The 72089-nt window shown below is 36.2% G+C and overlaps 2 protein-coding genes and 2 long non-coding RNA genes across 14 annotated transcripts; 2 read left to right on the forward strand and 2 right to left on the reverse strand.

The window, feature by feature from the left end:
- The first annotated feature begins 24166 nt into the window (after positions 1–24166).
- LOC110902639 (heavy metal-associated isoprenylated plant protein 39) lies at positions 24167–25221 on the forward strand. The gene is made up of 3 exons (XM_022149140.2): positions 24167–24319; positions 24610–24685; positions 24775–25221. Exons 1-3 carry the CDS (start codon positions 24305–24307, stop codon positions 25068–25070), a joined length of 387 nt encoding a protein of 128 aa, XP_022004832.1. The 5' UTR covers positions 24167–24304; the 3' UTR covers positions 25071–25221.
- A 10567-nt stretch (positions 25222–35788) lies between these two features.
- LOC118485442 lies at positions 35789–39137 on the forward strand. 2 transcript variants are annotated; one of them, XR_004876119.1, is made up of 6 exons: positions 35791–36216; positions 36298–36448; positions 36575–36635; positions 36884–37057; positions 37307–37446; positions 38881–39137. It is a non-coding gene; the product is annotated as an uncharacterized LOC118485442 (long non-coding RNA). The 2 variants fall into 2 exon arrangements; XR_004876118.1 differs by having other exon boundaries at positions 35789–36216; positions 36884–37446.
- A 9607-nt stretch (positions 39138–48744) lies between these two features.
- LOC110897824 lies at positions 48745–54244 on the reverse strand. 10 transcript variants are annotated; one of them, XM_035981566.1, is made up of 9 exons: positions 54106–54244; positions 53589–53697; positions 53224–53324; positions 52447–52508; positions 52292–52321; positions 51980–52193; positions 50772–50920; positions 49313–50059; positions 48745–49134 (listed from the first exon to the last, which is right to left on the reverse strand). In XM_035981566.1, the coding sequence occupies exons 2-7, from the start codon at positions 53614–53616 to the stop codon at positions 50894–50896; spliced, it is 462 nt and encodes a 153-aa protein (XP_035837459.1). In that variant the 5' UTR covers positions 53617–53697; positions 54106–54244; the 3' UTR covers positions 48745–49134; positions 49313–50059; positions 50772–50893. The 10 variants fall into 10 exon arrangements, with proteins under 10 accessions (XP_035837459.1, XP_035837458.1, XP_035837455.1 ...); XM_035981565.1 differs by having other exon boundaries at positions 49313–50064; positions 50748–50920; XM_035981562.1 differs by having other exon boundaries at positions 52429–52508.
- A 90-nt stretch (positions 54245–54334) lies between these two features.
- Positions 54335–55128, reverse strand: LOC110897825. The gene is made up of 3 exons (XR_002568975.2): positions 54661–55128; positions 54489–54533; positions 54335–54405 (listed from the first exon to the last, which is right to left on the reverse strand). It is a non-coding gene; the product is annotated as an uncharacterized LOC110897825 (long non-coding RNA).
- Between the last annotated feature and the right edge of the window lie 16961 nt (positions 55129–72089).

Here is a 72089-nt window from a genome sequence, read left to right on the forward strand (position 1 = left end):
GTGGTTTCTATTTTAGCGGCTCCCTATATATATATATATATATATATGTGTGTGTGTGTGTATATATATATATATATTAAAATATACTAGTATATGAGCACTATATCTAGTTTGAAATATAGTAAAATTAGTAAAGAGATAGTAAATATTCGGATACGGTGTGGATTTATTAATGTTTTTTTTTTTGTTTTCAATATTGGAAATTTAGAAAATCGAATATAGATTTAGTTTAATCTATGCATAAAACAAATTTTTAGATATTGTTATAAATTCGGATATTTGTTAGGATACCCGAATCCGTATCCAAAATTTCTGACGAAGATTCGGATATCAATATTCATTATCTGAAATTTTCAGATATCCGAAAACCGGATAATCCGATTTTGAACACCCCTATCAAATGGTTTAAAGGAAATATCTAAAACATAAATTCTAATATATCATATAACTCAATAATTTTGAAATATTAGATATATAGTGAGTATATAGATAGTTGACATCCTATATTATATTATGTTATGTTATGTTATGTTATGTTATGTTATGTTATGTTATGTTATGTTATGTTATGTTATGTTATGTTATGTTATGTTATGTTATGTTATGTTATGTTATGTTATGTTATGTTATGTTATGTTATGTTATGTTATGTTATGTTATGTTATACTTTACTGTACTGTACTATACTAAATTATATTATATTATATTTTATAATTTTTATATTATAAGTGATGATGAATAGTAGATAATAATTTAGCAATTATTATAAATGAGTATTGAAACCCTTGCGTTGCGGCGGGCCGTAAAAGCGTGAATATAAGGCTAACGTTGAAATGTAGATGCGAACCTTTACGTTGAAGGAACATTGATAGCATACACGACTTTAATAAGGCACATTTACTTCGCATGTCGTTAACCATAAACTATTTATGGTGTGCGTTAGGTGTAACATGATTTTATTAATATTTTAAGCCCATTTTACACATTATTCAAGTTTTAAATTTATAAAACACGATATTCTACTAACACTAAACACACACATGAGTAAGTGCATCCATCGTGAGCGTAGTATAGCGTTGGTAAGATACCTCCAAGGACACAAGAGCTTTTAGTACCGGTTTATCCTCAACGTCTAATCAAATCAAAATTTTTAGAAAAGGTTTTAAACATGAAAAATAAAAACTAAAATGCTGAAAATAAAAAAAATAAAACAGATAGACAAGATGAATCACTTGGATCCGACTCGCCTTTAATGTATCCTTTGATGATTTCCGCACTTTTGCACTTTTTAAGAGATTATCTCAGTTATAGTAGTAGGCCCCTCTTTTGAAGGTGACGTTACCCTCAACCCAGTGGTTTGAGTCAGCAAGGATACAATCCCAAAGGGTTGGAATATTGGAAGATAATTAATTAAGTTATTAATGCGAAAAGTGGTAGGTCCCTCTTTTGAAGGTGACGTTACCCTCGACTAAGTGGTTTGAGTCAGCAGGGATACAATCCCAAGTAGCCGGTTTAATGTATTAATAGTAGTTTACATGTGAGGGGATCAAGCCATTCGCACCCCTGCCATCCAATACCAGTGGGTATTGAAGGAGGTCCTAGTAATCTTGACCTAGGTCCTTGCAGGATCTATACACTGAACAAGGGAAGAACCTTACCAAACCATTCCCTTAACCCCCGACCAGGTAGCCAACATATCTCTATATAGACCGTAGAGATATGAATGGTAAAAATCTTTTAATTTATATAGACAGTAAAGTAATGCCAAGACACCACGGACAAATGATAAGGAAGTTTCACCTTCAACATAAGAAACTAGTTATTAAAGTCATTAATACAAAACCAAATAAAAAGTGCGAAAAGTTTAAAAATCAAAAGTAATACATTAAATGGTTGTCTTCACCAAGTGATGTAAGAGACTTAGCCAAACATGGCCTTTGATTGACAAGAACTCTTACGATCAATCTTGGATCCCGAGACTACTACACACACTCTAAGGTGGATGATGGATGATGGTGGTGGATATGGGTGTTGTAGTGGTGGTGGAATGGTGGCAAAGTGGGAGAGAGATGGTTTACCAAGGGATGCCTTTGATGTGAACTAAGCACCCCTATTTATATCCTGAACAGAAGCCTGGCCACGGCTCCGTGTCCGCTGGACACGCCCCCATGGCCATCTCCTTTCTCTTCCTTCATTAATTGCATTTGTCTGCATTAGGCTCCACACGACCCCGTGTTCGATGGACACGGCCCCGTGTGCAGAAGCGTATCTGTACTATCAAGATTTGCAAGATTCTGCAAATCTTACCGTCGACCACGCCCCGTGCTGAGCTGGGCTCGCCCCCGTGGTGGGCGTAGAAGCTTCTATAGCTTTGTTTTTTCAGCCTTCTGTTTCTTGATTTTGCTTGGGGAGATGCTGTCGAGGGGCCAGGCATGCCACGTTTATTCTTTTTCTTTGTATTTATGTTAGTTTTTGCTGCATATTTGTTCCTTTTGTTCATTTAAGCTCGTTTGGTCCTGAAAATACAAAAGGAAGACAAAAGCACACTTTTTCCAATATTAGTACTAAAAAAAGGTTAGTTTTATGGCTCATTTGATGTAATTTATATGTTGCATTTTACACACATCAAATACCCCCACACTTGAATCTTTGCTTGTCCTCAAGCAAAACTCTTTATTTTGTGGCTTACACACCCAAATGGAATGGGTAGAAGAGAAGTTTTGGGCTTGTCTTGAGTGTCAGGAATCCAAGATATTTATTGGGTTTTATTTTTATATTATTTACAATCCTATTCGTTATGATTTATTTAGAACGTTTCATAAGAGAAATTAATTATTTGGGCATAACATGCCTCTTTAAAATTTCATTTATATATAAGTTCACATACCTCACGGGAGATCACTCAACACTCGGCTGAAGATGTATTTTTGTGAAACACTCGAGACCGGCATGGAACTTACTTCTACCATATGCTTGCCAAGCAATCAATCCTCCTCCTTTTTAACTATAAACCTTTGTAAATATCAAGAGGACTTGGAGAAGGGTTAGGCTTGAGCTAAAGGTAGGTGGTTTTGGGTTAGTGGTTAGTAAAAAGGGCTAAAAGTGTAAAAAGCGTCGGTCGTCGTAAAACTTTTTGTTTTTGTGACTTTTATTCAAACTAAGCATTTTCAAACAAATTTTCTTTTGAGGAACTTGTTTGTTTATTGCTAGACTTTCATTTTTTTTATTTTTTTTGATAAAGAAACGTCACAAGAAAACCGAGCTTTTAACTAAAATAAAGGGTTAAAAAGAAAAAGGGTTTTGGTGGGTAAAGCGTGTTTGTTTTGTGGGTTTAGAAATGAAAAGATTTAGGCTCAAAGGTGTTAACTAGGGGGATTTTGGGTAGGTGATAAAGAAAATGAAAAATAATGGTGTTGAAAAGAAAATGGGTTAGTCCTAATACCTCCATCATTTACTTACTTGGGTTTAATTGGTAAGGACCGGGAATGTATCATCGTGGCAAGTTCTAGAGTCGTAAGAACCAGCGGCTATTAACACAAGAAACGAAAAATGAACATTTAGTTTAAAGATGTATGCTTGTATGCTCAATAAATGCTCAGAACTCACTTATTGTGGGAATGGGTTTATAATGTGATCAAGTATATATAATCAAATTTAACTAGATTTGTCATGCCGTTTCATAATTTTCTTATGTTGGTTCTTTTTATCACGATGCTATCGGTTGTGAATTTTTAAAAATATAACCTTTTAGAACTTGTTATTCCCAAATTAAACCAAGACAAGTAAAAAAATGAAAAGTTTTTGAAAAATTTGGGGTGATTAGCGGTTCAAATAGAGTTTTGTGTAAGGCTTGTTATTAGGATTTGCAAAATTCAAGGTTTTTGCATCCCCCCAACACTTAAACCACATTGTCCTCAATGTGTCCCAAAAATATGTTTTTAGGTTGATTGAATGTGTAAAGAGGTGTTAAAAACAAGGTTTGGTGTTACTGGGCATCTAGACACGGCCTCGTGCTGGATGAGCATGGCCCTGTGGTCAGAGTGCCAGTAACATTAACTTACAAAAGGTGGCCACGGGGGCGTGCCTGGTGGACACGGCCCCGTGGTAGGCAGTTTTCAGGTAATCAGCAGGTACAGAGTGATGGACACGGGGCGTGCTGGCTGAGCACGACCCCGTGGTGACAGTCTGCAATCAATGAAAACAGGTTTTTGGCTTTTGGTTCTGGTTTCCGGGCTCGTGTAGCACTAATACTTAGTGCCTCCAAGCTTCCTAGGTACCTGTTTTGCTTAAATACCACACCACACAACAAATAACAAACATCCTAACATACCAACGTTATCATCCACATCACAGACTAAAAAAAACAAAGTGTAGAAAAGTAAAAGTGTTAAAGGAAGTAAATTGTTCAAACTTTGGCACGCAGGCAAGATAATTGTTCGTGGGATAAAGGGTTAACCTGGTAGAAGCCGCAACCGTGTCACACCACCTTCAAAGCCTCCGCCTCAATCCGTGTCTTCATCTTCATCATCTCCTCCTTGATTCCCTATGTGCTCCCGGATGTAGCTGATGTCATCTTGCATGTCCGAGATATTCCTCTCGATTGTTCCGACCCGGGTGTAGGTGTTGCAGGCCATGTTGTAGGTGTTGCAGGTGCACAAGAGATTTTCTTGCAAAAGATCATGTAAGCTTTGAAGGTTAGGAAAACCACCCCCTTGGGAAGAGGATGAGCCCGCATGGCCATGAAACTGAGGAAGAGGGCGGATTGGCGCGACGTGAAGATCGAGAGCCTCCTGTGGGTTCCAAACAAGTCCCTGAAATGTTTGAAATCGAACCTGATTTTATTAATATTTTAAGCCCATTTTACACATTATTCAAGTTTTAAATTTATAAAACACGATATTCTACTAACACTAAACACAAATGGGCAAGTGCACCCATCGTGAGCGTAGTATAGCGTTGGTAAAATACTGAGGTCGTCCAAGGACACAAGAGCTTTTAGTACCGGTTTATTCTCAACGTCTAATCAAATAAAAATTATTAGAAAATGTTTTAAACATGAAATATAAAAACTAAAATGCTGAAAATAAAAAGAAAATATATAAAACAGATAGACAAGATGAATCACTTGGATCCGACTCGCCTTTAATGTATCCTTTGATGATTTTCGCACTTTTGCACTTTTTAAAATATTATCTTAGTTATAGTAGTAGGCCCCTCTTTTGAAGGTGACGTTACCCTCAACCCAGTGGTTTGAGTCAGCAAGGATACAATCCCAAAGGGTTGGAATATTGGAAGTTAATTAATTAAGTTATTAATGAGAAAAGTGGTAGGCCCCTCTTTTGAAGGTGACGTTACCCTCGGCTAAGTGGTTTGAGTCAGCAGGGATACAATCCCAAGTAGCCGATTTAATGTATTAATAGTACTTTACATATGAGGGGATCAAGCCATTCGCACCCCCGCCATCCAATACCAGTGGGTGTTGAAGGAGGTCCTAGTAAGCTTGACCCAGGTCCTTGCAGGATCTATACACTGAACAAGGTAAGAACCTTACCAAACCATTCTCTTAACCCCCGACCAGGTAGCTAACATATCTCTATATAGACTGTAGAGATATGAATGGTGAAAATCTTTTACTTTATATAGACAGTAAAGTAATGCAAAGACACCATGGATAAATGATAAGAAAGTTTCACCTTCAACATAAGAAACTAGTTATTAAAGTCATTAATACAAAACCAAATAAAAAGTGTGAAAAGATTGAAAAATAAAAAGTAATATATTAAATGCTTGTCTTCACCGAGTGATGTAAGAGACTTAGCCAAACATGGCCTTTGATTAACAAGAACTCTTACGATCAATCTTGGATCCCGAGACTACTACACACACTCTAAGGTGGATGATAGATGATGGTGGTGGATGTGGGTGTTGTAGTGGTGGTGGAGTGGTGGCAAAGTGGGAGAGAGGTGGTTTGACAAGGGATGCCTTTGAAGTGAACCAAGCACCCCTATTTATAGCCTGAACAGAAGCCCGGCCATGGCCCCGTGTCCGCTGGACACGCCCCCGTGGTCATCTCCTTTCTCTTCCTTCATTAATTGCACTTGTCTGCATTAGGCTCCACATGGCCCCGTGTTCCCTGGGCACGGCCCCGTGTGCAGAAGCGTATCTGTACTATCAAGATTTGCAAGATTCTGCAAATCTTAGCATTGACCACGCCCCGTGCTGAGCTGGGCACGCCCCCGTGTCCAGTGGGCACGGGCCGTGGTCAGCCTTCTGTTTCTTGTTTTTGCTTAGGGAGATGCTGTCGAGGGGTCAGGCATGCCATGTTTATTCCTTTTCTTTGTATTTATGTTAGTTTTTGCTGCATATTTGTTCCTTTTGTTCATTTAAGCTCGTTTGGTCATGAAAATACAAAAGGAAGACAAAAGCACACTTTTTCCAACATTAATACTAAAAAAAGGTTAGTTTTATGCCTCATTTGATGTAATTTATATGTTGCATTTTACACACATCAATTTACATAAGTTTTTAGTTGAATTTTGTATGAAGGTTGAATTGATTATTTATAAGTTTTTAGTTGAATTTTCTATAAAAGTTGAATTGATTATTAACGAAAATATTTTGAGAGTATATTACATCAAAAACAACTAATCAAAAGTTTTTAGTTGTACTCTTCACAAAGTTGCTATCTTCGTACATGCATAATAGCATAATCTATTATATATAACAAATGAAAGTGATTAGGGCCACGTGTCACTTAATTAGGGCATCCTCAGTTCTGTTTTCCTGCCCAACAGTACCACACTTCTATCCCTTTTATACTCCCCCCGTCTCCTGTTTTCCTTTTCAAAACCCTAGATCTAAATCTTCTTCTCCTTCTCCTTCTACTGTACTCTTCTCCCTTCTTAATCAAAGATCAAACCAAATCATCTTATCATGAATCATTCAGCCTTTGTAATTTTCATGTCTGATTATACCATGAAGAGGTAATATCTGGCTTTTATAATTTTCATCCCGAGCTATAGTTGGGAAAATTCTTTCATCTTCTTTGTTGGCAAGGTTCTTCCATTTGAGGTTTGATTTGTATGTTTATAGATCTGTGTTGATTTCTTCTTATTTTCATACAAAGTTTTAATTAAACCCTAATTTGTACTCCTAATCTCATCATATGGTTCCAGGGTTGTTGTCATCGATGGTCATCAAAGTTGAGATCCGCTTACCTGCGGATAGATTTCCGTCATGAACTGGTATGTTTGAATATGTTTAGAAACTAAGGGTTTTTTTCTTAACGGTGATGATATGAGTACAACATCTGTTGATTATTGATATGTGAATATGTTCACTGATTATTCTTTTTGAAATTAGGGTTTCATTTGCTTGAGATTTGAATCTTCCGATTGTTGAAGCCTTTGAAGCCGATCCTTTTAAATTTCCAGTTCCCGAGGTATTATCTGTTTGTAACAGCAGTGGTTCAGCATCTATAATGGATTGAACATCTACAGTGGATTCAACATCAGGTGTTTGGTTAATTTTTGGTCAGGTTTCCTGTTCAGTTTTAATGTTCACTTATCTAATTTTCATTTTATTTTTAGGCTTCTATATGATTTTGAGGTTGATTGATTGGTCACTTGCTATTGTTGTTTGATGTTGTTTGCTATTATTGTTTGATGTTGTTTGCTTTTGTTGTTTGATGTTGTTTACTATTATTGTTTGATGTTGTTTGATGTTGTTTGCTATTATTGTTTGATGTTGTTTGCTATTATTGGTCATCACATTAGTGGTGAGTACTCAAGAATATTGGATGGTTTACTTAGTTTTATTTTGGGTATTTTTGGATGATTTCATCCATTTCTTTAGATAGTTCATGATTGAAGATGCAGTTGAAGTTATCATTTGAGTGAAATGAATGTTGATTTATCAGAAGATGCAGTTGAAGGTATCTTAAATAAGGTAATAATTGCATTACATCCCTGTTGAAAAATAGAATTGATAAATTTACGGAAAGTGAGGTTGAAAGATGTTAACCCAACAATGGAGATCTCATTCTACAGTTTCGATAAATTAAGGGTATTCTCATATAATTCTTCCTAGATGCTTCCAATGAAGCGGCACTTTGGACATCTGTTGTCTTCAAACATCTATTAATTATTATTTATTATATATTCTATCTATTATATATAATAAATGAAAGTTATTTGGCCACGTGGACCAAATAACTTTCATTTATTATATATAATAGATAGAATAGATAATAGATAATAGATAATAGATGTTTGAAGAACAACAGATGTCCACAGTGCTGATTCTTTGGAAGCATCCAGGAACCATTATATGAGAATACCCTTAATTTATCGAAGCTGTAGAATGAGATCCTCCACTGTTGGGTTATCATCTTTCAACCTCACTTTCCCTAAATTTATCAATTCTATTTTTCAACAGGGATGTAATGCAATTATTCCTCTCAATCAAATAGACCGACCCTTGCTTCCTCTCAAAGTGTTATGGAATGGTTATAACAGCTGATCATGCTAAGGACTGTTATAACTAACCACTGCTCCTTATAAAGACTGATGGACTTAAAGACTGATGAGGCCAATTCACTGTTGAAGACAAATCCCTGATGATGATTGTGAATGATCTGCTGCAGATGATGATGATGATTGTTCTACGGTTGTTTCCAGTATCATTGTTCCAACATCGTTTAAAGTATGTGTTTTTTGCTACTCCAATTTTGAAATTTTGAGTTTTTTTTTTATTTTGAAGCGATATACTCTAATTCTCGCTTTATATTTCAGTCTAATCACAGTTGTTTGAAATTTATACAATCTGCTGCGGTTTATTATAGGTTTGTATTAGAAAAAGCATAAAGTTAAATTAAACACAAAGAAAGATTTTCAAATCTACATTTAAAATAATTTTTGCTGGTGACTAAATGATGATTATATATGACTCTGGGCAGATGATGATGATGTAGAAGCCGCAGTAGTTCCTACTAAACGCAAGAAAGCATCTGCTATTGCTGTAAGTTAAGATTTTATCTTACTAGAGTAATGGTCTTTCCTGTGTTTTTTGTATTAAAAGAAGCATAAAGTTTGGTTTAAAGCAGCTCTTTATGAACAAAGTTAAGGATTAAGTATATGAGGACAGGGCTACTCTTCAACAGCTGAAGAAGTGTTTTCATGTACTGCATCTTGGTCTGTTCACGAGAGATCAGGTTTCTATAAATCCTGATGTTGATGCATTGAGTACTTCCATGGAGTTCATGGCGATTGTCGAAGATATACATTGATGGAGTTTAAAGCTAAAAGCACTAAATTTTTGCTGTTAGGTTCGTAAATTTCTTGGTGTTATTCTTAGATTTTAAATTTTTGTTGTTAGGTTCGTAAATTTCTTAGTTTTGTTTTCTTGAATTCTATGTAATTTTGTAAAGAAGTACAATAACAAACAATTGTTTGAACATCTGTTTGCATTTTGGTCAATAGTTAATGGAAATCCATGTTAGGTTGGACAATGTTTTTAAGAGGAAAACAGTGTGAGAAGACAGTAGATCTTTTTAAGTTAAACATCTGTTCAGGGTTAAACAGATGTTTGGCCTTTAACAGATGTTTGGCCTTTTATATCAGAGGTTTGGACTTAAACAGTTGTTTGACCTTAAACAAATGTTTGGCCATAAACAGATGTTTGACCTTAAACATTTGTTTTATCTTAAACAGATGTTTCGCCTTCTATGTCATATATTTAGACTTAAACATATGTTTGACCTTAAACAAATATTTGGCCATAAACAGATGTTTGGCCTTAAACCAAACATCTGTTTAAGGTTAATATCTATTTGACTATTGGTCAACATTTGATTGACTTTTGGTCAACATCTGTTTGAATTTTGGTCAACATCTTATTTGTAAAGAAGTACAAAAACAAACATTTTTACAAAATCCCAAATCACCCTATCATTTAAGTGCATTGAAGTAAAAGTGGAAATGATATTATTCGTGTGGTCCTGTTGTGCTTTTGTTTGACCTCTAATATGGGTTCATGATCTAATTCGGTGATTTGAAGACATTGTTGTTTCATCTTTATACTAATAAATAAAAATCAAGTACACTTGGATGATTATTAAGCTCTTCATTTTGATTGTTTGGGTATAGTATTCTTGAAATTGGTCTTTTTTTGCAAACAGATGTTTATGGGCAAACATTTCTTTAAGCTCAAACATTTGTTTAAGGCCAAACATCTGTTTATGGCCAAACTTCTGTTTATGGGCAAACATCTGTTTAAGCTCAGAACTTTGTTTATGTTAACAGTGTTTATATGTAACAGTGTTTTTCACATCAGTGTTTTATAGTCTGTTAGGTTGTTAGATGTCATCACCTCAGTGTTTTATATGTAACAATTTTTATAACATTAGTGTTTATCACAACAGTGTTTATATGTAACAGTATTTATCACATCACTTCAGTGGTTTGATCTGTATTATAAATTGAACAGTTGTTTCATTTTTATACTAATAAATAAAAATCAAGTACACTTGGATGATTATTAAGCTCCTCATTTTGATTGTTTGGGTATAGTATTATTGAAATTGGCTTTTTTTTTTTTTTTTTGCAAACAGATGTTTATGGGCAAACATTTGTTTAAGCTTGAACATTTGTTTAAGGCCAAACATCTGTTTATGGTTAAATTTCTGTTTATGGGCAAACATCTGTTTAAGGTCAAACTTCTGTTTAAGTCCAGACAACTGATATATAAGGCGAAACATCTGTTTAAGCCCCAACATCTGTTTAAAAGCCTGTTACAGCCACTGTGTTGGTTGAAATATTTGATTGTTAAAAGTTATCCACTGCTGAAATACAACCTCTGTTTCTTCAATCTTCGTGTTGACCACTGACTGACCAAACATCAGTGTTTAAAAAACTGTTGGGTATCCACTGATAGGAAAAAATAGCCACTGCTATCTTTTTTATTGTTGACATCCATTGATATTGACCATCAGCGGTTTTCCTAAAAAACAGCCACTGCTCACATTTTATTATTGATGGTGTTAATTAGTGATAGATTGAAATTATCAAAGAAAAACTAGAATTACAATGAAATTACCATTTTACCTAATCGTTACATTCCAATGAGATAAGAGTTCCTCCAACATGGTTTTCGTGATAAAATTTAAAGTTAAATTAAAAAATAAAAAAAATTCTTGATGACTATTTGTTGCAAATCAAATCAGTAATTAATGCTAATTTCTTGAGCTTTGGACATTTAAAATATGCAAAATGTGAATTTCAAACTCACGGTTATTATCTCTAAATTAAAGTTAAAATAAAAATTAGAAAAGTCATCATGACAATTGCTTTCAAATCAGATCAGTAATTACTGATAATATCAGTAATTTTGAAATTCAAAATATGCAAAATGGTAATTTAAAATTGACTTTTTCTCTCTTTTTTTCCTACTTTGCATAGCATTTCTAATATTTAATTAGTTTAATAAAGCAGGATATAAGGATATACACTACTTACCTTTCAGTTCCCAATAAACATCATGACAATTGCTTTCAAATCAGATCAGTAATTACTGATAATATCAGTAACTTTGAAATTCAAAATTCAAACCATATATTCTAATCCTATAAATAAGATATCATTATCTGGTTTCACTTTCAAATCCCGCTCGCTCATATATGTGAGCGTATCTCTCTCTCTCTCAAATGCATCTTTCTCGTGATTCAGCCGCTAATCTCCGATTACACTTCTTTGTTCGAATGTTTGTTGATTATGTTTACATGTTATATATCGTTCCAGTATCATTGTTCCAACATCGTGGTTTCAATGAAGCTTCCCATCACACATCAACCTTTCAATATCGATGTTGCAGTATCATTGTTGCAACATCGTGAAAAGTTGCATGTGCTACCTTATTTGATGGGAGAGTTGCAGCTTGAACGGACGATATGTATCTTCTATCATGAAAAGTTGCATGTGCTATCTTCTTTGATGGGAGAGTTGCATTGTTCGATTTTCGTTAAATCGAAAGTCAGGTTTTCTTGCGCCAGGAAGATTTTCTCCTTTTATAGAAAGTATAGATTCGTGCAATATCGTGAAAACTCAGATGTGCTACAATAGTTGAGAAGAGACCTTTGCATTTTAGGTTTGTTTCTTATTTGTGTTGTCAGTAATATAGAGTGCGGTGATAGAGACGTGCAGTTCATGGCGATGCTGAAGGACATACATCGAGAGGTTCAGCAATCGATGGAGTTGAAACTAAAGTTTCTTAATTCTTGCTGTTATTCTTAGATTTGAACTTTAATATTGTTCAGTATGTGATGTAATTATTGGAATTTTAGTGGTAAGGTCATGAATAAATGAATAAATTTAATTTTATGAATCTATGTTGTGTTTTATTTTTACTTATTATTTAGTGTTTGAGTAAGATTTAGGTTATGTTGATGTTGAATTGTGTCTGAACATCTGTTTGGTAAGTCAACAGAGGTTTAATAGTGTCAAGGATTGGTTTGATGGTCAACCTCTGTTTCTTCATTCTTCATGTTGACCACTCATCTTTCAAATCCATTTCCCCTAAATTTATGGATTCTGTTTTTCAACAGCGATGTAATGCAATGAGTCCTCTCAAATGAATAGACGAACACTTGCTTTCTCTCAAAGGGTTATGTTGTGGTTATAACAGCTGATCATGCTAAGGACTGTTATAATAACCACTGCTCCTTATAAAGACTGATGGACTTAAAGACTGATGAAGCCTATCCACTGTTGAAGACAAAGCCCTGTTAAAGACAAACCCTATACAAACTCAAAGACGGACCACTGCCCAACAACAACAGTGGTTCAGCATCAACAACAGATATTCTACCTTTGTTTATGTTAACAATATTTATATGTAACAGTATTTATCACATCAGTGTTTTATACTCTGTTAGATTGTTAGATTTCATATCACTTAGATATTTATATGTAACGGTATTTATCACATCACCCCAGCATGCTAACTGATTATTAAGCTCCTCATTTTCATTGTTTGGGTATAGTATTTTTGAAATTGGTCTTTTTTTGCAAACAGTTGTTTGCCAACTTCTTTTTATGGTCAAAAATTTGTTTAAGCGCAAACATCTGTTTATGCCCAAACATATGTTTAAGGTCAAATATCTGTTTAACGTCAAACATCCTCAAAATAGTTAAAAATTATAGTTTTCATTAATCCTTAAAAGTCTGTTACAACCACTGTTTTGGTTCAAACATCTGATTGTTAAATGTTATCCACTGTTGAAAGACAACCTCTGTTTCTTCATTTTTTATGCTGACCACTGAGTGACCAAACATTTCTTTTTCAATCAATGTTGGCTATCCACTGATAGTTAAAAAATAGAATTACAATGAAATTACAATTTTACCTAATCGTTACAATTTTACCTACGAAATCCTAACAAGTGTTAACTCTAGCGTGTAATAGTTTATAAATATTTCATTAAATTTTTATTTTTCTATGTAATACTTTATTTTAATAATCTCAACATGCATCTTAAAAATAGTTAAAATGAAAATTTTTCATGAATTATAAGCATCAAAATGTTTTCAGGAAATCAAAAATCCATTGTAATAGTTTATTTTAATAATCTCAACATTGCACCATCAGGACTGATAGGCTATCCACTGATAACTTAAAGTCTCCCACTGTTTTCATTGTAACCATTGCAACCACTGATATTATTTCATCAGTGGCTTCATAAAACAACTGTCTTCCATTACTCATCAGGGGTTGGCTGGTGGACAGTACATAGCTGTCAGATCTTTTGTAACCGTTGCCACGTCAGCATTCACTTTTCCCCTATAAAACCCTGATTAAAACCCCCAAACAGGGTTTTTACTGTCGAATCGAATTCAAAATTCCTTCCTTAAAGCAGTTATCCTCCATTTCTCTCAAAACTCCTCATCGTGCTTCTTCCTCAAATGGCAAAATCACCGTGTTCATTATCTGAGAAATCCACTCAAAAGGCCAAAGAAATTCCACCCCATAACTACTTGGGTCTGTTGACAAAACCAAGTAACACTGAAACCTTCAATTCCGTCATAGATACTCTTTCGTCTTCAAAGTACAAAACTTTGTTGACTTCTGATGCTCCGATTTACTTGGCAACCCAGAGGGAATTTTGGAAAAATGCAAAACTTGAATCAGAAGATGAAACACCCATAGCCATTAATTCCTCGATAAAGGGTGTTAAAGTTAAAATCACACCACAAACCATCTCTGAAGTGTTTAAACTCAATAATCTTCAAGGTAAAACTTCTTTTACTAAAATAGAGTATCAAACAGATTTTTCAGAAAGAGGGTATGCAAAGGAAATGAAAAAAAGACACTTTGCAAAAAGGCAGTTTTCCCCATGCCACAAGGTTTTTGTTTCATACCCTCTTAATGTGTGTTTCTAATAAGACCACCGCTTTCAATGAAATTTCATTAAAGATCCAATACCTGGGTTATGCTATCTTGCATGGGGGAAACTTTAACTATTCCCAGGAGATCTTTGATGACTTGGTCAAAAATGTTACTAGCAAATCATTTTTACTATTTCCAAGGTTCCTAAGCTTTTATTTTTCAAAAGAAATTTGGAAAGGATGATGCTCATGTACTCATCCAGGGTGAACCTTTTCAAATAAATGGCCTTACACCTGAAACATTTACAAGGCTATCAAAAGTGTCCAAAACACAAGAAGAGGCTCCTGAGCAGACGTTAGCAGCTACCACTGCTCCTCAGGCACCTGCTGCTGAGCCCACTGCTCAAGGTGATCACAACAGCAAAACAACTGATGTGAAACCCACACCTAAATCCACCAAAAGACCAAGACAAAAGAAAACACAAAAGCCCCCCAAACCTAAAACAAAGGCAAATTTGGAAGATGAGATCCCAGAGCAACTGCCAGTGACAACACAAAAGTCACCAGAAACCATTGCTGCTACTTCCTCACAGCAGATGGTAGAAAGATCTCAACCCGGCCTCAAACTCCTCCTGCTTCTTCTAAAAAAGAACAGGTTGTAAGAACCGCGACATCAAATTATAATGCTCTAGAATCACTTGATCCTATCATCCACAACCCACTTCCCGGGGCAAATTCTCTTTCCACACCCATACTCACCTCTCAAATTCCTGCACAAACAAAACTTTTGTTGGATGCAGTTGATATAGCTCAGACAGAAATCAGTTCCTCTCAACTACCTATCACTGAGTGCATGCCACCACAAGTGACTGAGTCTGAACTCCCTATCATTGCTAACCCACCAACAACACCAGAGGAGGTTACACTGCCGGATGTACAAGTACTTCCTGTCAGTAGTTCAAGCGAAGCAGCAACTACAGGTGTTGGATCCACTGATCTACACCTGGCCAGTTGTTTCATAAATCAGACTTCCTTGAAGGCAATTTCCTCTGCAGCAACTCTGATAACCACTGGTGTGTTTGTTCCAACCACTGGTACATTTAAAAGGTTATCAATTGCTGAGGAAAGAAGTCCCCAGTACCGAGAACAAGGGGCATCATTGGATGACTTTTGGGAAAATTTTCCTAAGGCAACCACTGATACAACCACTGTTAGTGGGAAATCAGATGATCTCATTAAGTTGGGTGATGGTTTAATGTACCGAGAATTGACGGATAGAGTTGACAAGCTTGATACATCTATTGCAGAAATCAAAGACATGCTGCAACAGTTATTGAAAGCACAAAAGGTACCACCCACTGCTGCACCAACTCCAGCAGCTGCTCCTTCATCTGCTCCCACTCTAAGTGAGCTGTGGAGTTTGTTTCAACCTCTGCTACACCACCAAAGAGAATTAGCTGGCCAGCAACATGAGATACAAGTTCAAAAGATCAGAAATCTCATGGAAGCAAGGTTCAAAGACACCCAGGCAGATATCAAGGCAATCAAGGCCCATTTACTAAACACCACTGGCACTGCTCCTCCCTCTATCATCTTTGTGGACAACCCACCACCAGCTGATGCCAAGAAGGGGGAGAAAATGAAGCAGTTGACAAAGAAGGGATATGAAGATGGATTGTACATTGCACCAGACAAATCAAGTATGCTTGCAGACATCCCTTTGCCAGATGGTTCCAAAAAGATTGATGTAACCACAAATGCCATTGCTGATGCAAAAGCAAGGGTAAAAAGGGATATGGAGGCAAAGGATAAAGCAAGGTTTGAACAGGAGAAGAAAGTTTTTATGGAAATGAATTAGCAGGGTATTTTAGAACCAAAGGATGAAGAAAATCCTAAGGTCAAAAGAAAGCAGCCCACTAGACATCAATCTCCCAAACCAACAGATGTTAAAACTCCTGTTGTATCAACAACTATTGGTACTTCAGTGGTTTCAACAGCTGTTACCCAAACAACTGCCACCACTTCAACACACACTACAACTACTGCTCCCACTTCAACCACTGCCTTACCAAAAACATCATCACCACCAAAAATCACCTCACCACCAAAAACAACTTCATCACCATCATCATCTCCTGCTAAAAAGCAGAAGACTTCAGATGACACCTCATCTGTTGTAATGACAACAGTGGTTGAAACACCAGTTGTTCCAACAACTGTTAGTCAGCAACCTTCCACTCAAATCACTACCACTCAATCCATCAAAACACCACCAACCTCTCCTGAACCAAAAAGGAGAAGGGTAACCAATGTTGTCCTAGATGATGACACTTCACCACCACAAACAACCACACAATCACTGCCAGTTGTACCTATTCCAAACCCTATTCCTCTTTCTTCAGCTCAAGTTCAAAAACCAAACACTGTCATCATTCCTGCAGGTGCTCAGTACCCTTTAGAACTTATAGCAGTTAGAGAGGAGATCAAATCCTTCTACGCTGAAGATGACACTGCTAAAAGGAGTTTGCCATCTCTTGAAGGATATCCTAGGCCAAACAACATTGAAGAATATATGAGGTTAAAAGCTCAACAAGCAAAGGATATCTCTAAAAGGAATTCACATGGTAAATCTGATAAGGAAATACAAAGATACTAGCAATACCTTCTAACTCAGGTCAGAACATTGGAGCAGTTTGCAAAAAATCTTTGTGAGCAACTATCAGAAAGAGCAGATGAAACCTTGAGAAAAGATTATCTTGATAACATCATGGCTTACAAAACGTATAAAGGAGAAAGGTACATGCACAAAGAATGGACCATTAGTGAGCTTGAAAGTGAAGCAGCCAGAATTCAAGATATGATCAAAAACAAGGTGAAGCAGACTCCTCCTATCTGGGCAAAGTTTAAGAAAAATGTACCAGAAAGGACTCTGCAGCAGAAGAGGATGAAAGAAGAGCTGATTACAGCTCCTTTTGGGTCAAGGAATCAAGTGTCAAGATGGAAAGAGGGTAAAGTGTTTGCATCTTATAAAAGGCTGAAAGAACTAAGGAAGAAAAATCCTAATATTCCACAAAAGCCTGATTATCCTGAAGCAGTGGTTTCAGCTGAGCCACAAAAGCAACAATTCAGGAGATCCACTGCTCCACGTGCTGCCATCCTTTACTAAAGAAGGAAACAAAACGAGATGGATAAAATAACAGCAGCAGATAAAGAAGCAGAGGATTACCTTGTGAAAGTAGGGGTTAAACGGATGATTGAAGAAACACTTGAATCTTGAAATAAATTCAATCATTCGGTTCTATGTTAAAATGTGTGTTGAAAGCATTTCTCCTGTTTGATTGTGTGCAAAGTTTATTTCCATTTTAATTCCGCTGCATTACTTGTTCATCTTCTTAATTCTTAAACAAAAACACAATAAAAAAGAAACTCAGATCCTAACAACCTCTAATATGGGTTCATGATCTAATCCGGTGATTTGAGGACATTGTTGTTGAATCGAATGTGATGGTTGATGTAATGTGGTCGTATTAATAACAAATAGTAATTAATATAACTAAGTTTCCCGAGCCCGAAAAGCAATTACGGGTAAAAACCTAGTCTTAAATAAAACAAAATCACTAACCAAAAGTAATATGTGTTGTGTATAAAAAGCTCCCACGTAATATTGTTAGTCATGTTAATAAAAAGGGTAAAAAGTATCATATCTTTGATTTAATTATTTTGCTTAGTCGAAAAAGATATGAAAGAATGTATTAATCCATCAGCAACGTTCGTTTCTACTCGTTTTTTCCTAACAAACACATCCACGTGACACAAAACACCCGGGATTTTGACTATGGAAATATAGAAACTCCTTACTTTGTTTACTACGAATATTCAGATAAAATGAATTAAGTAACATAAAACGTGGTATAAAGCATAGCATGAAACTTGGCAAATGAATTTAGTGGAGCTTCACTCTATTGTAAAGAATGCTAGTTGAGTTGCACAAAATTGAATAGTAAATATAACACACATTACCATTTGGCTAATTAGTATATAGGTAATAAATATAAATATAACTTTAATACTTAAACATAATATAAATTTAATAACTATATATAGATTTAAGAGGCAAATTGGATTTTAATAATTCGAATGGACTCTTTTTGGCCAATAATAATCTCAACTCAGTTAATTACCCATAAATATCCGAACTCTTCCATTTTGTTTGTAAAATAGTCCGCCGTTAAAAAACATAACGCAGTTTTACAAACCGATATTTTCAGGCTTTTAATCAAAACGAGGATACGAGTCTATTGATGTAAAATTTACCTCGAAACAGTGCTCTAAAAGACTTGATTTTTGTTAATTAGAAGTTCAAACACCCGAATTGAAGCGCCGTTTTCGTCGTTTAGAGCACTGTTTCGAGGTAAGTTTTACATCAATAGACTCGTATCCTCGTTTTGATCAAAAGCCCGAAAACATCGGTTTGTAATTTGGAAAAAAACTTAACTTCGTTATGTTTTTTAACGGCGGACTATTTACAAACAAAATGGAAGAGTTCGGATTATTATGGGTAATTAACTGAGTTGAAATTATTATCGGCCAAAAAGAACGAGTTTGAACTATTAACATCCAATTTGTCAATTTAATAACTTAATATACATTTAGTACGTTTTTCACTTATTTCCATACTATCAATTAGCAAGTTTTGTGAGCATAATTGTGTTGTAACTTATCTTTTATAAGTTTTTCAAAAAAGTTTGATTGTAGTTCCATGGCATATTATATTTTATTATTATCATTATTTTTATTATCATTTATTTTATGATTTTTGTTTTAGTTTTATTACTTATTTAAATCATGTATTTATTTTTGTAATACACATTAATTTAATTTTTTTTTAATTTATTCGTGTCCATACACGACGTAAGGTGCGTATGTGGTTCAATATTTTTATGTCTATTTTCTCATATGATAGGTTCATTGCAACTCGCAGGTCCTATATCGACTTAGTTATTCTTTTTTGTGTTAACGTTTCGGTCTAATTTCTTCGTATTAACATGTTGTAATGGGTGTGTATGGTTCAATGATTTTACGTCTAAGTTTCGCCCTGTTACTTTTTCCATTTTTATTTATTTTGTTTTACGAGTTTTTCCGGTGTTGGTGGTCGTTGGCGGTAGTATAGCATTGGCGCAACTTGACACTTTTTTATGTTCCCCACTCCAACACGGGGCTTAGTATATAATATATAACAACAAAATGTACTACAAAATGTTTCTAACTTTTCTCAAAATGGTTGTAACTTCTCTTATACTTAAGGTACGTGCATGATTATGGTGTCTAACTTTTATTAATGCGTCATTTTCTACACGTTACAGACGTGCGTGGTCTAACGTTTTTACGTTTTCTTTTACAATGGTTGTTTGTCGTTGGTGATGGTGTTTTATTAATGTTGTTGGTATGGTTGTACTCCCGCCGCAACGCGGGGGTACTTCCATCTAGTTAATATCAAATGTTTTATGATTCAAGGTTGAATGTTGTAATAGTTGTGTTATGTTGTATGCATAGTTTTTGAGTTTCGTTTCATAAAACTATTTAAAAGAGATATGTAAATCGTATATTTATTGTTCAAATTAGGGGTGAGCACGATTTGGTTCGGGTTGTTTTAGCCCACAACCATAACCAAAATTTTTGGTTAACCCAAATATGATAACCATAACCAAAACAATTGGCCGATTATGGATGGTTGGTTAATCCATCGGTTACAATTAATTTCGGTTAATAACCAAAAAGCTGACTTAAGATTAGAAACTTTAACTTGGACGAAAACTTGAAGTTGGGTTAAAAGTTTTAGGAAAAACTCACATATTAGGGTTCTTTTTTACATATTACTTTACCTTCGTTGTTGTTCTTTTTATAAGTCATGACCACAAAAATGTTTCCTCAAGATTTCGATGTGGGATAGCTTGCAAGACCTCTATTGTCATATACATGTGAAACACTTACAAACAGGGCTTGCATGGATCATTTTGGGTTTGAGACCCAACCGCAACCGAAATATTCGGTTAAGGTATTTTGAAAACTAACGTATTTTAGTTTTGGTTATTGACAGTTATTCAATATGGTTTGATCAGTTCCCTATTTTGGTAACTTTTTTCTCCACTGTAGCCAGACTCTTTCAAGAACACCATTCACACCTAAGCCCCATTCCAATTATAACTTTACTTCATTAGTTTTCTACTCAAACTCAAGATAACACATTTTAGAAAAAGAATATGGTTTCTTATAAGGGTTTGTAATTAGGAACAAGTTCAAATTCGGGCAACCCATCTAGGGCTTCTAGTTAGGGTCCCTTTTACTTTTTGGATTAGGATCAAGATGAAGTAAGAACAAATGAAAAGTTTGGTTAAAGCAGAATATGCGATTAATAGAAGAAAATAGGGAGGATCTGTGAGTATGATCTAGAGGCAAGTAAATTGGTTTAAACAGTTAAGTGATGAATTAAGCTGAAGATTTGTTTTGATTGTAATTATGTTGTACGAAATTAATCAGGGTATAACTTTAGGGTTATTTCATTTACGTGTACAGTACTATATGAAGGATGTGCTGAAATTAGAACCTTGTTTAGTTTAATTTTCCTTAGATGATTTGATTCATTAATATTTTTAGAAAAAAAACTATATACGTATGTGTTCAATTTTATTCTTCACAAACTAGTCATGAGTTTTCGTAACTTTCGTTCGTCAACGTTATTGGAAAAAAAACTATGCACACATGTGTTTTTTTTTCTTCCTTCACAATTAGGTATAAATTTTGTTCACAACAAAGTTGCATTCAACATAGAATATATTTATTGTATCATGTCGGTACCCTGACAAACCAAATTAATTCTAACCAAACCTCGGTATTGGTATTGTTAGCATCACGTAGATGCTTTTAACTATTTTCTTCACATTGCGTTATAAACTTTGTTCACAACGAAGTTACATTCAACATAAAGTGTTTTTTGGTACTTTGTCGATACCCTGACAAACTGAACTGATTCCGGTTGAACATCGGTACTGGTATCGCTATTATCAAAACCAGTACCGGTTTATGGTTTTTGATCAATGTAAAACATGACTTAGTTTTCTTTTTTGCTTTACTAAGTGTTGGTATCGTAACTAACCAAACTGATTTCAAACGAACTCCGGCCACGTAGCACAGAGAAATCCCAATATTATCTCTATATAATAGAAAAGAAGTTAAATAGTTTTTTTTTAGTGCTTTGCAAACTTGCGCCTATGTTTTTCATTTTTCTTTTGCTTCTTTTATCTTAGTTTTTTTTAACGAATAGAACCGATCGATACCGGTACGAAAAATCGTTTTTAACTTTTGAAATCTTTTTAACGAACCGAACACCTGCTGATAACCTTTTGAACATATTTTTGAACTTTTCTTTTTGTCTGCAATAACGAGTGCACCGAAACCGACTGAGTTCCTATTGCTTCCTTTTTCTTTTACCTTTTGTTAACTTATTGTTTTATATTTCTTATTAGTTTGACGTTCACAGCCGAGCAACAACGCAAATAACATAACAAATTTAGATAACATTTTGTTTAATTTTATCAATTTATTTATCGGTTGTCATGATATGTGATACGCCCTGACACAACGCGCGAATAACTACAACCCTGTTTACTATTAATCTTGTAGCCCCATGAATAGTACGTATATATTTAAGTTATTGTTTTATTTTTTTAATAATTTTTTTTTCATTTAACTTAATTATTTAAGAAGCCCCATGAATACCAAATATTTTTATGTTATTGTTTTATTTTTTTAATAATTTTATTTTTCACTTGATTTACTTATTATTACTAATAATTTGCATTCATTAACTTTAAAAAACCCTAAATATGCAACTATGTTTAAATGTTTTCTAACATTCTGATATACATTATTAATTAATTATAAAAGAATGAAAATTAGAACAAAGGAGTTATGTTTTCATCTCGAGCCCAACTTGAACTCAAATCACTATTTTAGAGAAAAAAATGTTTTGAATTATAGACAAGGGACCATTAAAATAACAAAATAGGCATTGACTTTTTACATGTATTGGCTCCGAAGTTGTCGAAATATCAGAGTATAGGCTATGGAGGTGCCGCCAGATTATCAAAGTGTGGACTATGAAGGTGTCAGATTATCAAAGTATGCCCTATCAAATGTGGTCGCTATAGGTGGGTCGAAATTTCTTTCCACAAATTTTTGTTGTGTACCAGATACAAGAAAACTAAAAAAAGAAAATGAACCCTGTTGCTACTAAATATCATCACTATAAGTGTTTGCCAAAGCGCTAAAATTCGCTCCACCTCGCCAAGAGGTATCGCCACTAAATTTCGTAGCAGCCATTACTTTTATAGTGACGACATCTGAGTGTAGACTACGAAGGTGTTGTATTATCAAAGTAAGAGTTATGGAAATGGCGTCTTTGCGTATTTGTCCTACTCTAATTGGTTACCTACCTAAACAAACGCAAAAATTAATACCTATTTTATTGGTTGTTTAGTTAACTTACCTATTTCCATGATTTCTCTTTCCCTAAGGCTAGGCGGTATGGGGGTCGGTCTGCCTGCCCCGTCGCCACCCCCAATACCATCCCCCCCCATCGTCGTGCCCGTCTTCCCTGGGACGATTGAGACGATCGCTAAAGACAAAAACTGATTCCTCTCCCATCTCACAACACACATATACATAAAAAAGTGGGGAACAGCGGGGAACCGACTCAAACGAACTCCGATTGGACTCATTCTAGCGGCGTTGGAACCGGCTCGTCGAACCCTAACTAGGATCTCTTAACCCTAAACCCTAAATCATAACCCCTAAACCCTAAATATATTAGGGTTTGGCTTTTAGGGTTTAGCCTTAGGGTTTAGCCTTAGGGTTTAGCCTTAGGGTTTAGCCTTCGGGTTTAGCCTTAGGGTTTAGGGTTTAGGTTTTGGGTTTACCTTTAGGTTTAGCCTATAGGGTTTAGCTTTTAGGGTTTATAGTTTAGATTTTACCCTAAATGCTAAATCCTAACTCCTAAACTCTAAACCCTAAAGCTAAAAAATAAGGCTAAAACTAAGCTAAACCGTAAAATCTAAACTATAAACCCTAAAAGCTAAACCCTATAGGCTAAACCTAAAGCTAAACCCTAAAGCTAAACCCACAAGCTAAACCCTAAAGCTAAACCCTAACCCTAAGGCTAAACCCTAAGGCTAAACCCTAAAAGCCAAACCCTAATATATTTAGGGTTTAGGGGTTATGATTTAGGGTTTAGGGTTAAGAGATCCTAGTTAGGGTTCGATTAGACGGTTCCAACGCCGCTGGAATGAGTCCAACCGGAGTTCGTTTGAGTCAGTTCCCCACTGTTCCCCACTTTTTTTAGTGTTCCCTAATGAACCTCACACTATATATATATATATATATATATATATATATATATATATATATATATATATATATATATATATATATATATATTAGGCTCATCCCCCATTTCCTTAGTTTCATCCCCTTTACCCCATCCTCACACCCATCCTACGTGACGCTTACATGACGGATCATCCTCCAAGGATGGGCCTCTACCATACCCCATGGCCTAAACTAAAGAGTTGACTCTGGTGTGATCACTCATTACCATTCATGACTTTTACAAACTTGGTACAAGTGGTGTTATTAATCTTATGAATTTTCGAATCCCTCTTGCAAATATTAAATATTGATTGGCCTTATGACTAACTACTCAATTTTCTAATATCATTTGTTCTACAAGTAACTGTCAACCCACTGTTTCCTCTCTCTTACCTTCCCTCCTTTTTTTCTTATAAAATCACATACACATACTATTCACCATCTCACAACTTGAATTCAGAATTTTCTCTTGATATCTTCAATTGTTGCATACACCTGCTAACATGCCTGAAAGCAAGGTGAAATATCTTTAATTTGGTGTTTCCCTTTATTATATTTTAATAGCCGTCTATATATTTCTACATAGGTTTCAACTTCTTTCAAGGATTTTACAGAAAAGAGCTCATATTTTTTATAATGCTTAATTTAGGATCATTTCAATCTTTCTTGAGTATAGTTTCAACATCAACACTTATTAAACTTGTATTTATTTGCAGAAAATTTTTACAATGCTTAATTTAGGATCATTTCAATCTTTCTTGAGTATAGTTTCAACATCTACACTTACTAAACTTGTATTTATTTGCAGAAAATTGTTATTAAAGTGGATGTGCATGACAATAAATGTAAAAGGAAGGCTTTAAAGGCAGTTTCTAGTCTTGAAGGTTAAATATTGTTTCTTTACATAATATTTTATTTTTATGATCATAGTTCGACTTAACATATACTAAACCTTCATTTGAAATACGTTTAGGGATCGAATCCTTAGCAATGGACATGAAAGACAGGAAACTAACAGTTATCGGTGAGGTTGATCCAGTATGTATTGTTGGTAAACTTAAAAAATGGCACCCGGAGATACTCACTGTGGGACCGCCGAAAGATGATAAGAAGAAGGATGATGAAAAGAAGAAGAAGGAAGAAGAAGAAGCTATAAAAATATGGCAGGAATATATCAGACTTTATGGCTATCCTTCCGGACCTTGCATGCCACCACAATACTGTGTTCGCGGTGTGGATGAATATCCAAGTGGTTGTGTTATTTGCTGAATCTGCAAGAAAAGATCCATTGGATATATGTATATGGGTTTGGGTTTAGATTGGTGATCATTTCCATATTTCGTTATGAAGGGTTTGTGTATAGACAAACACATATTATTCAAAGAATAACATTTGGAAAGTCAAGTGCATTCTATTTGTATTGATATGGATAAGTTATGCTGAAAGGATATAAAAGAAAAGAAAAGAAAAATCATAGAACCAGAAATTTTTAATTGGGGTCATCACTTTTCATTATAAGCTATATAGTTAACGCGGTGACATATCAGATATCGGTCAAGGACCGTTATTTGAGATATAGGTTGTCTCGGTGAGATATCGGTAATTTTGATATAATGCAGAATTTAAATATATATAGCAATTTAACACTAATATATCGGTGATATATCGGTAAAATATTGATGATGTATCGGTCAAACATCGGACAACATCGCCAATAACATCGGTATCGATATTTGACACCGATATTTTACTAGAGGACCAATATGACCTATATATCACCGATATTATCTTGATCAATTATAAGGAGCAATTCTTTACCGGTTACTATTAAGGGGTTGAACTCATATTTTAGTGTTAAGTTTATATTCTTAAAAATCCAACAAATTCTTGTGAGAGCCATCCGTCTGGACCCCTTGGGTCCACCCTGATTTTTATATTATAGCTTCTTGTGAAAAGAGTTACAAAGTGAAGATTTAACAAAGTGACTGCACCAACTGCTGTTGACTTTTGACTAACCATATATATTATATTTAAGGATGTGACAATCTATCATCCTTAACACATGCAAACAATGATATTTTATGATTCGACGAATTTATCTTTGGAAAAAATAGGTAAGTTGATTCTAAAAGCGTACATATGGAATGGCGTTGATTAGTAAATTGCTTCTTTTTTCATCTGGTCTTTGATTATTTTGTTATGGTGAATGGGCGAATGGCGATATGTTTACATGGTATTAAACTTTCAGACATATCGAGACACATGTTTCTGACGTTGTTCAATAATGTATGTGATGTTCTCACACATGATACAAGCGGATAAATAAATTTAGAATAAGAGTATATGGATGGTCCCTCTAGTTAACAAAATTATGCTAAATACCACAAGGATTAATAGAGAATCAAGAGTGATTACTTTTAAAAATATTTTAGTAAAAGTAAAATCAAGTAGCAAGTTTAGATAATTACAATTATACGTTAATTACCTATCCTAATTGATGAATAGAAAGTAGCATGATTAAATTTACAACCCTTCATAGATTTTTACATATTATTTATTTTGATTTGATGTCTGCATCATCTAATAAAGGGTCATGCTAATTACACACGCCAAAAATAATTTTCACACCCCTAAGCGCCGCGCTATGGCCAAAGCGGGGCGCTTAGGACGACAAAAGTTGATACGAGGTTTCGAATGACTGACTGACACAGTGACATAAAGGTGATACGAGGTTTCAATCGCCCCGTGAACCCTAAGCGCCGCGCTTTGGCCATAGCGCGGCGCTTCGACCCCAAATGCTACCTTTAAATCACTGGACAGACTCGACATTCATAATTCGGATTGTTTTTTGTCGATCTTCTTTGCTCTATTAGTTACATGTTTTGAAAAAACGATGTCGTGGTTAAGTAATTATCTTCTCGGTCAATATTCTGACGAGTCAGTTGTTCCTGATTCTTACGAGTGGACCGCTATTTCTGACTCGTTTGAGAAACCGGTGTCGTCCAACTTGAGGGAGACAGAGGTTGTATCTGGCATTCGGGCGACTATAGCTTTGTACAGCAGGAGTGGTATCCAAACGACAGTTACGGTTGTCAACAGAGCTTACAAGGTTATTCGAATTTCGGTTACGGTGGCGAGCAAAGCTTTGTACAGCAGGAGTGTTATCCAAACCAGAGTTACGGTTGTGAACAGAGCTTTGAACATCAAGTCTATTCGAACCTCGGTGACAATGGTGAGCCGGAGGATGTGTCTGTTGACGAGGAAGGTTGTTACCCGGTTACATTTTCGTTTGATACAACGCAGACCTTTTCGTCACGTAAAGAGTTGGTGCGTTGGGTACAGGACACGGCAAAAGACAATGGTTACCTCATTGTGACTAAGAGGTCGAATAAAAGAGGAGAGAATTACAAGATTTGGTTTCAATGTACTTTTGGTGGGGAGCATAAGAGTATAGCTACACAGAGGAAAACGGGTAGCAAGAAAATAGGCTGCCCGTTCGAGATGATCGGGTTTTCGGAATCATCCGGAAGTGTTTGGAGGATCGAGGTGACGAAGGCGAAGCATAACCACACTCCTGTTGAAAACTTCGAGGGTCACGCGTATGCGAGAAGCTTTCTTCGGAGGATAAAAAACTGGTTAAGGAGTTGGCAGAGCAAGATATTCCCAACCAAAGTATCTGGCGAACGCTGAGAAAAACAATCCGGCTAGAAAGCTTATTCCGAAAGATATACACAACGTTGTTCAGAAGATCAACGCTGAAAAAAATGTCGGTAAGTCTCCGATGCAAAAACTTGAAAACATTCTTATCGAAAAAAATTACACTTATTACATGCGCACGAATGAGATATCGAACGAAGTTGAAGACGTCTTCTTTGTTCACGAAAAATCATTCACTATGTGGTGTGCCTTCCCGCATGTGCTAATGATTGACGCCACCTACAAAACGAACATGTACAACCTGCCATTTGTTCAGGTCGTAGGCATGACGTCGACAAACAAATCGTTTACGGCTGCTTGTGCGGTAATTTCCGCTGAGAAGTCAGAGAACTACCTATGGGTGTTGCAGAGGATCAAGTCTATGCTGGCAGGATGTATGGAACCGCACGTGATTTTAACAGACAGGGATTTTGCGCTAATGAACGCGTGTGAACAAGTTTTTCCAAAAGCGCATAAGTATCTTTGTCGGTTCCATATTCAACAAAATATTAATAAGAACAGCAAGAAGAAATTCTCTGACAAGGAGTGGAAAGAATTCGTACGTACATTTTGGACATTGTGCGAGTCTACGACCAAGGAAATATACAGGTATAACTTGGAAAACCTTGAAGCATAGTTGAAAGAAGCTGACCATGAACGTGAGTATTTCTTACATAATTATGTTCAAATTTTATATAATAACAAAAACTGACTATTTACGTTTTTTAATTTTATAGGTTTTTGATTATTTGAAGAAATCCTGGTTGGATCCGTACCGTGAAAAGTTTGTATCTTGCTGGATTAACCAAACTATCAACTTTCACCAAACTACGACCAACAGGGTTGAGGGCATGCATGCAACATTAAAAAGTCACTTTCCAAGTCATCGCAACACACTGGATAAACTTGTACTGTATGTTGATCATGTTGTTGATAGACAATACGCCGAGATTAGAAGTAGCTTTGAAACAAGCCTCCGAAAAGTGATGACGCACCACAAGAATCAGCCCATGCTTGCATATATTCTCAGAAAGGTTTCAATATAAGCAATTGAGCTTTTGAGTATGGAACTAAAACATAAGGAAGACGGGTTGAGAGCCTACGGTGCAAGCTGTGGTTGCCAACTTTTTACCAGCTGTGGTTTACCATGTGCCTGTCGTTTGGAAAAGTTGGAAAATAAAGGTAATTAATATTTTTGACCTTTCTCGTTATGATTTTGCCACCTAATTTGTTTTCATCCACAGGTCAGCAAATCCGGATCACACACATAGACGTGTTTTGGAAGAAGCTTAACTTCAAGCCTGCAAGGAATAACATAGAGGATATCGATGTAGACGCGGAATTTGAAAAATTGAAAAAACAGATCGATCCAACACCCCCTCAAGTGAAAAGGAGCTTCTTTGAAAAGTTTCAGCAAATCCTCAATCCAGGGAACAATAACAAAAAACCTCCTGCTGTTCTGAAGAAAACTCGTGGTCGCCCAACATTGAAAACGCAGGAAGAAAGAAAGGTTGAAACCGCTAGAAAAAGCTCTTACATTCTGTCAGAAGAAACTTGGGTCGAGGCCTCAGACGATCTTCCCCGTCACAGCTCGTACATATCAGCCGAAGATTCTAGAAGAGAAAAGAATACCAAACCGCTCAACCTACACCCTGATTTCCCGAATATCAAGCTCGGTCCTAAGACGAATATAGCGATCCGCAACTACGCATCTCAGATTCCCAAAGTGATCCATCCATACATCGTTAGAATAAAGGACGTGAAACCAGATGGTCATTGTGGGTTTCGATCGGTGGCTGTTGGGTTAAGAGTGAAACAAAATTCATATTTGATGATCCGGGAACAACTTCTAAAGGAGTTACGTATGAACGAATCGCTTTGGAGGCAGGTTTTCGATCCGGAAAACATAGGACATTATGATGCGCTGGTTACACGGATCGATTTCAAGGGGGTGGGACGAGCAGGTATCGAGAATTACATGTCGATGCCTGAGACGGGGTTTCTTATTGCCCAACGATACGGTGTGATTGTTCACACCTTCGACATTCGTGGGAGCGATACAATTTTCCCTCTGCTGGGCGGGCCAAACGAAGCTGAGGAACCTCACCTGGTGGTTGCGGTTGTGTTCGTCGACGATGGGCATTTCATACATGTAGAGCTTGGAGGTTGTTATCCAATGCCTCCCCCAAACCTACTCTGGACAGCGAACAGAACAGAGCGCGCAGCAGCCTGGCATACATTATACAGGGATCAGATTAACGCGTACGAAATGCTTACGTATCGTGCCCCTGACCTTAATGTAACCCCATATGTTCACGATGTATCTTAAATGTGTTTAATAATAATCACATTTGTGTTTGTTCAATATTCGCGTTACATCACGTTAAAAAACGAATGTCACCGACACGACCCAATCAGATTCAATACGCACTTGTACGACCCGAAATGACAATATACATCATAATACTACAATTAATGAAAAAATACGTCATGTTCATGTATGGTAGGCGGCTAATACACATAACACTTCTCACAGGAGTACTTGTGCTTTCAAACCTAAATGATACGAGATAACGGAATAAGACATCACACGTAACCGATATATATTAAAAACAATTTTAAAAAATTTAAAAAATGCCCAAAACGCCCCGCTATGGTCATAACGCTGCGTTTTGGACCCAAAGCGCCGCGCTATGGCCATAGCGGGGCGCTTCGGTCCCTCGTTATACACTGAAGCGGGGCATCTTCTCCCCCACTTCACCCAAACACAAAAACATACACTAAGGTGCGATCTCACACAGTCGAGCCGGATTCGGAGATTTTTCGTGATTTCAACCGCTAAAAGGTGCGATATCAAAACCTTAATCGTTTCTTTAAACTATACTTGTTGATTGTTGTTATGCTTGTTCGGTAAGATCGATTGTTGCTGGATCTGTTCTTCAGAATGAAGAACCAAAGCGTCGCGCCGAGGCCAAAGTGGGGCGCTTTGGTTCATGTTTATTTTTTTTTATTTGTTATTTGTTTAATTATTATTATTTGTTTAATTATTATTAATTGTTTAATTATTATTTGTTTATTAATATTTGTTTAATATTATTATTTGTTTATTAATATTTGTTTAATATTATTATTTATTTAATATTATTATTTGTTTATTTAATATTATTTGTTTAATATTATTTGTTTAATTATTATTATTTGTTTAATTATTATTAATTGTTTAATATTATTTGTTTATTAATATTTGTTTAATATTATTATTTGTTTATTAATATTTGTTTAATATTATTATTTATTTAATATTATTATTTGTTTATTTAATATTATTTGTTTAATATTATTTGTTTAATTATTCTTAATTGTTTAATATTATTTGTTTATTAATATTTGTTTAATATTATTATTTGTTTATTAATATTTGTTTAATATTATTATTTGTTTAATATTATTATTTATTTAATATTATTATTTGTTTATTTAATATTATTATTTGTTTATTTAATATTATTTGTTTAATATTATTTGTTTAATTATTATTATTTGTTTAATTATTATTATTTGTTTAATTATTATTAATTGTTTAATATTATTTGTTTATTAATATTTGTTTAATATTATTATTTATTTAATATTATTTGTTTAATTATTATTAATTGTTTAATATTATTTGTTTATTAATATTTGTTTAATATTATTATTTGTTTAATATTATTTGTTTAATTAATATTATTATTTGATCAACGTGCAGGGATGGATTTATCCGATGAGGAGATTGAGCATATGGAGGCTGAGGGAGAGGTAGGGGACGAGGAATGCGGCATGTCCGTACCTGCAGTTTCCGCAGGGGTCACAGGCGAGGGTGAGATGCGCTAGGTTGCGCACCATAGAGATTGGGGAGTATGTAGGGATAGACTGGGAGCTGCTGACTACCTTGGGAGAGGTCGAGCGGGCGCGTGATATAGTTGGACTAGATACTCCTTGGTCGCGCCTATTTGAGTTAGCGATGGAGGACTCGTACCCTGAACTTACGGTCGAGTTTCTTTCTACGTTTACATACGCGCCGCATCCGGCGGATTACGTGGAGGACCCTCATTTTCCAGTCCACGAGGTTACATTCCGTCTCGCCGGTCAGGAGTTTGAGATGAGTGTGCGGGAGTTTGCTGTCCATACAGGTTTGTACACTGAGCCTGAGCTTGATACTGATTTATATACGCAGGCGGTTACGATGATGGACAGGTAGACGCTTATCAGTTTCTGGAGGGTCATTTCCAGGGCTCCCTTTGGGAAATCCTGGCAAAAGGCCACCACCATTAGAGACCCCTTGCACCGATACCTGCACCATGTTATCGCGTCGACTATTGTGCCGCGGGGTTCCAGCAAGGAGAAGGTCAACCTCAGTGACCTTTTCTTTCTATACTGCCTACTACGCCGCCAGCCCTGCGATCTAGCAGCCAGCCTGGCAGATTACTTTTCTACTGCATACCACCGGCAGCTCCGCGGGCAGCTGCGCACTGGCTCATTTATCACCGCCATTGCATGCTCGCTAGGGATCGTGCCCGAGCATGATCCGCTGCTGTCCGATTCGGTCCCGTCATCCAGGTTGGGCCGCGCGTCAGTATCCCCTATGCAGATCACCCGTACCTTTGATGTCGGTCTGAGGTTCAGGGGTGCTGACGGGCTGATTTGGCAGCCGGAGGTGTTGTCGGAGGTCATCCCGGTTGTTATTGAGGTGAGGCCTGGATTGTTAGCCCCTCCTGATGTTCAGCGGGCCGCTCGGCAGGCTCAGCTACAGGCTCTGGGCATCGATCAGCCTGAGGCTCAGGCTCAGCCTATATTCGAGGATCCGGCGCAGGAGGAGCGGGTCGAGGAGATCCCGGTACCACCAGTTCAGCCAGCTCCTGAGCCGCCACAGTACCCGCAGCACGTTTACGCTGACCTGCCTCCGGCAGCGCGTGAGGTGGCTCGGGACTTCGACCGGCGCCTCCGACGTCAGGGCGCACGCATTGACTGGATCGTCCAGACGCTCGTTGATCTACGAGAGCTCGCTGCGTCGCCTCCACTTCCCCTCCCACCGTTCCCACCGCACGAGGATTAGTACATTACTTTGTTTGTTTAGTGTTTTGTTATGTATTATGTACTCAGTTGTACCTTTTTGTTGTGTATTGTATGTAAAACTGATATATATATATATATATAGGGGAAGGTTCTATGCAGAACACTAAATATCGCGAGAATACGCAGAACGAAGTGAATCACTCATTTTTCCAATCCTAAAAACCTAAAAAGTAAATGAAAATGTTATAAATGTAAGATTTAATGTTTCTCAAACTATAATTTAAAACAAAAAATGAAAAATCTTCAGTTTTTAAATAATCTACACTCATGTAGGTTATGTGTAGGCTAAATTACCTATATATATGTAGACTACGTGTAGGGAAAAATATATTATTTTTTTATGTATATATAATACACATATCCATGTAAGAACCATAAAATTTTAAGAAATATGAATCTTAAATCCCAAAATTTAGTGATTTAGAGTTGTTATTTTTGTTCTCGCAATAATTAGTGTTCTGTAATGATCCTTATCCTATATATATATATATATATATATATATATATATATATATATATATATATATATATATATATATATATATATATATATATATATATATATATATATATATATATATATATATATATATATATATATATATATATATATATATATTGCAGTTAATCTTCTATTTACGTCACGTTGGTTCTGGATTGTTTACGTTTAATTCTTGTGGCTTTCTGTACATTTTATTTAACGTGTTCGTTTAATCTAATAAAATAAACAACGTTAAGAACTTATATTATACACATTCTATAAAAATAATGACGTAATGACGTAATTATAAAACAACTATGAATTATATGTAATAAAACTAAAATAAAAATTTTTTCCTCCAAAAATCTCTACCAAACTAATTCAACCAAAAATCTCTACCAAACTAACCCACATCAACCCCAAATCAACCCCAACCAATCTGTTTAAAAAAAACATCCAAAGCGCCTCGCTATGGCCAAAGCGGGACGCTTTGGTCTTGGTCAACAGACAAGGACACTAATTCAACCAAAAATCTCTACCAAACTAACCCACATCAACCCCAAATCAACCCCAACCAATCTGTTTAAAAAAAACATCCAAAGCGCCTCGCTATGGCCAAAGCGGGACGCTTTGGTCTTGGTCAACAGACAAGGACTGTCAGTCCTTGTCTGTTGACCAAGACCAAAGCGCCCCGCTTTGGCCATAGCGAGGCGCTTTGGATGTGGAAACCTAGTAACAGAATATGGTATATTTTATTCACATTGTTGAGTGTTCTAGAATCCTTTACTTTTTCTTATCGACCAGGTGAAAATATAGTACGAAATTTCTGTAAATTGATATAATTATAGATATAAAAATACAAATATGTCTTAGTTTACATGCTAAATATGATAAGTGAAGTTTTACTATTTTTTAAAAAAAAAATTTCATCTACTAAATCATGTTTATTAGTTTAAAAAAATTAGTTTCTCTTTAGTAGAGTAATTATATATAATTTTATCTATTTATTTATTCTAGATTTTAAGAATAAAATACAATTACATATGGTGATGATGTTGTAAATATTATACAATATGTCACCCTATACTTTATTTGATTTTGATAAAATAAAGCATCAAATGATCCAAAGACAACAAACATAAAGGAACAATATCTTATACAAACTACAAAAATGATTTGCAGTCTTATTGGGCTTAAATTGCGATTATACTCAGGAGACCTTAAATTATTATCTCCAAAAGTCTTTAACAAAACATAGTCCATAGAATACAAATTAATACGACATGATATGCTTTTTAATTTCGACATTTTCAAATTTTTGGATACATGATGCCGACTGCGGAGTTGGTCTATCAATGTCTGAGGAATCTTTCATTTTTTAAGCAAATAATGGGGAAACACTTGTAGAGGATATATGCATTAACTTATGGTTTAGGGCAGTACATGATGTGGACTTTGGAGTTGGTCAGTCAACAGCTTTACTTTCATATAATTTGTTTAGTTTATGTTTGAGGTCAATTCATGGTGCTTATAGCGGTTTGCAATAATTTATAGTTTATGCTGTTATGATTATAAAATTCTACTTGTTTATTTTATTTTTAAGAAGGACATCGGAACAAGTCGAGACTTGTTTATTTTATTTTTAAGGACATCGGAATAAGTCGAGACAAAAGCCTAATTATTGCTTAGGTAAAACACAAAACAGCAAAGTTACAAAAGGAATTGATTAAGCTAGTTACATAAAATACCCATTTTCAACCTTCAATTTGGTGTTAACATAAATGTCGTGTAGAACGTTGTTTTTAAAGAAACGTAAGTTACCACATACGTCATCATTATATTATATATATTACAATTATCAACTTATGTGAATAGTAACTTTGACTTTTGTTTTTTTTAAGTTTTAATTATACACCTTATACAATAAATAATATTCATTTTTGACACTACAGTTTATAACATACCAACTTGTTTTGAACATTTATGAAGCTTAAATAACAAAAATTAGTAATGTACTACACTGCTACAGGAGCTAACTCTTGTCTTGGTCCACAGGGAACCCTTAAAACCTATTATCCTAATATACTGCATCAGTGAATTATACTTGTAGCAAGACTAAAAACAACGGTCTTAAAGTAAACAATTAACAAGAATAATAAATAAAGATGCATTTCGGAAATAAAGCAGTATTTATGTAAGCATATAAAATTACGAAAATTCAATTATAGCACAAAATCAACTATACTTAGTTTTAGCATATCAAATACAATTCACCTTTGATTGACTTACAGTTTACTCTAGTCAACTTTACTAACAAGCCAGCATCAACATCCATCAATATCCAGCGACGAACCAAGGAATGAGTTTCATCACGTAATAAAATTTCGATCTATATTTTTACACTAGTAAAAAAATGGGAAAAATGACCGAATTTGTGATCGAAACAAAATTGGTTGCAACCTTAGCAATCGAAATAAAACTAGTCGCAAAATTAGGGAGCTGGATTTTTCGGTCACAGACAATAGAGACCGAAATTGTATCGTTCACCAATAGTCGTTAAATTTATAAAAAATGGTTAAACAATAATAACTAGTGAAAACCAATCGTAAATATAGCTAGCTACTAAATCTGTTTCAATAGCAAATCTCTATACCTATAAATAAAAATGACATACACTTGGCTGGATTTCAGCCCACCTCTTTGATTCTTTCCAAACTTGATAAATTCACTACTGCCACGTAGGATTTTTGTATACGTGTCCTATTCTCTTCATTCTACGCGTTTTGTCTTCTTCTCCCTTAGATGAATCCCATTCTAATTAGGTTACACGGTTAGACACCCTCCCCATCCTTCTCCTACCTTAAGCAAAGAAAACCCTAAATCGATATTCTTTTTATCTTAATCTCGATCCCTTGTATCAATTACAACGATTCTTCCCTATTCCTTTCATCTGAATCACGATCTCTTTAAACCAAATTCGCACCATATGATGATATACCTTAAATCAATAACACCGCTCACCTTTCTGATGAACACTCGAATAGCCCATCAGAGATTTTTCTCCGCCGCAATCGCAAGCATTCCGGCCAAACTTCGCTGGTGTCGATCGAACTCCAATTGAAGGTAAATATTGGTGTCTAATCCTCAGACTTTTTGGTTGGCGCTTTCTCCGTTTGATGTCACTTTCTTTTTGGTTCTTTTCAGGCCTTTGATGTCTAATCCTCGGACCTGATAGGTTGGCGCTTTTTGTGGAAGGGGCTCGATCTACTCAATCAAAGCTTTTGGCAGATCAAGAATGCCAGTGGCCTTAAATATTCCCTTGCTACTGGGAACCGGGGGCAATTGACATTTAAAGGTAATTACATGTTACAATTCAAGTACATCAAAAAGGTATTTTCGACTATTGTTCTTCCTTTTCATGAGTTGTGTTCGACCTAATAATTGACATGTGATCTGTTTTCCTGTTATTGGTATCTTACAGGGATTGCTGTTATTATCAATATTGGATGTGTATGCTTTCGGCCTTTTATAGTTTTATCTTGGTATGTTTTTTCGACACATAAGGCCTTAAAAACATAGTTTAAGCGGACTATAATCTCTGTCGATCTGTGTTTATACTTCATATGAAAACAAGTATTTTTGAGAACACAACACTAGAATATTATAAAATATGTTTGATGAATAACTCATTTTTGTTCAGTTTTTATTTCTTCAACTTCCTATTTAGCAATGACTTGTGTTGGTGATATTATAATTGTGATATCTATTTTTGATATTTTTGTTGGCATAGGTACTCCAGATGCTCAAAGGAATACTTGTGTCGTGTAACCAGTGATTACTTAGTTAGTAAAGGATGATAAAAATACATTATTTATTGTATTCTTGGTTTAAAGAGGTTGGCTGTTGATTTAATTTGTTTTTAGCTTTGTAATGGTGGTGACTGGTGGTTCAATCCAGTGAATAGGTGAGTCCCGGTAATCATAATCTCCTATTTTGGTCATATACTATCCTTTGGAATAGATGTATAATTTTGTATTTGCATTTCTTGACATATGTTCATGTCTTGGTTTTGTCTCTCTTTATAAATTTGGCAAACGTAATCACTTAAATGACATTCTTGATCCACATGGTATATGTGTACTGGTTAGACTTTATCTAAATTCATGCATAATTCAACCACAATGTTTTCTTAATAATTATATCACTGTATCAGGAAACCAGTGATCATATTGGGAGCAAACATTTCAGCTAGAGCTAAGAGGATGGGTAGCCAAAGTGATTTTTTTTTTGTGTAGGCAATTTGTTTTCCTTGTGGGAAGTGGCGTTGGGAATCGTCATCGTGCGAAAACTTGTGTAAGTTTTTTGAAGAGTTAATTACACAAATGGGTCCTGTGGTTTATACCTAATTTCGTCTTTGAGTGCTAACTTTTTTTTAACAGGTTTAGGTTTTATGGTTTCAATTTTGTAACACCTTTGGGTACTAACACAAAAATTAGTTAATTAATGACTAAAATACCCTTGCATTTTTTTAAGTTTATCAATGTAACACATTTGGGTACTAACAACTAATTTTATTTAAGTTTAAATCAATTTTACAAAATCTATTTATTTTTATATTTTCATCTTTTTATTATATCTCTTAATTAACATAAAATCTATTTATTTTTTTTCATTTTCATATTTTTATTAAATTTCTTATTTAACATAAAATCTACTTGTTACACAGTATTTTTTTAAACGGATTTTTTTAAATAAAATCTACTAGCTATATAGTTTTATGTAAATTAAATTTCTTACTCGTTTTAAATAATGTAAACCTTACTCGTTTTCAATATTGGATAGATATGATTGATAATAATAAATATCTTTCATGTAAAAAAAATTAAGCCATTTTTTAACTCGTTTTTTGTTCATTTACATTTTACGATTTTAGAAAAATATTTAATTTACATAAAATCTACTAATTGCACCACTAAAATTTACTAGCTATATAGTTTTATGTAAATTAAATATCTTTTTTTTACAAAAAAAAGCTTAAATTTTTTTAGTTTTATCTAAAATACCTAACTATATAGTTTTATCTAAAATACCTAGCTATATTGTTTTATGTAAATTAAATATTTTTCTAAAATAGTAAAATGTAAATGAACAAAAAAAAACGAGTTAAAAAATGGCTTAATTTTTTTTACATGAAAGATATTTATTATTATCAATCATATCTATCCAAAATTGAAAACGAGTAAGGTTTACATTATTTAAAACAAGTAAGAAATTTAATTTACATAAAACTATACAACTAGTAGATTTTATTTAAAAAATCTATTTAGAAAAAATACTGGTGTAACAAGTAGATTTTATGTTAAATAAGAAATTTAATAAAAATATGAAAATGAATAAAAATAAATACATTTTATGTTAATTAAGAGATATAATTAAAAGATGAAAATAAAAAAAATAAATAGATTTTGTAAAATTGATTTAAACTTAAATAAAATTAGTTGTTAGTACCCAAATGTGTTACATTGATAAAGTTAAAAAAATGTAAGGGTATTTTAGTCATTAATTAACTAATTTTGGTGTTAGTACCCAAAGGTGTTACAAAATTGAAACCATAAAACCTAAACTTGTTTAAAAAAAGTTAGTACCTAAAGGCGAAATTAGGTATAAACCACAGGACCCATTTGTGTAATTAACTTTTTTTTGAAATTAGTCACATATTCCATTATGCATTTAGACGTTCTCTTTTTCTTCTGATATAAACCTTAATTGTATTGTTGTTGATATCAGCAGGAATTGGGTTTCATTATTTACAATGAGACTGATTAGTCTTCAGTTGATATTGAATTACAGACAGTATTTTTTCATCAATGCAAGAAGTTGTTTGTACCACACCCTTAGATGAAGTCATAGGTGAAGTCTTGAAAGCCAAATGGGATCATGAGAGGACTAAATTTATGGTTTCTATTATAGATAACAAGGTTAAATAAATATTTGTGTGTAAAAATTGTAATTTGTTATATATTGTGTATTTTTATTGTAATATTCTCCAGCTATATATAAAAAGTCTCATCCACTTTCTGCATTAGTAAATCTAGATGGGAACCCGTTGTTGGGAAGGATACATTCGCAAAATAGGTAACACGTGGTCGTGATGTTTTCACTATGAGTCTCCTTATAGAACAAAATGGCTGCTTCGAAAAATTAAAACAACAATTCTTGACATATATAATGTTTTCATTTGATACTTATGTAAGTCATGATAGAGAAAGGAGTTACCTTATGTTATACTTTTGCCATTGTAAGTGATATTCTATATACACTTAAAAGGCTATGTCGGCTGACCACTCCGACATAGCCATTTGTCCTCATATGAGTTGTCAAAATAATTTTTCGCTTTTAACCCTTAACTTTTCTAATTAATGTGTTTAGTCTTTCTATTATAACTATCATAATGTACATGTTTAGTCCCTCTACTTAATAAACTTTATTCCTCATTAGTTAACTTTGCTAATATACATGTTTAGTCCCTCTACCTAATTTACGTGTTTAGTCCTTCTATTATAATTATCATAATATACATGTTTAGTCCCTCTACTTAATAAACTTTATTCTTCATTAGTTAACTTTGCTAATATACATGTTTAGTCCATCTACTTTAACTTTGATGTCCTTCTACTCTAGCTTTTCTAATATACATATTTAGTCCCTCAACTTAATAAATTTGATTCCCCATTAGTTTACTTTGCTTATATACATGTTTACGTTTTCTAAATATTTTTCTAATTTTTCCAGTCAACGTAAGACACGTGTCGACATACTTTTGTTTCGGATCAAAAATCGGGTCGCCCCGCCGCAAAGCGCGGGTGCAACACCCTAGTTCTCATAATAATATCAATTTCATTGTCATCGATTGATGCCCAACTTCAATCAAACAATATTGAAATAAATATCAAATTTAGATTTTAATTTTAAAAATTTTAAATGATTTTAACTTGTGTATTACACGGGTAACTAACCTAGTACAGTATAAAAGGTCATGTAAAAAAAAATTAAAATTAATCCAGTCGGAAAAAAAAATGTTTTATTCGCAATAATGTCAGCAAATATAAATATAAAATCGATCGCAAAAGAGTTGCAAATATAGCAACAAAAATAAATGCTCGCAAACCTAAGATTCGCTAGAAACTATCCTAAAAAGAAAACTGAATTTCCACCACAGAAGTGGTCACTCCTTTTATTTTCAAAAACTTAAAAAAAAAAAAAAAAGGGATGAAGACTCATAACAAAAACCGGTTGCAAAAACGGTCATAAAAATGTTAAAAACATAATAAATATAGACCTACGTTTGAGTAAATGTGTTCGTAAAAGCGCTCACTACCGAAAATTTAAAAAAAAAGAACAAAATGATATCGATTATGGTCGCATATCAGTCGCAAATTTTATTTTTAAATATAGTAAAATTAACTATATTAGTCACATGTCCGGTTGCAAAATTGTTTTCAAAAGACACATCTACGGTGAACGTAACATTCGTCACGATATTTATATTTAAAAAGCCAAAAGGTGGTTGTAAAATCCAAACCGGTCACAAAAATAACACAAAATAATCATAAAACCAATAGAAATATTTATTTATTATAAAGTAAAATGTGATTAAATTAATTATGAGTAGAAAGATAAACAAAAAGTGGTCGCAAACCTGGTCAGAATATTTTCCAAGATCATGTCTTCATGTCTCATTTGAATCCTCTTCATGAATGACCCATGTGAACTGCAATTGCATGCCCTGAAACAAATTTGTTGGTATGTTAAGGGTACCATTCGTCATGGTCATTAGTTGCATCTGTCGATTGTTGATTGTCTAGTCTCCTACACTAACACCCGACTGGGGAATAACTGACACTCGCCTGCTTGCCTCCGGGTATTGTGTCTTCCTCAGTCTTCCAAACGCAAGCATGTCGTATCCGATTCTAGCAATGAAGCTGAATATTGCGATGTCACTAATGTTGATGTTGAAGCAGCATCGCTTCATAATCTCCTTCTTAAGTTATATTGTCTAGTGTCTCGTATCACTTTTGTGTTTTGTGGCATCTAACCCAGTAATGCATCAAAGAACCAAACAAGTGGACATATATTCAAACTTTGTAAGGGAATGTATTCCCATTGGCCAGGTTTGTGTTTCCCTCAGCTCACCAAGTTTGCTAATATTTTCACCAAATGCTTACCTTTGCAACTTTTTGTTCACGTTAGATCCAGTCTCTGTGTTCAAGAATCTCATGCTAAGACCGTCGGATGTGTGTTAAATAATATTACTAAGCCTATGGTGATTTCATTACATTATATACAATAATATATTTTTTCCCCTCATTTTTATAAGGTGAGGGTATTGATACACCCCTACTTTTCAAGTGCACCCCCTCCCCCCGGAGGTGGCATATAGGGCAATAAGGGGAGTATATAGTGTGAAAGCAATTAATGTGCCAGAAAAAAGGGTTTTGATAAGCCTCTCATTGCCCTATGAGAGGCGTATAAGGTTGTGGTAGTTGGAACATTAAACCCTATACGCCTCTCGTTGAGCAATGAGAGGCTTATCGGCACGACTTTTGATGAATTTAAGGTATAATTACTGACACGAAAGGAGTTCAGTCTGAAAAAGCGTGAAAGTGACCCATATGACCCTTATCGACATATACGACCCTTATCGACATATACGACCCTTATCGAGCCAAAATGTTTATTTACCCAAACATACGGGATTTATGGCTTTCAAAATTTTTCAAACTCACAAAATACCGATAAAATGATGAAAATTCTTAACTAAAAAATTTGGTTGAGACCTTGAAGCATAAAGATGTCGTTTTGGGACATTGGTAATATTTTTGGCGAAGATTCGAACCAGTCGTACGTCTCCGAAAGCGTTTGGTTATCCGGCATTGATCGAGGTGAGGAGGAGGTTGTGTCCATGCCTCGTTGTGATGACGGGGGTGTGCGACCTGTGTTACCTGACTTGAACCAGGTGTTTATAGATGAGGGGGAACCATCTTACATTGCCCAAAGTTATCCGCGACACGAATACGGGACTTACGATTCGTATACGGAAAACAAACACAAGTTAGAGTATGAGGAAGGTGCAAAGGAGTATGAGAAAAATGATAACGAAGTCGAAGAAGGTGCTAACGACTTTGAGGAAAATGATAACGAAGTCGAGGAATGTGCTAAGGACTTTGAGGAAAATGATAACGAAATCGAGGAAGGTGTAATGCACTTTGAGGAGGGTGTTGACGACGACGAACCTGCTAACGAGGAAGGTGTTCACGACGACGAACGTGCTAACGAGGAAGGTGCTAATGATGAGAAAAAAACAAAAAAGGTATGACATAACCGTCAATTACGTGTTATTCGTTTTATATAATGTTGATATAATTTTAGAGTGAAAAAAATGATTTTGTATACGTGTTATTCGTATGTATATAATTTTTATTAGGTAGGAGAAATCTAGAAAATGTTTGACCCGTCCCGACCTTAACCCGAACCCGACCCGAAAATTGTGTCATACATATTAACCCGATTTCGTTATCATTTTGGTGAAATATTATAGTTATATATAGTTTTTATTAGGTAGGAGAAATCTAGAAAATGTTTGACCCGTCCCAACCTTAACCCGAACCCGACCCGAAAATTGTGTCATACATATTAACCCGATTTCGTTATCATTTTGGTGAAATATTATATATGTTCTGGTGAAATATTTTGTTAAAAATAGATTACTTAAGCTTGTAAATGAATCGAACGAACACGAACGAGGCATGTATACTGATTAAAAATAGAAAATGTATGACACGAAATTTCATACCAACCCAAAATGTGTCATACATATTAACCCGAACCCGATGTTGAACCCGAGTTTTTTTTATTGTTTTTTCGAGAAATTAATATATTAATTTCATTTATGTGGATTTCTAACGAGCCTTTTTTTTGAGGTATTTGGGTCACTTGAAGAATTGAAGAATTTGGTATACAAAAGAGAAGTTGCGAAAGGTTACGTTATTGTGACCCAACGAACGAGGAAAAAAGGCGAAGGTGCGTCAACAAGGACAGTGAAGATATGGTTGCAATGCGATCGTGGCAGTGAACCCAAAAGTAAAGCATCTGTTCGGCGTTCCGGTAGAAAAAAGGTTGGCTGTCCTTTTAGTCTCTGATAGGGAAACTTGACTCAAGTAGTGGTAATTGGAGCCTTGCGGAGAAGAAAAACATTCACAACCATGAGCCTGCTGAATTTCTCGAGGGCCACGCGTTTGCTAGAAGGCTGACCCCGGACGAAAAATCACTGGTGGAGAGACTTTATCTGCAAAACATGGAGCCTACAAATATACATTTAACCATAAGAAATCAGTACCCACATAGCGTGTGCATTCTACAAGACGTACATGATGTGTGTAAAATGCAACATATAAATTACATCAAATGAGGCATAAAACTAACCCTTTTTAAGTACTAATGTTGGAAAAAGAGTGTTTTTGTCTTCCTTTTGTATTTTCAGGATGAAATGAGCTCAAATACACAAAAAAGCAAAAAGACAGCTAATTCTAGCATAAATACAAGAAAAGGAACAAAAGTAGATTGCCCGAACCCTCAACGGCATCCTCCCAAGCAAAGAAGAGAAAACAGAAGATTGAACACGCCCCGTGCTCAGCCAGCACGGGGCCGTGCTCAAGAAGCAGCAGAAAAGACAAACCTGTAGAAGCTTCTATTGCCCACCACGGAGCCGTGTCCAGTGAGCACGGGGGCGTGGCGAAAGTACAGCAGGCGCATTAATTGTAATTGCGAATTACAATTAATGAAGAGAGAGAGTGTCAGACGGGCACGGGGGCGTGTCCAGCGGACACGGGGCCGTGCCCAGCCTTCTGTTCAGCCTATAAATAGGAGTGCTTGGTTTCATTCCAACTCATCCCTTGGCACACCACCTCTCTCACACTTCATCCACCACCCACCACCACCATAACACCATCATCCACCACCATCATCCATTGTCCATCGTAGAGTGTGTGAGTCGTCTCGGGATCCAAGATTGATAGTAAGAGTTCTTGACAATCAAGGCCATGTTTGCCTAAGTCTCTTACATCACTTGGTGAAGACAAGTGTTTAGTATAATATTTTTTATTTTTAATCTTTTGCACTTTTTATTTGGTTTTGTATTAATGACTTTAATAACTAGTTACATATGTTGAAGGTGATCTTTCCTTATCGTTTGTCCGTGGTGTCTTGGCATTATTTTATTGTCTATATAAAATAAAAGATTTTCACCATTCATGTCTCCACGGTCTATATGGAGGTATGTTGGCTACCTGGTCGGGGGTTAAGGGAACGGTTTGGTAAGGGTCTTGCCCTTGTTCAGCGTTTAGAGGTCCTGCAAGGGACCTGGGTCAAATTTAGTAAGATCTCCTTCAATGCCCATAGGTATTGGATGGCGGGGATCCAAACTCTTTGACCCTCTCATAAGTTAACTACTATTAATACTATAACCCAGCTATTTAGGATTGTATCCCTCCTGACTCAGACTACTTAGCCGAGGGTAACGTCACCGCCAAAAGCGGGGCCAACCATAATTTGCATTAATAACTTAATTCATTATCTTCCAATAATCCAACCCTTTAGGATTGTATCCTTGCTGACTCAAACTACTAGGTTGAGGGTAACGTCGCCTCCAAAAGAGGGGCCTACTACAATAACTAAGATAATCTCTTAAACAAGTGCAAAAGTGCGAAAATAATCAAAGGTTATACTAATACACAAGTCGGATCCAAGTGATTCATCTTGTCTATCTGTTTTTATTTTATTTTTATTTTTCAGCATTTAGTTAGTTTTTATTTTTCTAGTTTAAAAACCTTTTCTAACCTTTTTGATTTGATTAGACGTTGAGGATAAATCGGTACTAAAAGCTCTTGTGTCCTTGGACGACCTCGGTATCTTACCAACACTATACTACGTCCACGATGGGTGCACTTGCCCATATGAGTGTTTAGTGTTAGTGAATATCGTGTTTTATAAATTTAAAACTTGGCTAAAAGTGTAAAAAGGGCTTAAAAATATACATCAAAAATATATCACACTTCACGCACATCAAGTTTTTGGCGCCGCTGCCGGGGACACAAGGATTTTAAGAAAGTTAGGAATCAACTGCCTAATCATATTTTTTTTTCTTTTTAATTTTTTTAGGATTTTCTTAGTTTTTCAGCTTCTGCAGAGCTCAGCACGGGTCGTGCCCGCTGAACACGCCCCCGTGCTCAATCATTGGAACTGGCAATCCTGTTTTAAGTCAGACAGTAAGCTGAACACGGGGCCGTGCTCACTCAACACGCCCCCGTGCCCAAGATTCTCTTACTGAAAACAGAACCGTTAGATCTCGGCGGTTGGTAACTTCTGACATAAACATGAGTGATAGTAATTCTTTTTACTTTCGGCACTCTTATGGTATGTGGTGTCAATTATGTTGAGGCGAACATGAAGAATTAAAATGTTACTTTCTAAATTACAGGCCCCACTATATAGACCCACCAATTCCTTATAACCTTAAGAGGGGCGAAAGTAAAAATAAGCACTATCTCTCCCTCGAATGCGCCCAGCCAGATATTCTGTCACACCCCGAAATATCAGAGCTGGCGTGACTGGACCGGTATCTTCATTGCACAGCGGAAGCAAATAAGCTAAGACTTCTAGAAAAAAGAACGCCGCTAAGTACTCGAATTCCCATAGGTTCTCCTATTCCAACCGTTCCATAGTTTTGAAAATGCAACCTGAGAAAGAACATGCGAAAAAGTCAACATAAAGTTGAACGAGTTCATAGTTTGTTTTGAAAAGATTTAAAATAAATCTTTTTGATAACCGGTTTAAAAGTTGTTGAGAAAGTATAGTAAAATCATTTTCTCGGCATGATATATGAAAGTTGTGAGTCTAGCCCACGAGAGTCTTTGTAAGCAGGACCAACTCGTCCTCTTACTTGTACATAAGTTGAAAACATTATCAAAGTTTGTAAATACATGTATTATGAGTTTGCGTCAAATGAATATTAAAAACATTTGAAAGTTATAGTGTTGTAAGTTGGTATGTAAAGCGTCTATGAACATGTTGATCATTAATGTTTCGCGAGGACATTAACATATGCGACGACATAGGAGGTACTCAACCCGCGTCGGCAATTTAAGTGTCGAACTCTCGACGCTGGACACAACAGCACTCTAAGTGGTCACCCATGGACCGTGAGTGGGGCTCGCCCGTACCCATTAGATCTAACCTTTGTTCCTTGGTCCTCAAAAGGATTAATGTCACCTCAGTTACAGCCTATGCTCACATGATCTAAGAGTTCATTCCATAACTTAGTCATACCTAAGTTTGACATGTATTTCCCCCCGAAAGTTGTAAACCGAAACGTTGAAAGAAAAAGGGGACATGATCTCACTGAGTTGTCTCGTTTTTCGTACGCAGGCCAACCCAGTCCCGTTGTTGTAACTAGGACATTCTCGTCACTAGTCATGAAAATCATGCACGTTTTGTAGAACCGGTATGTTTAGTATAATTCGTTCGTAAACTTTTCGAGTTTGTTGAAATTCAGTTGCAACATAGTTTATAAATATGTGTTTTCGTTCATCGAAATAGTGTTTTCTTTTGCAAAAACTTGCATGTCTTTCCACCCCCGAAAACATTTATAAAAATGTAAAACAGTAAAAAGTGGGAGTTATGAACTCACCTCGATATCCTTGTGCAAGATAAACTGACTTGAATCATAAGCTTGCTATGTGTATGCTAGCAAAATCAAATGTCCAAAATAATTTGCGACCTACACGTGTCCTAACTCATATAAGACACTAAGGTCCATGAAATATAGCCCTTGCATATGTGTTGGTCATATTCAAATCATCCAACTAGCTAGTTTTGAAATAAGTATTTTCGTGTTTTTAGCATGACATGCCGACACGTTGGTGATTCGTTCCAAATTGACAATATATATACACACACACACCAAATTGTATATTTATAATAATAATATATCGCCATTATTACACTCGTAGTAGTTTTTGACTAAATCATATCCGGGTATAAAAGTAATTATACTTTTAACCCGGTTCAACGACAAACAGTTATATACATAAAAATTGTATCTTTGTATTTAGAGAATAACTCTCATACGACAAATATTTATGTACAAAAAAAAATGACAAGTTTATATTTGTTTTGTTCAAAGTCTACACTTGTTTATATAAATGGTAGAAATACTTCCATAATATCAAAGATATGAATTTAATGTCTTTATTACTTAAAATTATGTCATTTAAGTTTCTATGCCTTTTTCTTTTACAAGAATCGTAGCTTCATACCAATTTGTCATCCACATTTGTAAGGCTTTATGACATCATAAATACATATTAATTACAATTTATTCCAACAATTCTTTCAACTTTATATATATTACGTTGTATTCATGCATTCATGCAATTAATTCTTATATGTATATAAGACTAGCTTAAGACCCCGTGTGTTACACGGGTGGCCTCAAAAAAAAAATATATTATTTAACGGTGTTTTCATAAATCTTTTAATGAAAGATTTGTTTCAGTATTAGTACTAAAGCAAATATAAAATTACACTTAATTAAAATAAATGAATATGAAATGTGACTTGGACGTTATGGCTTCGGCACATATGGTTTGTTTCTTTTTATGACCCGTTACATGACCAAGCCCATTTGCAACAGATCGGTGTCTATGGACCACAACCACCCTGGCTCGGAACCCATAACCCCACTGTACGTGTGTTATATACAATATGTGTACCAAGTAGACCAAACATGTATGCGCGGTTTGATCACGACCCGAATTACAACACAACGTTCATAGACTGACGCAACAAAAGAAAAAAAAGGTGACATTTAAATGATTCAAAACGATAACTCATCAAATGTAATTATAAACAGGTGTGATGAAAAAGAATAATTATAAATATAAATTTTAAAATGAAACAAATGTTTCGCTATTTATGTAAATATTAAATTATAATGAACTGATAGTTATGTAAAGTCAATCTTGACTTTGTTTATCAATAATTGATGCATAAAGGGGGTTGCCCAACTAACTTATCAAGTAATTCATGCAATCGAATTACGTCTTTATACCCGTGAGCTTCACGGGTTATGGTTTGTGTTAAAAAATCTATATCTATAAAAGTTTTTTTTTATATGATTTATAACCTGATATCTTTTCATGCTAAGACCCATGTTTGGCAAACCTTACCAAGAAGAAAAAAAAAAGTTACTCAAAGTAAATAATATAATATTTAATAGTGTTTGACATATACTTTGAAATGATAAAAACGTTCCATTGCTTATGTAACTATTAAATTACAATTACTTATGTAACTTATAAATTACAATGAACTGAAAAAAAAGAATACGGAAAAATCACAAGTCGTTAAAACCTATTCCCATTATCATTCTATTATACGTAAACCCATACCCATAGTGATTGCAAGTTACAAACCAATAGCCCCCTTAAACTTCAAGATTCATACAACACTGTACATGAAAACTGCTAACATTTCGGTGTTTATCTTCTCAAAATCAGCATAACGGTCTTTAATTTGATTATCATACAGCTGGAATAGAACAAAGAGAGTAATTTTAACAACTATTGTGAAATTCAATAACTTTTCGACAATGTTTTTGCGACCATTGAAACTTTATATAAAATATATATAAAAAGATAATGGGTCAAACAAATTTAAAGTTGGATGATGGAGAAGAAGACATTTAGGCTATTCAAAGTGTACCCGTTCAACCTAATCGGACCAAATCGGACCTTACACAGCCTTGTTATTTTCTTCATCATCATTCCAAGCAATCACTTCATCTCGTATCTCCCCTTCTTCCATTTCACCCACACATTTTACCTTCTTCACACCCTCTTCATCACTTTCACCAATCATCATCATCCTCCTCCTCTTACGAATCATCATCACTACTCGGACCACTACCACTTGGTCTAAGGTGTGCTGGATATAAGATTAAGGTCTTGTTTAGAGTTATCATCTTCAAAGCATTAATAGGAAAATGAAAAGTTAATAAAAAAAGTATGTTCAAATGAACTCTCAACTTTGAGGTATCTATAGACTAATTTACGTTTAAGCTCAGCAACTTCTTTGTAAACAACATTTGTCGTCTTATTAATACCTGGATTTTAGCTGAATCTTTTTAGAATCCCCTGGTACGAACACTCCTTGACTTGCTTTAAAATTGTAATAGCCAACGTATACTTCCAACTAAATTGCTTATCATTCCGCACACTCCAAATTGACCACATAGTCAACAAAAACTTGGCGTAAAAGACCTGTTTCTTGTTCTTCTCCACGCCTAATGTTCTGCAGTGATTTAAGATCTGGCCAACTGACTCGTAAGTAACTGGGGTAGGGACGTTCAGCCAAACACATACCAGCCACCACACCAATTTGGCGAAGCAACACCAAACAAAGAGATGGTCTGGAGTTTCAAGATAAGTGTCGTACAAATTACACCTCCCGTCACAAACATTCACATTATGGATTGCCAAGGCCGCAACAGTTGGAATGCTCCTGGTACAGGCCCTCCAAACGAAGCAATTAACCTTCAAGATTGCCAATTTACTCCATGAAAACGTTGCATTACTTGTAGCCCCGTCAAAACTATCTTCCAGGATATAGCGCACCAGTTTAACCGAAAACCCCCCTTGTTGTTACCTATTTTCCACAGCCACTTGTCGTTGTCGCCATTGAAAACCTGTTGCCACAACATAGCCAGAAGTTGTTCCAACTCATCTCTTTCAGCCAACGACTGCACAAGACTTTTCCAGCCACTTCCCAGCAAACAACCAAACTTGTTTTGACATAATAATCGCAGACCCGCGCCGTTTTGTCCCTGGCCTTGTTAAACAGAAGCGCGAACCTGTTCTGACATAATAATACAAATGTTTTATTAGTATTACATTTTTTTTAACTTTGTAACATTAAGAAATAAAATAGAAAAAATTAAATAATAGAAAGAGGAAGATAATCTTGAGCTCATAGAATTGTGATACGTGATGCAAACAATTATTATATATTGGGTATAGATGATCTTAAGAACTTACCAATCAAACTTTCTGTTACTATCCAATATCACATAATACTCATTAAGGTAATTAGATGATTATTAATGATCCAATCACCCCTGAGGTTTTATATTTGCTAGTTTCATCCAAATATTCTTCAACTTAACAGAAAAAGTAAACTAAGTTAGTGGTTTAGGTGAAAATGGCAAAAAATGCCAAATGTGAATGGCTGTTTGGAAAAGTAATTTTGGATGAAACTGGCAAACAGGCCTAAACCTCAGGGATGATTTTGGCAATTTACTCAAAACAAAAAGAGACAATCCTTTAAATACCTATAACTACTTCTAGTTTGACTGGTTTGAGATGAGAGAGAACCTAAATCTATATATAGAACCAAATGGTGTTTACTACATGAAAAATATAATGCAGGTAAGCATTGTTTATATGTACGCACTTGTTGCTCAAGATTTGTTAAATATGCTTTTTTTTTCTTAAGCACCTAGCAGATTCTGTATTCAAAACCATCCTTAAATCATAACTAACCTTATTAAAGTAGGACTGACTAACCTTCCATTCTTAGACATAAAAATCTTGATAAAACTTCCACCTTTTATGCTTTTTAACATCAATCCGATCATTGCTTACATGTTGCCCCAACCACAATGTTATCCCTTCGATTTGGATTGGCATCAGAAGTTGGACTTTTCACTGGTCAACTATGAATACATCAGCAACTAACAATATCAGATCCTTAAACCTTTTATAGTCAATGAGAAAACTCTATTCTTGTTGGAGCTGAACAATTTAATCATAAACATAATATAAGAGGTTGCTAAAATGGGCTGGTTGGGTACCGGGTCGGAATGGTTTCTGGTGATAACAAATAAAGTTTAATACGGGTCAAAACAAATCAAGTTGCTTGGGTGGGTCCACAAACATCCACTTTTTCGTTTTTATTCTCGAATCATATAAATTTAAAATGTATCAAATATGATTAAGTAAATCGTTTTTATTCTCGAATCATATAGATAGCCGAAGACCTTATAACACGATTAAAGAGCCATTATAGCTTCGATCTATTTCTTGCAACTACTTCAAATGCATTGCCCTGTCTAGTTAATTGAAGTTACATAGATATGGATATTTTAATGTATTCATGCAAGTGTATGTACACATATATTATTTATATTTAAAGGAAACATAAAAAGAAATGACGTTTAAAATAGCAATTAAGAAAATAAAATAGTGGAAAATGACATTCATTCTTTATTTTAAGAAATAAATCTGAACAAAACACGTATACACCTATGCAACAACAAACATTTAACATTAAACCTAGTATCTTTGGGGTTTTATACCATATTAGTAGGCTTCAATCGTTTTAGTTTATCTATTACCGGTACCTGATTAACGATCTAAATACCAATTGGTTTAGGATATCAATTTAGTCCAAGACTTTTAGAAAGGGAGGGTTTTTCAAAAAGCTTGCGGCCCGGTTCGTAGCTCGCTCGAAAAAATTAAAAAAACCTAGCTAAAAAAACTCGATTTAAAACGACGTGAGTCGGGCTGGCTCATTTTGGAACCAAGCCGAGCTCGAGCCAAGCTCGGCTCAACTCATGTGCCAAAGTTATATCCTACACTCACCAGGCATTCTTTTTACCTTTGAATACATGATTCAGAGACAATTTTCATCAACCCCATCCACCAAAAGATGCATTAGATTATATGAAAAAACAAAAGAGTATATTAATGAAAAATGAGCACACATAACTTACCAGGAGCAGATTCAACACGAACGTTTTGACCGGATGTTGCTTGTTGGGGATGGCTTTACCCTTTCTTTGTTCCCACTGCTTAATTTTATAGTTTTTGCCTCTTGATTTTGTGACTGAGGCTGGGAGCTTTGGAGACGTTGGTTCTTGTATGTTTATCAAGTTTGCAGGACCTAAAACAATAGAGATTAACTGGCGTGAAGAGCATTGATGGAACCTATAGATACAACACAAATGTATATAAATATTAACTCAAGATAACTGCACAAAAAACCAAAACTCAAAGCAAGAAGCAAGGAGTTCTTAGATGCTTACTCATGGCTTATGTTGAACCATGAGTCATCACTGCAACCAAAATAAAACGAAGAACATTAAATTTAGCAAACAGAATATAATCAACAAAATTATCCAGGCAATCTATATATCCTAGCGTAACAGGAAGATGCAATAACTAAAGAAAAAAGAGATACGTCTCATCATTGGTCGAATCACAAACGCTGAGATCCGCCCACATCGGCTCTTCAATTTCTTCCTGCACAACACCGGTTAAACAATGTTGAAAAAAAACTAATGATAGGATTAAGAAATTTACCAGTACCGTTCTCATCATATCTCTGTACTAATCAAGATTAAGAAAAAAAACTAAAAAATCCGATAAAACTAAACTAAAGTAAACTAAACTAAACCCTAGGCGGTGGATTTGTACAAATACTTGATTAAATTGAAACACGCTATGAAAAAAATGATGAAATGAGGAACAGTAATGATAGGATGTGTTACCAGAAAGTTCCAATGATCTAAGTCATTGATGGCACCAGGTTCTTATTTCTTAAAAATATCAAGAATCCTCAAAACCCAAAACAATTTCTTTAAACAACATTTTCATTCATCAATTGTATTCAAGATTTCATGTAATCAAACAAACGTAGCCCACATCTCAAATCAAATCACCAAAACCCTCAAAACCAAAGTTCAAAATTTTATTGAATCACCACTATAAAAAAATCACACTACTCCCAAAACCTAAGTTCAAAAACTCATCCAATTACCAGAAACACAAAAGGGTATTCTAAAGATTCAAAATCTTGAACAACAAAGAGTCAAAAGACTTAACCTTACCTTTTTTCGTTGGCAACAAAATAGGATGAATACGATAAAACAAAATCGTTAAGAGAAATCAAATTATAAAATACATAATCAACAAATTTTAAAATCATGTGCAACATATGTTGAGAAATATAGCTAGCCTGTGCAACAATGTTGAGAAATCTAGCTAGCCTGTGCAACAATCCCCATCCCAAAAGACTAATTGCTCTTTGGTCCTCTTTAACCCAACGGGTGGTGCCTCCTGTAAAAACATTTTTAAAATCCACATACAACTTGTTCAAAAGGTTGATACAACACATTATGTTCTCTTCATTTATCCAGGGAAACTAACTATTATAAGTAACTTATTTCATCTTTTTTACTATGGAACAGCTAAATATGATATTATGATATTTGGGCTATCACTACTTCATATGTTCTCATACCATATAAATAGCAACCAAATGATGAAAATGCTTTAATGATATAACCCTTTTCTACAATCATTAGAGATGGTAGGACCTACCTCTTAGGTCGGCTTCGGTCTTCAACATAATCCATCACTCCACTTGGTTCGGGGAACATCTCCTCAGGGCCTCGAAAGTCAATGTTTGCCTGCTCATAGTTTGTGACTTCTGCCACAAAGTAAGTAATATCTATTATACAAATATACCTATAATATTACAGGACACACTACCAAAGTTGCAATGGAACATGTCATATAGTTCAACTGGTGTCAAACTGTTCTGTTTTAAGGCGCATATATTAGTGGGGTCGGGTCCACAATCATCGTTGTTAATCTCTCTCACATATAAGAAAACAACAACAACAACAACCAAACCCACTAAATCCCACAAATAGCAAAACTATCGACAACAATAACAACCAAACCCAGTAAATCCCACAAATAGCAAAGTTATCGATAGGGTAGGGTCTGAGGAGGGTGAGATGTAGGCAAACCTTACCTCTATCCCTAGAGATAGAGAGGCTGCTTCCATCTCACATATAAGAAAATGATGATGTGAAAAATAAATACAGCTGACCTTGAGGGAGAGTGTCTTTTTCACTTCCTCCATTCTCTCTTCGGCTTCTTTTTTATGCTTCTTGTCCAGCTCACTCATTGTGTCAGCCCATTTTATCTTATCTTGAATTGTGATGAGTAGATTATCTGATGTACTTAACCTATGAAATGGCAAAACATGTCAAAACAATGTAATAATATTATTACATACGATATGCACAAATAACAGTAAAAAAAATGACTAAAGTTACCAGTTTGATAATGTATGTATCATACTCCCCAATTGTCCAGGCCTTAGATCCCTCCCGGCTGCAAATTGCACCTACAACAATAACATATAATATAAAAAGATGCATGAAAAACAATAACCACAACAAATTATGCAAAGTAGATGCTAATTCACACCTGAAAACATCTTTGCAACTGATCCAGTTTGGACCTGACAATACCCTATCGAGATAGAAAAAAAAAGCGTAAAATATAATTTTAGCAACATAAATCTTCACAACTTATTCACTCGAGTAAGAATATAAAAAGTTAAAACTGAGACAATTTTATAATCATGGGAGGTACCTACCACATACATGCACTCATTGATCAGGAAATCTTCAAGCTACGGACGTTTATAACATCCAATTCTTGCATCAGAACATGCAATTCAAGCTCACGGACGTTTATAACATCCAATCGTTAAGAGAAATCAAATTATATAATCAACAGTTTTGATCTAAAAGGCGAACAAATCGCACACTTTATAAACCCTAGGTCGTAAATCAATCTACCGATTCAGTAACTCTAACCAATTTGATAGAAAAAAGAACACATACATCAGATTATTGTTCAAGATCTAGATGAAATCGAATGATGAAAGCGTACCTTTGGAATCGCCCAAGTAGAATATGGAGGGATTTAGGGTTCTTGATTAGAAGAAGAAGCTTCAATTTCAATTAAATAGGAGAATAAAAAAGGAAATTCAGAGGGACGACCGCGTGAATGAAAAAGAGGAGAAATCAAAATCCCGCTCAAAACCAATTATCAGGCTTTAGAGCATGTACACATCATCAAAATGATTGGCTAAGAATAGCCCTTGTGGCCTAAGAGAATTCATTTAGTATAATAGATAGATGCGCTTTTCTTTTATGAACTTTTCATTTACCATCTTTTAAGGTTTTATAACTCAAAATTATTAGTTTTATGCTATATATAAAACTAAAGGGTTTTTTTTTTAACAACTCTAACAGTACCATATATGTGCAAACTATTCTAAAGCCCAAAATACTTATCAATCCTCATGTACCCATTTCTGTGAACCTCTAGGTACAACTCTCATGAGCTGACTTATATTTTTGGTGGAAGGATCATGTTTAGCCAAACACATAAGTCTAAAGATTCATAGATTAGTAAGTGGAATAGCACGACTCGGATGATTTGACGTATAACCACACGGGAAGCTCAAAGGATAATCATAACAAACACTTACAAAAGTAAGCGAGGATGCGATCGAAAGACGAGACGGTGAATAACTCGAGTTCGCTTTCCGTGAGTGTTCGACTTGATTCTTGCGGATCGTGAAACTAGAGTGAGCTTGAACTAGACCACAAGGCTTCGAGAATGGTGTCGGACGGAAACCGTGGTGATACTCGATATATATGTAACCTGCTGGTCAGATTTAGAAGTTCATATATAATGGAAAATGGTATGTGTGAAAAAGAAATACTCATTTTCAAACAAGAATGAAGATGTAGACGGGTCAAGAGCATTTGACATGTAGATTACCTCCAAGTTATTTCAGCTCCCTGGATATTGTTCAGGCACATGATGGTTGCTCAAGAGTGACAAAAACAGGTGACGGATTTCACCACAAAACCGTGAATGGGCGATGTTCGACGTGCGGCTCCATCCTTGATGATCCAAGCCTATTTCTTGAACTCTAATAAGTATCTTTTCAGCCAAGTTCTACGAGTACTTCAATTGCATATAAAGAATTTGGGGAGAGATATAGAAACCAATAGAGAGAGAGGGATGAAGAAAGTTGAAGTTTTGATAAGATGCATTTAATAGAATGGGGGAAATGATGGCATTGTAGGTTTCAGATTTCAGAAAATCAATTTCCAAGATAGAATTGACTATTGAGTGAAGATCTAGCTAAGATCTAAAAAGTATAAAAAAAATGTGTTTGATGGGTGTGTACGGTCAAAGAGAGGAAAAGGAAGACTATCGGGAGAGTACCATGTCTCCAGCCATCGTGACGATGACGGCAACACGAGCAAGTAGTACCCCGATAATCATTGTGGCACATCACGTCGAAGAACGCACTCGAAGGCACGCGTAACTCGACCATCGCCCCGAATATTGGATATATATATACGTATATACAACCCTTTTGTGATTAATTATAATAAATAATTAAATAATTATATAAATATATGAAAATATGGCCCAAACAGTCGAAATCGCACCAAAAACGAGGACCAAGGGCTTCCGTACGGACGGGCCAGCCAAACGGCTGGGCCAGTCGATCGGACGGGCCAGCCGATCGGCTGGGCCGGCCGATCGGACAGAACAGCCAACCGGCTGAGCCGCCCGATTGGATAGGCCAGCCGGTCGGCTGGGCCGGCCGACCGAACGGGCCAACCGATCCGGCCCGCCTTTCCTCCTTTCCTCCTTTTCTCTCCTTCCTTTCCTCTTCACCCCCAAACACTTGTTGTTGCTGCTGCTACTCGACCAAGACGTTCCAGCCCCTTAATCTCTCAATTTCTCGCGATTCTTGTAAGTTTACAACTCAAATCTTGTACTTCCTTGATCTATATGCAATCTTTCATCTTCTCACCTTTCAAATCTCGACTTTTAACCGTGAAATCAACGGATTTGGAGTGTTCTAGGGTGATGTCACCATGGAGTTCTTCCAGGGTGATGTCATCCCATGAAGAACAACTCAGATTCGGATGGTTTCCATACAACTTTACATAAATCTCGTCTAAATCAATGTTCTCTAATCAAGCAGCCATGGATTTGAGTTGTTCCAGAGTGATGTCATCACGAAATTCTTATGAACTTCAAGTGTTGGCCTCATTCCACCAAGAACAACTCAGAACCAAGGGATTTCCCAAGAATAATCAAGGTTTTCACATCAGATCTATACATAAAAATGGTAGAAACAGAGCTTAGACCAACCTTCTACTCATTCTTAGTGTCGTGTTGGTCAAGGATCTGATTCCTACCGAAGAGATGACCAATTTCGGGTTAAACACGGAAAAACCGCCAAAAACGGCCAGTGCTGATGAGACGGGGTGATTCCCGGCCGTTAGAACAGGTCGGAATTGATGGGGTTTCAGTTGTTCAACATGTCACGACAACGTCTCGACCAAAACCGCCGAAGAACACGCGAAAATCGCCGAAAAACAGCTGGACAGGCTGGCCGATTGAGCGATCCATCCGAATGGGCCAGCTTCGATTCAATTTTTGTCCAATTTCACGTAATTCGATACCGTTTAACGCGTAACCCAATACTCATGAAATTAGTCTGAAATCAGGACATTCTCAGGCATCATCCCGTCAATCCAACCAAATACGCACTGTGAGTATACTTGACCCCTTTTTATTGAATTTTGGGTGTAACATACGTTCCTTATAAATCGAACCTATCAAACAAATGATTCATTTGGTCAAATTATCACTTGCGAATAACTGTTTGCATAGATATACGTGATGCTAGTTGCATGTATGCTAGGACTTATACTCGTGACGTCCCACCACGACTAGTATAGTACTATTTCGCCCGACGGGGTCTAGTTATGCCATCGAAGAGTCGAGCATCGAGGACTTAGCTGGTAGTATCAGTTTTGTGAGTATATATGTCGTGTATTATGTTTATGCATGTGGAAATTCGCAGCACTTTTAATCTACTATACTATTACATATCAAACCTGTATACTCGCAAATACTTTTGTATTGACAATGTTTTAACGTATGTTGCAGGTTTAGTCGAAGTCTACATCAAATCAAGCTAGGAAGTCTAGAAACTCACCTAAAATCTGGGTTGTCGGATTTGAATTGTTCGAGAGGACAAGAAATCTGTGATAACTTATGTGATTGTATTGTTTGTTAGTATGGAATAACAAATGTCACGAATATTATCGCAATATAGTTGTTATGGATTCTCTTGAGCAATCTGATTCGCCTAGTGCCGCGCCCCGATGATTCCGCCATCGGTTGGGGTGTGACAGATTGGTATCAGAGCCATAACTATAGGGAATTAGGCAAGACTCGACCTAGTCTGGGTCGACGTCTTAGAGAATGACCTAGTCTATAGTCTAAGCACCCACAGGCTGCCTCGTACGAACCCGGTAGGGTTTGTATTGCGCCTACTTGATGCTTCTGATCGAAATTGCAAAAAAAAAAAAAAACTATGACTTGGTATGAACCCCGCATACTACAACTTCGCACGAAGAAGCCTTTCCTAAGGCTGGAATACTACTTAGCCTTTCCGAAGGCAGACATAATACACATGTTTTCGAAAATACTCACATCTCACAACCGAGCGCTCCAATCGAGACCAGGCGTGAAAACCAATAACTCTCGATAGAATTGCTCACTCAGCGCATTTTTCTAGCACGAGAATCTTTCGTTGAGTCAGGAGTGACATCCATACCTCGACGAAAGCCTCCATTTCGAATTTCTAGTGTAGCTCTCGGATTCATTCGTTGAGCATAACCACAAATTGGGAACGAAACTGTTAAGTCAGGGGTGAAACCCGTACCTTAATGAACCGTTCCACTCCCTAAAATTTTTTTTTTTCAAAAAGCTCTCACCAGGGACTCGACCATCACAATGACTCGAGCCATGCGATGACTTGGAAGATGAATGCCATGAGCTGTATCCCAGTGGAAGCATAAATCTCCAGAGTCAACGCATGTGCACGAACTTGTTGGGTGTGATTGAGTTACCTTGGGTAGTCGACGCCTAAACACCCGAGGCACTCCGAGTACTTTACTAAGCCTTTGACTCGTCGGATATTACGATTTGATGAACTCAGTTACGTTTTATGTGTTTAAGATCATCCATATTCGCTCCCTGTTTTACAAAACGCACAACTCGCACAACCATCGCAATCCAAAACGAAGACCAAATGTTCGCAACAAAACTAATGTCTAAATTGCCCGATTTCTCTCGCATTTTCTCTCCCTCAACGCGTCCTCGCGCATTCTAAACCATAATATATGTGTGTAAGTATAAACTACAGCTATCTATATCTAAGTACAAACCAAAATATGGTGTGAGAATCTAGGAAGTTTCGTGTCTCCTATGTGAAGTCTATTTATATTGCACAATACATGTTTCGATCGCGCTCGATCGCATCGTAAACTCAAAATCATTATGATCGAATCTCATTCCAAATCTCTCTCTCTGTCTAGATGCCTTCCAACAACTCTATCTCGAGACGAATAGCTAGGAGAAGAGCCAAACGAAGCGCCGATAAGAGGATTGCATCGCTTGTGACCAAGGAAGTGGTCAAGCTCATTCCTCAAATTGTCGCTCAAGTGCACTCTCTCAGTAACTCCCGAGCCGCGAAGGACTCTAAGACGGAAGTGCCGCAATCTACTTTTCTCTACAAGCACTTCAAAGCCTGTGACCCGATGGAATTCACAGGTGAAGGAGGTGTGACCCAACTGCTCCAGTGGTTCGATTCTATCGAAGTCACTCTGCGACAAAGTGGGTGTCCCGATAGTTTCCGTACTACTTGTGCTACCGGGGTATTTCAATCACGGGCACTCGACTGGTGGACCGCCGAGCACAACAAACGTGGGATCTCCGCAGCTTACGCCCTCTCTTGGGACGAGCTGAAGGAACTCATGAAGGAAGAATATTGTCCTCCCCACGAAGTCCAGAAGCTAGAAAACGAATTTTGGGAAATCAAGCAAACCGAAGGTGACAATGCTGGCTATACCGCAAGGTTCAAGCAGCTTAGTGCAATCTGCCCAAGTCAAGTTGACACTCCAAGGAAAGCCATCGCGAAATACAATCGCGGCTTGCCTAAGTGTGTGGGTGATTTTGTCGAAGCTGCAAGACCTGCTACCATCGAAGAAGCCTACCTTTCAGCCGCAGAAATCAACAGCAAGCGAGTACTGGACGGATTCTTCTCTAAGAAGCCTGTCAAACAAGATCATCAAGCAATCATCATCAACCCTTCCGACGATTCTTCTGGCGAATCTGTCAATGGTTCATCTGACAACTCCTCTGAAGGTTCTTCTAAGGATTGCTCCGACAATGTCCCCGTCAAATCGTTAGGTGAATCCGACGACGATACCGCATCATCCCGAGAAGATCAACCCGACCGCAAACGGAAGACCGTGAGCCCAGACTCTTCAACGACTAGATTGCCGCAACCAGAACCTCTCCGAGCAGTCCCAGTTCAACCAAAACGTGCTTACAATGGGCCTCATCCCCTGTGTTTCACGTGCACGTATCATCACCCGCCAGAAGCAAATTGTCGCTATTGCACCAATTGCAACTGGTATGGTCATCGTACACAGCGCTGCCGCGCAGGACCGCAACTTTGAAGGAAGTCAGCATCAACCGCAGTCTCCGCAGGTGCCCCCCACAGCAACGTTAATTTGCTTCTAATGTTGTTGTAATAATACGACTTATCGCTATCGTGGAACTTATTTCATCGATCGTCGCATGTGGACTCTATTTCTCTTATACTCGAGCACCATCTAAACGCTAGCACTATGTACTATATAATGTATTTTACCCTTACAACACTCTTAGAATGAGGTAGGATGTACGTGTAAGGAACAACTAATCGCGGGTGCACACGGGATTATTTTGGTCAGTGCACGGAGATTGTAGTGAAGTTCTAATGGTGCTATAACGTTTAAAATCATGGTCAAGGGTCTTGGCCATGTAAACAAAGCATGACACCAAACCACGAGACATAAGTAGTAGGGGTAACGCAAGGTGTGCTTTACCATACTAACGAAGTTTCGTGAAGAAAGTGCCATATGGAGTTGGATGTTATTAGACCTATTATATTAATGTGGATATTTTCGACACAATACAAATCGATCGCAAGGTGTAACAAAACTAAATCGCATCACTGCGAGACTTTTCGTAAGGCTGCGTACGCAACGCAATTGCCACATCGATGGACTTAGGTAAGTTCACCTAGAAGAGCAATTGGAGCAACGCAAGACTGGTCGTAAGTCTACATCGTAACTCAATCGCAGTTTTGTAAGATCTATCTCGCAATCAAAATCACTCGATATGTGGCTCGAAAATCGCAATCGCATCATGTGTTTATCTCGTAATCTCTACTGTTGGTTATCAACTATTGTGTGAACCTCTATCGTTTGGGGTGGATCGCTTATCGTGGATCGCTAGACGAGTATCGAAAATCACTCTCCGCTCTTCACTTTAACGCATTTCGCGCCTATCTCATCACCGCGATACACATATCGCGTGTCGCTGTCACTTATCGATGTACGTGTTTTCTATGTTATGTTAGCACGCACGACCTCGCTTCACGAGACAAAACTAATGTCACACCCCGAAATATCAGAGCTTGGCGTGACTGGACCGGTATCTTCATTGCACAGCGGAAGCAAAAAGCTAAGACTTCTAAACAATGAACGCCCGCTAAGCACTCGAAATCCCGTGGGTTCTCCTATTCCAACCGTTCCGTATTTTGAAAATTTCCACCTGAGAAAGAACATGCGAAAAAGTCAACATAAAGTTGAGCGAGTTCATAGTTTGTTTTGAAAAGATTTAAAATAAATCTTTTTGATAACCGGTTTCAAAGTTGTTGAGAAAATACAGTAAAATTATTTTCTTGGCATGATATATGAAAAACTGTGAGTCTAGCCCACAATAGTCTTTGTGCATTGCACGAGAGAGAATGGGCCGAGCCCAAACGCACCTTTGTAAGCAGGATCAGCGCGTCCTCTTACTTAGGTATAATTTGAAAAACTTTACCAAAGTTTGTAAATCCATGTATTTGTGAGTTTACATCAAATGAATCTTAAAAACATTTGAAAGTTCAGTTTATAAGTAGGTATGTAATGCGTCTATGAACATGTTGATCATTAATGTGTAGCTAAGACATTAATATGTGTGCCGACATAGGAAGCACTCAACCCGGTAGACGATTTAAGTGTCGATTCACTTCGACAGGGACACAAAAGCACTCTAAGTGGCCGCACAAGGACCGTGAGTGGGGCTCGCCCGTACCCGATAGATCTACCCCCTGTTCCGTGGTCCTTAAAAGGATTAATGGTGCCTAAGTTAGCGCCTATTCGCACGTGATCCAAGAGTTCATTCCATAGCTTAATCATACCCTAGTTAATATGTATTTCAAAAGAAAAAGGGGGACATAAACCCATTGGGTTGTCTCGTTGTTCGTACGCAGAACAACCCAGTCCCGTTGTAGTAACTAGGACATTCCTGTCACTAGTCATGAAAATCATGCACGTTTTGTAAAACCGGTATGTTTGTATAAATTGTTCGTAAACCATTCGAGTTTGTTGAAATTTAATTTCAAATTGGTTTAGAAATGTGAGTGTTCGTTCATCGAAATATAGTTTAACTTTGCAAAACTTTGCATGTCTTTCCACCCCCGAAAACATTTATAAAAATGTAAAACAGTAAAAAGTGGGGGTTATGAACTCACCTGGACTTCCATGTGCAATGCTAGCCTAGCGTGATTCCGTAGTGTCGTTCCAAGAACATGAATTAGCTAGCGTGCAACTATGACATTCCTACGAAGGAATACTTATAAGTTTTCTAATAAAATAACGTAGTCAAACTACGTGTCCGAGCTCTACCGAATCGTTAACTAAACGATTCTATTAAGGTGCTATATTGATTTAGAATAACCATTCTATGGTTAATTGATCCCGTTTATAATAGGGATAAAACTAAGTTTCGAGATCCACTTAGTTTTCGAGTGATTTTGGACATATATATATTTATATCTATAAATATAAAATATATTTATTTAGCCGTGTTAGTTGTCGCATATGTGTACGGATAAAGGCGCGTCTTGTTGTGTCGTATATGATGCGGTAATATACCGTTGTTTTCGTAGGATGGGAATTAATAAATATGTATAAATATATATATTCGAAAACTTGATATTTGAAACGAATATAAACAATATATTCACTTTATAAGAATTCGGATTCTAGACGACGGAAAAACATAAATAATTATACTTATATTATAATTTCCGAACGTTAAACGTTTGAAAAAGTGAATCCCGAATTCCGAAGTTTGGGATAAATATAACATTATATTCGTTGTATAATAGTATTTCGAAATATCGGTGTTCGAAATAAATAATTATATTTATTTGTAAAAAGTGTATGGGTTTCGATGTTTCTAAACGTTGGAAATAAATATAATTAATTATATCTATTTTATAGAAATCCTCGAGTTTTATTAAGTAGTAATTCAAGTTTGATGGAACGTTATAACTTCGTTTTTGAATTCGTAAAACGTCACCAAAATAAATATATCTATATGTTTATTTTATAACCAAAAACTCGGCTTTTCAACAAGTGTCGTTTTTAGAATATTACATTTCGTGTTTCGGGTTTTTAACGAAAATCGGACAGAGTTTCCTCTGTTTTTGGAATAACCCGACAACTCAAGTTGTCGTCATTTTGTCAAAATTCAACAATGTCGCAAACAATATATTTAATCAAAATATGCCAAAACTTTTCGTCAAGTATATCAAAAATAAACTAATATTTAATCAATTCGGGTCGAGCTCGGGTCGCGTATAAGTCTAAAATCTAACGTTAACTGGCGTAATAACGACTCGCTACGCCTAAACTTTATCGGGTCTTGCGTGTTGACTGATGTTGACCGACTGACTTCGTTGACTGAGTTGACTCAGTTGACCGAGTCAAACCGAGTTGAACCAAACTTTGACTAGCTTTGACCGTGCTTTGACTTAGTTTGACCAGAACCGACCGTGCCACGAAACCCGAACAGAATTCTGACCCGACACCAACCCGTTGACTGCCCTTGACTCTCGTTGACCAGAATTGACCAGTCAACCTGACGTGTGACCGGTTTGACTTTGTTTGACCCGAACCGTTGCCTTCTTTGACCGGTCCCGAACTCAACCGAGAACCACCAACATCTCACCGTCATAATCATCAACATCAGCGACATTAACATCATCGTCGGAACCGGAGTGAGATACGACAGCCGGAAAAGCAAACGGCTTCTAGCCGTCGTCAACCACTGCCATTAACACCCTCATCATCTTCAATAGGTGCATCAAATGCATCAGTCATCATCGAGAAGAGTGCCTCCGGAGCCGAACTGATCCGATCGTCGAGAGAGAGAGGAGCGAGATTTGGGGGGGGGGTGTTGTTCGTCGCCGGAAGAGAAGGGAGGTGTGTGGGTGCCGGAGTCCAAGCCGATGGGCCGGCCGGTAATCCGGCTCCTGGTCGCCGGCAAGGTTCACGAGAGAGAGGGAGTGGAGACATGTGGAGGTGTATGTTCTTCAGTAGAGATCTAGAGAGGGAAAGAAGCCTGGTTGTAATTTAGTGTCTGTGTGAGAGAGTGATCTTGGATGGAACTGATGTTGTGAAGATATTTTTGCAGACAAATGATGAGAGGGAACAAAAGAAATGAAGGTAGCGGCTGAAAAATGAATGGATTCTAGGGTTGGTGTCATTTAAATAGGTAGGGTTTCTAATGGGCTTGGGCCAAGGCCCGCAAGCTTATCTCATATATTTTTAAGTGGCCCGTCAGTTTCTACGAATCCGTTATCCAAAACCCGACTTCTCCGTAATGTTATAAATTAAAATTTTTGATTTAAAACATGTAAAATACGGTCGGTAGTCGGTGTTTGTGTCCGTTCGTCAATCACGGACAAAGTCACATTTTTCGAATCGTTATGCGTCTGTGATGTTTCGAAGGTACGGAAAAATCGATAAAAAAAACTAGATTTATAAATGTAAACTACGCGTACAAAATTCGTAATTTTCGTCGTTGTCAGTATTTTGTATGATTTCATTTCGTTGTCGTTTAATATTAAACGGTTTCTCCGCAGATCGTCATACACACGCTGTAAAGTCAATTAGGCGTTCCTAGAGATTCCAACAGCCTAATTAAGTTAATTCGTGCTTTAATCACTATTTATTATCGACTTACGTTTGTTAATCGCGTAATTAGAAGCCGTTAATTACCAGTTGTCACATTCCCCCCTGTTGCAGAAATTCCGTCCTCGAAATTTAGTCTATGTTATCTCCTCAAAGTTGTTCCGTTCCTAGGTAAGTCCCAATAATACCAATGTGGATTACCGCGTAATCGAATCAAGACTTATTTAGATTACGTGAATGTAAGGACATTTTGCATCAATAAGAACCCAACGTTTCAACGGAGTTTGTTCCAGAAATCAATGTCAAGTGAACAAAGCATAGTGATACTATCACCAATGTGATTAAGTTTACGGGGTTCAATAAAAGAGGAATTTCCAGTGTTAGAATTTCAATTGAACGTTCACAATATGCAAATCAATTTTTGAGACAATAGAATTCACTACCAACGGAAACTTGCGTTGGTTGTTGTATGAATGAAACTCGAATTCAACAAATTCGTTTGACATAGAGACATGAAAATGTTCATCAATCGAACCGTTAAATGAATAAAATCAATGTGTTGACATTATCGAATTGCAAGGATACACCGAACTGAAATACAACCGAACCTGGTGTATCATCATCTTAATACATAGTTGTATTAAGACTATTTAAATGATTTGTTAAACAAGAAGCATACATAGTTTCGCATGAAATGGTTGTTCATGATTAGCACAAGCTACAAGTTTATACTGACGCCACAAGGTGTCGTAGTGAATAAAATAATTCAACAATAGCGGTGACCGAACAAGTTCACCGTCTTTGAAATCAGATGAAAGGTTCAATGAAGTAAATCCGAATGTTTGTTTCAAACAAATCACATAGGATTTTCAATTGAAAATGAAGCAAATAAATAATGTTTTCGATCGAAGATGGAAAGCAATGAATATCACAAGATGTTCGATCGATACTGAAAGAACCGTTAAAGAGGTACACCGAAATATGACATAGATTTGTGTACCATTATCTTAACACACGAGTGTGTTAAGACCGCTGTAATATGACAATTCAGCAAAACGGATTTAATACAAGTAAACAAATAAATAAATAACTAAATTCGTGCATGATGTGTGCAAACGAGATTAGCGCAAGCTTCAAATTTGTGAGTACGTCGCCACAAGGTGATCGTGATCAAGGAAACAATTCAACGAAGTCGAAGACCAAACAAGCTTATTATGATTCGATACAAATGAAGTGCCTGTTGGAATTATTTCGAATATGAGGACACAAGTCCATCACATGGAATCTTGAATTGAATATATATTACGAACAAGTTCGATCAATTGAACTTGGTTGAAACATAATCCAACAATGAATTCATATCTCGATAAGAAAAGTTTCGACATGGTTACAACAACAAAAAAACACGTATACCACTAAAAAGAAAATGAGTTTTCAAAGAAATCCGTTGACTCGATACCAAGGAGTCAACATTTTGCAATAATGCGGGTCGTCTAAAATACAATGCAAAGATTTAGTATAGCGAAATAATATATGAGATGTTGACAAAACAACCATTAGAAGTGAAACAACATGCGTAGCAAACAATGCATGTGTAGCGTACGAATTTGTCAAGAAATAAGCAATGAGTGCTCGCTATCATGAAATAAAATCTTGGTGATGCAATGACCATTAGGCGGAGTAGAAACGCAAAAATCTACTCACTATATGCAAGAAGTCAAAATTTCAACAAAAGAAATTTAAGGACTTTACCTGGAAGTTCATGTGATGATTGGTTGTTATGTGACATTACCATAGAATGTTGTACGTAGCATAATCGCCATGAATGAAGTAGGGGGAATGCGAAGACATATGACTTCTTTTGCAGCGCCAATAGTTGTGAGTATCATTAGAGTAAGTATAGATTGTTGTGAGATACCAGTTAAACGTACCTCAGCGTGATTCATGTCATTTGCAGGATCACGTGGCAAATTGTTGCATTTCGAGCAGTAATTCTCTCGCCGACAGAAATAGCATCATTGTTGTCGTGCCCAAGTGTGTTTTCTAAAGGCATTACCTCAAAAGTCGTGTGTGATGTACTTCGACGTCCGTTGACGTATAGTTTAAGTTTCATGTGCACGTGTGCACTAGCGTTTCGTTCCGCGTAGGTTACCTGCTCGGATAAGTAAGATAGCATAGACAACGTAATATAATGGCGTTTTCTCGAGTTAATAGTCACAGTTCCTACGTAATGACCTTTAATGAATTCCGTCATAAGTTTTCCAGAGGTCCTAAATGTGTGTTACCGTAGCTCTCAAAGTCTTGCTTTCTGTGTGTAATTGTTTCGTGCACTGTGTATCAACACAACACTTGTGTATGTTTAAAATCAAAACAGTTGGCTCATTGTTTTGGCAACGGTTGGAACCCATATTCGAGTCTTAGGCGTTCTGTACGTGTTCAATTCTTGATATCTAAGTCCCCAGAGGAAAGTGAGGTTAGAGCCTAGGTATCTCTACAGAAACCTTATTCGCTGAAACCTATAGCTCTGATACCAATCTGTCACACCCCGAAATATCAGAGCTTGGCGTGACTGGACCGGTATCTTCATTGCACAGCGGAAGCAAAAAGCTAAGACTTCTAAACAATGAACGCCCGCTAAGCACTCGAAATCCCGTGGGTTCTCCTATTCCAACCGTTCCGTATTTTGAAAATTTCCACCTGAGAAAGAACATGCGAAAAAGTCAACATAAAGTTGAGCGAGTTCATAGTTTGTTTTGAAAAGATTTAAAATAAATCTTTTTGATAACCGGTTTCAAAGTTGTTGAGAAAATACAGTAAAATTATTTTCTTGGCATGATATATGAAAAACTGTGAGTCTAGCCCACAATAGTCTTTGTGCATTGGACGAGAGAGAATGGGCCGAGCCCAAACGCACCTTTGTAAGCAGGATCAGCGCGTCCTCTTACTTAGGTATAATTTGAAAAACTTTACCAAAGTTTGTAAATCCATGTATTTGTGAGTTTACATCAAATGAATCTTAAAAACATTTGAAAGTTCAGTTTATAAGTAGGTATGTAATGCGTCTATGAACATGTTGATCATTAATGTGTAGCTAAGACATTAATATGTGTGCCGACATAGGAAGCACTCAACCCGGTAGACGATTTAAGTGTCGATTCACTTCGACAGGGACACAAAAGCACTCTAAGTGGCCGCACAAGGACCGTGAGTGGGGCTCGCCCGTACCCGATAGATCTACCCCCTGTTCCGTGGTCCTTAAAAGGATTAATGGTGCCTAAGTTAGCGCCTATTCGCACGTGATCCAAGAGTTCATTCCATAGCTTAATCATACCCTAGTTAATATGTATTTCAAAAGAAAAAGGGGGACATAAACCCATTGGGTTGTCTCGTTGTTCGTACGCAGAACAACCCAGTCCCGTTGTAGTAACTAGGACATTCCTGTCACTAGTCATGAAAATCATGCACGTTTTGTAAAACCGGTATGTTTGTATAAATTGTTCGTAAACCATTCGAGTTTGTTGAAATTTAATTTCAAATTGGTTTAGAAATGTGAGTTTTCGTTCATCGAAATATAGTTTAACTTTGCAAAACTTTGCATGTCTTTCCACCCCCGAAAACATTTATAAAAATGTAAAACAGTAAAAAGTGGGGGTTATGAACTCACCTGGACTTCCATGTGCAATGCTAGCCTAGCGTGATTCCGTAGTGTCGTTCCAAGAACATGAATTAGCTAGTGTGCAACTATGACATTCCTACGAAGGAATACTTATAAGTTTTCTAATAAAATAACGTAGTCAAACTACGTGTCCGAGCTCTACCGAATCGTTAACTAAACGATTCTATTAAGGTGCTATATTGATTTAGAATAACCATTCTATGGTTAATTGATCCCGTTTATAATAGGGATAAAACTAAGTTTCGAGATCCACTTAGTTTTCGAGTGATTTTGGACATATATATATTTATATCTATAAATATAAAATATATTTATTTAGCCGTGTTAGTTGTCGCGAATAGAAATATGTGTACGGATAAAGGCGCGTCTTGTTGTGTCGTATATGATGCGGTAATATACCGTTGTTTTCGTAGGATGGGAATTAATAAATATGTATAAATATATATATTCGAAAACTTGATATTTGAAACGAATATAAACAATATATTCACTTTATAAGAATTCGGATTCTAGACGACGGAAAAACATAAATAATTATACTTATATTATAATTTCCGAACGTTAAACGTTTGAAAAAGTGAATCCCGAATTCCGAAGTTTGGGATAAATATAACATTATATTCGTTGTATAATAGTATTTCGAAATATTAGTGTTCGAAATAAATAATTATATTTATTTGTAAAAAGTGTATGGGTTTCGATGTTTCTAAACGTTGGAAATAAATATAATTAATTATATCTATTTTATAGAAATCCTCGAGTTTTATTAAGTAGTAATTCAAGTTTGATGGAACGTTATAACTTCGTTTTTGAATTCGTAAAACGTCACCAAAATAAATATATCTATATGTTTATTTTATAACCAAAAACTCGGCTTTTCAACAAGTGTCGTTTTTAGAATATTACATTTCGTGTTTCGGGTTTTTAACGAAAATCGGACAGAGTTTCCTCTGTTTTTGGAATAACCCCGACAACTCAAGTTGTCGTCATTTTGTCAAAATTCAACAATGTCGCAAACAATATATTTAATCAAAATATGCCAAAACTTTTCGTCAAGTATATCAAAAATAAACTAATATTTAATCAATTCGGGTCGATCTCGGGTCGCGTATAAGTCTAAAATCTAACGTAAACTAGCGTAATAACGACTCGCTACGCCTAAACTTTACCGGGTCTTGCGTGTTGACTGATGTTGACCGACTGACTTCGTTGACTGAGTTGACTCAGTTGACCGAGTCAAACCGAGTTGAACCAAACTTTGACTAGCTTTGACCGTGCTTTGACTGAGTTTGACCAGAACCGACCGTGCCACGAAACCCGAACAGAATTCTGACCCGACACCAACCCGTTGACTGCCCTTGACTCTCGTTGACCAGAATTGACCAGTCAACCTGACGTGTGACCGGTTTGACTTTGTTTGACCCGAACCGTTGCCTTCTTTGACCGGTCCCGAACTCAACCGAGAACCACCAACATCTCACCGTCATAATCATCAACATCAGCGACATTAACATCATCGTCGGAACGAGAAGGGAGGAGCGAGATTTGGGGGGGGGGTGTTGTTCGTCGCCGGAAGAGAAGGGAGGTGTGTGGGTGCCGGAGTCCAAGCTGATGGGCCGGCCGGTAATCCGACTCCTGGTCGCCGGCAAGGTTCACGAGAGAGAGGGAGTGGAGACATGTGGAGGTGTATGTTCTTCAGTAGAGATCGAGAAAGGGAAAGAAGCCTGGTTGTAATTTAGTGTGTGTGTGAGAGAGTGATCTTGGATGGAACTGATGTTGTGAAGATATTTTTGCAGACAAATGATGAGAGGGAACAAAAGAAATGAAGGTAGGGGCTGAAAAATGAATGGATTCTAGGGTTGGTGTCATTTAAATAGGTAGGGTTTCTAATGGGCTTGGGCCAAGGCCCGCAAGCCCATCTCATATATTTTTAAGTGGCCCGTCAGTTTCTACGAATCCGTTATCCAAAACCCGACTTCTCCGTAATGTCATAAATTAAAATTTTTGATTTAAAACATGTAAAATACAGTCGGTAGTCGGTGTTTGTGTCCGTTCGTCAATCACGGACAAAGTCACATTTTTCGAATCGTTATGCGTCTGTGATGTTTCGGAGGTACGGAAAATTCGATAAAAAAAACTAGATTTATAAATGTAAACTACGCGTACAAAATTCGTAATTTTCAGCGTTGTCAGTATTTTGTACGATTTCATTTCGTTGTCGTTTAATATTCAACGGTTTCTCCGCAGATCGTCATACACACGCTGTAAAGTCGATTAGGCGTTCCTAGAGATTCCAACAACCTAATTAAGTTAATTCGTGCTTTAATCACTATTTATTATCGACTTACGTTTGTTAATCGCGTAATTAGAAGCCGTTAATTACCAGTTGTCACAACTAATAGGGTGAAACATGGTGATGTTTTAACCATATTAGCTGACTTTCGTGGAAAAAGGCCATGCGGGCTAATGTTAGTTAATGGTTGTGGTGTATTCAATCCAATCGAATCGCATATCGCTCGCAACGCAACAATCGTCACTTATCATCTATCAGGGTCTATTGCTTATCGATATTCAAATCATCGTTCATCGCTTGGGAGTCATCGCAGTTGTGTAGTATTAGGGTACGTCACACCCCAACCAATGGCTGAAACATCGGGATGAGACGAAGTGTGAAGATTGCTAGAGACATCATAACGCTATTTGTGACAATATTTAAATAATCCCAATTTCATTTCATAACTTCAAATAGTCAACATTACACAAACTCAAATGACAACAAGTTCCAAAAGTAATACATAACAACATAAGCAAAATTGATACAACATATTAAACCTAAACGTCTATATGTGTATCTAGGCATCAACGCTACTTCTTTTCAAAGCATCATCATCATCAACCTGTAACATGTTTAAAAATACAATTCAATGCAAAAGCAAAGGCGAGTATACAAGTTTGATACATACATAGCAAGAGATAAGTTTTAAACAATTCCTCATAGCAAGCATGTGATTCAAGATGAACATTTAAATATGGTATGTGTCCAACATATCAAACCAAGAAAACGCAATATGCTCATGACATTACCGAAGATAAAGAGGCGGGTCGTTAATCCTATAGCGCTACATATGTCACGGTTTGGCTCGTACAAAGTTAATGATAAATTCAACACATAAGATAAATCCAAGTTTAAAGCATCAAGCCATCACGTATACA

The sequence above is a fragment of the Helianthus annuus genome, chromosome 13 (assembly GCF_002127325.2).
Source record: "Helianthus annuus cultivar XRQ/B chromosome 13, HanXRQr2.0-SUNRISE, whole genome shotgun sequence".
Taxonomy (NCBI): domain Eukaryota; kingdom Viridiplantae; phylum Streptophyta; class Magnoliopsida; order Asterales; family Asteraceae; genus Helianthus; species Helianthus annuus.

Coding starts and splice junctions, on each gene's coding strand:
- LOC110902639 (XM_022149140.2), top strand. Junction 24,686..24,774: donor GGCAGTTTCTAGTCTTGAAG/GTTAAATATTGT, acceptor AAATACGTTTAG/GGATCGAATCCTTAGCAATG.
- LOC110897824 (XM_035981556.1), bottom strand. CDS start 53,616: ATGTTGAAGACCGAAGCCGACCTAAGAG. Junction 52,322..52,428: donor ACGTATCTCTTTTTTCTTTA/GTTATTGCATCT, acceptor TTTTGGTTGCAG/TGATGACTCATGGTTCAACA. Junction 50,065..51,979: donor TCGTGTTGAATCTGCTCCTG/GTAAGTTATGTG, acceptor TTATTATGTCAG/AACAGGTTCGCGCTTCTGTT.